The sequence below is a fragment of the Amblyomma mixtum genome, chromosome 2 (assembly GCF_055824585.1).
Source record: "Amblyomma mixtum isolate Tamu chromosome 2, ASM5582458v1, whole genome shotgun sequence".
In the NCBI taxonomy this organism is placed as follows: Eukaryota; Metazoa; Arthropoda; class Arachnida; order Ixodida; family Ixodidae; genus Amblyomma; species Amblyomma mixtum.
Window position 1 is genome coordinate 1,012,366 of NC_143013.1, and position 72,089 is coordinate 1,084,454.

At 50.0% G+C, this 72,089-nt stretch overlaps 1 protein-coding gene across 1 annotated transcript; it reads right to left on the reverse strand.

The window, feature by feature from the left end:
* Positions 1-23,957: 23,957 nt before the first annotated feature.
* Positions 23,958-51,227, reverse strand: LOC149358201 (neprilysin-2-like). The gene is made up of 7 exons (XM_089567527.1): positions 51,108-51,227; positions 50,196-50,252; positions 49,327-49,377; positions 48,612-48,728; positions 40,496-40,794; positions 26,423-26,626; positions 23,958-25,524 (listed from the first exon to the last, which is right to left on the reverse strand). The coding sequence occupies exons 1-7, from the start codon at positions 51,225-51,227 to the stop codon at positions 23,958-23,960; spliced, it is 2,415 nt and encodes an 804-aa protein (XP_089423653.1).
* Positions 51,228-72,089: the final 20,862 nt, after the last annotated feature.

Here is a 72,089-nt window from a genome sequence, read left to right on the forward strand (position 1 = left end):
ATAGGCCAGCGGCTGGTGATCTGTCTGCACAATCTGTTGGCGGGTGTGTCTCCCCTCTCTTCGTACTTTTTTAGCATGTTTGCGTGAAAAATCTTTGACCCGCTAGCCGTCTCAATGGCGTAATCTGCGTCTCCTTTCTTGGCGGTGACCTCGAATGGGCCCTTCCACTGCAGCAACAACTTGTTGCTATCAGTTGGGAGCAGCACTAACACCTTGTGGCCAGGTTCGAAGTTCCGGTCCTTCGCCTTACGGTCGTAGAACTTCCTATAACGAGTACCTGCTCTTTCAAGTTCCTCATGCGCCAAACGACACGTCTCTTCCAGTCTGTTTCGAAGGTCGAGCACGTGCTCGTAAGTGGTCTTGGCCTCCTCATCTAGGCTCTCGTTCGTCCACACCTCCTTTAGAATAGCCAGTGGCCCACGCACGTGTCGGCCGTAGAGGAGCTCAAACGGCGAGAAACCCAGGCTGGATTGGGGAACCTCCCGGTAGGCAAAAAGAAGAGGGGATAGGTAACGATCCCAGTCTTTTGGCTTCTCAGCGCACATTCGCCTCAGCATTATCTTCAATGTGCCGTTGAACTTCTCCACTAACCCGTTAGCCATGGGATGGTATGGAGTGGTGCGAAGTTGGCGGATGGAAAGCAGTCGTGCCACTTCCTTCATCAATTCTGAGGTGAAGTTTGTGCCACGGTCGCTGAGTACCTCTTTGGGGACACCGAATCGCGAAAACATCGCCATCAGAGCTTCGGCAACACGCTCGGATTCTATGCTTGGCAAAGCCACTGCATCCGGGTAACGGGTGGCATAGTCGATCAGCGTTAAGATGTATCTATTGCCCTGTTTGGACGGAGGGTAGATTGGCCCGACGATGTCAATAGCCACCCGTTTGAAGGGGGTGTCAATGATTGGTGCCTTCCCAAGGGGAACGCGTGGCACTCTCCCCTTCGGCGTGGTTCGCTGACAAATGTCGCATGATGCCACGAATCTCTTGACATCCGCCGTGATGCCAGGCCAGAAAAACTCTTCTAAAATCCGCTCTTTTGTTTTCTGGGCACCCAGATGTCCTGCCATTACGCTGTCATGAGCCATCTTGAGCACCGTTTCTCGGTGCCGCTCGGGAACGACCAGCTGTCGCACCTGTCGTCCGTCCTTCTCCGTGTAGCATCTGTACAAAAGACCGCCATCCTTCCTGAACAGAATGCTGCTCTCACCATCCCGACACTTTAATTGCTTGTCGATTTGTGAGAAGCACGATTGCAGCGATCGATCCTTTTCTTGATCGGCTGCATAGCTTTCGCCATCCTCGAATTGTCCTTCCGCGTCCGGAGAGCCGAGTTTCTGAAATTTCGGGGGCCCCTTTTTGGCCTGAGCGCGAGTTACTACGGCGGCGGTGGTTTCGGCGACTAAATCCATTTCCACAGTAGCCCCTTCGGCTGGTTCAACGGGATCATCGGGAGCCCTGGCACCCTCTATATTACCCAGTATCAGGTCATATATAGGGTCCTGCATGCACAGTGCTACGAGATTTCCGCTGTAATAGGGGGTCCGGACCTGCACCTGCGCTTCTGGGAGCATCTTCACTGTGCCGTCGACCAAGTACACGGGTTTACTCGTCCCCGTTAGCTGGTCATCGGTTACCAAATCCTTCCGGATAATCACGGTGTTACAACCGGTGTCACGCAACACAGTGACTGCCCTCCCGTTCAAACTTCCCGCAACTACGGGTAATCCTTCCACCAAAAACCTCTTTCGCGCTGTTCGCACCGCACTGACAACGGGAATACGGCTACCATCCTTCAACTCTAGATAGCCGTCGCAAATGTTTTTTTCGACCTCCCTCGAGGGGGAGTACACACAGGCTGCATGGTTCTGCTCAGGCGCGCCTTGTCGACACGCATTCGCTTTGTGCCCTTTTCGGCCACACTTGAAGCAGTGGGGGAGGTGGTTGGCAGGGACGCGGCTCCGACACTGCGCGGCAGTGTGCCCCGTCCGGCCGCAGAGATAACATCTCGACGCTCCCCTCTCGCCGGGTTTTCTTTCGTCGCCTCCCGCTTTGTTTGCTTCCTCCCGGCTTTCTTTCCTTCCCTTCGCTAGGTTGGCACCTCCTTGTGCGTCCAAGAATTGATCAGCGAGGTTTAGCATGTCTTGCAGTGTTCCTGCCTTCCGTTCCTTTAAGTACAATGACAGGCTCGCGTGACAGCTGCTCAGAAATTGCTCCTTAATGAACAACTCGCGAAGCGTCTTGTATTCGAGGGAGATTTCAGACAGCTCCACCCAGCGGTCTAAGTAATGGCTTAGACGCGCTGCATATTGTGCGGCTGTCTCGCCGTCGGCTGGTTTCCCGCCCCGGAACTTCTCTCGGAACCCGTCGACTGTAAATCGAAATCGCTTCAAGAGCGCCGCCTTGACCTTCTTGTAATCGGAGGCGTCTTCAGGTGTAAGTCGCCCGAAAACATTCAACGCCTCCCCATTTAGGCATGTGCTCAGTGCCGTCGCCCACTGGTCTTCAGGCCACTTCTGGCTACAGGCTATGCCCTCGAATCGCCTAATGTAGGCATCCAGGTCGTCCTTTCTCTCGTCAAAGGAAACAAGCAGCCGGCTGGGGTTCAGTCGGAAACTGGGTTCTGCTACCACGTCGCGACTGTCAGCCCTTACCACGGACTCGTCTCCCGCCTGTCGAAGCGATAATCTTAGCTGAAGAAGCTTGGCTTCGAGCTCACCTGCCTCTTTTGCTGCCGCGCGTTCTTGTTCTGCGGTTTGCCGTGCGAGTGACCTTTCCTCCCTCTGCCGAGCTTGCTCGTCCTCTATCCATTTTCTCAATTCCACTCCTGAGAGACCTAACTGCCCACCTATGGATACTAATCTCTCTAGCTCCATGTTCACAAAAGCATAGGAACTATCACAACTGAAAAACCAAACTACCAAAAGTGAAAAACCATCTATCAGCAATGCACACTTCTCAACTCACTCACTCTTCGAGATCACTTGTAATTCGAGGCCCGGTCACCATCCACAACGCTTACTCATTACGTCAAAGTCCTGTCGCGGACGCCAGAACTTGTCACGGCTCCGAAAGGAGCGCGAGGCACCTTCCCGAACCGAGGCAAAGGGGTTGGAGCTTTGACGCCCAGCGGTAGCCGGTTTATGTTCAGCGTCGCGAATGAGGACAGAACCACGAAGTCAGTCTCCGAAAATAAGATCTATTCTCAGTATCAACCGCAGGAGACTCAGACGCAAGCATTTACAAAAAAAAGTGAAAATAACAAAGCACAATAAGTAATGGACAGGAAAACTAGTAATTGCAAATACAACAGTCAAATTTGAACTAACAGGTTACATGCAGGTTGCACACAGACATCGAAAATTACAGAATAGGAGTGAAGGGAAAGTTCACAGTCAATTAGGAAACGGTCCAGCGAGCGCGGCGGCAGTCCACTCACAAAGACGACGCAGAAGGGGAGCTCTCGAAGGTGACGGTCCTTCCGGAGTCCTGTGGCGTTCTTCGGAGTGCGGTGCGGCGGCGGCTCGGGGAGTCCGGAGTGCTCGGAGGCGAGAGGCGCACTACTCTTGTGTCCGACTCGGGTTCTTGTCCAGCCGTCGGTTGTCAACGCACAAGACACTCCCTCCCATCCAATAATTCACTCTAAGGGACAGCCCCCATAAAACAAATACCCATAAGCGCACCAAGCAGTCGATACACAAAGGACGGAGCACGTAGGCTCCGCTCCTTCCACTATGCATTGCCGCCATTTTGAGGGTGAAAAAAAAAGTAGGACAACCAAAAGAATGGTCACGTACGCCAACATCTTCTGTCCTGCAAGGGGGCACCTTGCAGGCGAGGAAAGTTAAAAAGTTGAAAAGGGAGCCCAAAGCTTTGGGCCTGTTAGGGGTGACTTTGAGCTCGAAAACCTAACACATATACACAACAAGCCGGGTGTGCTTCCCCGCTCGCGCACTGCGGGGGGTCTGCCTAACCGGACGGAAACTAACACGCGAAGACGACGCGCACGTACTCGCGCTCTTGCGACGATCGACCAAGGCACAGACATACAGGATACATTGACATGTGATATAAACAAACTCTAGAACTTACAGATGCTTAATTACCAGAAATTGAGAATATACAAATGCGTACCACTTTTGTGACAGCAACTCTTTTATAGAATAAAACATACTTCTCAGATGTGCACCATTCTAGTTCAGTAGTTCTGCATCTCTGTGTTGATAAAGCCCGGGGGAAGGAAAAGAGCTTTCTAGCTTCTCCTGTTTTTCCAATAATGGGTCTGATGTAACAGAATATGAAACTTGCTGATATTTGCGCTAAAACGCGAAACACATATTTATTTCTATTTTTTCCCAAGAAGCAACAGGCAGTGAAATATCTTTTAGAGTTAACTGGCCATGTAGTGACTATCAGTATCAATTTAGCGCTTCTTAGCTGGTCAGTATATGCTTTTTTTCCTACCTTGTAACCAGATCTACATCTCCTCCAAGTAAAATAACTTTCGGCAGCGGTCCACCTCAAGCAACAATGTCACTATATAGCATCCAAGTGACATAACGTATGCCTTGGGTTATCATTGGGGATATCATGGAACTTACCGTAGAGCCATGCTTCCATCACTGAATGTGAGCACAGTCTAAAATGCTAATCAAGAGATGTGCATTTTAATGATGGCATTGTTTCGTTCGCGCTCCCAGGCGACTTGGTTAATTGACTGATTGGTACTTTGAATTATCCCGGGGATACACTTTTTTAGATGCTCTGATTGAGCCTTTCTTTTAGACCCAACAATTGTCATAAGGCATAATTTTAACCGACGGTACACTATAGAAAGTCGTGTAGGCTATTTTCATGTAGGACCCTTAGCACCTGAAATACTGGCTCTATGGCGTGAATAACCCATCATGGTGATTACTCGCGCATCAAATTCTCTCTCATCTGGTACTTGCACGCAAGCCAAGCGTCGAGTTGATTTAAACGCAGCCAGTGACTACAGCCAGGATAAAGAAGAAGAAGAAGAAGAAGTTTCTTTATTTTGCTTGAGCAAAAAAGGTGACGTGTCCGAAACAGCTTTATGCTTGTTTTTTTAAGACGCCAACCAAAAGCTAAAGAAAACCTGCAAAATAACTACGCAGGAATGAAGGAGAGCACGCGGTAAGAAGAGCCCAGAGTTGAACGTACCAGAGTTCAATAAAACACTCCATGTGAATTATTACTTTATCTTACTACGTTTAAAAATCGGCTGAGCTCACAAAAATTCCCAGATTTTCTTTCGACATGATATTTATGACCGAAATGCGGGCGACGGCAACCTTCAGAAAAATCAGGCGTACCCGTTAGCCGCTTGGTTTTGCAAATCGGGAATTTCTGGCTTTAATAAAGCCTCACAAAAATTTTAGGAGCTCAAAAATGTATCTAAATGATGTTCAGGAAGATTTAGAGATTCGAGATTAGCAGGAAACCAAAAATCTATTTCTTTTTTTTCAGTTTTAGCCTACCCCTTTTATTAACGAACAAAAAATAATATTTAATGTCAACGCAGTATGCATCTTAACATGCCCTGTGGTAGGGGCATCTGTATTATTTTTTTTGTTCGTTTCTATATGAAGGCTCCGTTTTAAGTGAAAGCAGCCGCTTTGACGTCAAAATACGGTAATCAATCGATATGGACTAAATTCAATTTTTCCGCAGCATCTGTTTAAGTTGTCGTATTGTCGATTTTCACGAAATCTACGCCACATAGCGGTGGCACCGCGAACTAGTCTAAGAAGGATCGGCTCGCCTAACCTTGTCGTTGACTACGTTGCCTGGGTGGCTCACCGATGCATTAAGACGTTCTCGCTGGAACACTGAGACGTTGTTATCACAGCTAAAATTATTTCTTAGGAGAGCTGTTAGGTGGACACCTGCAAGCTAATGAGATAGAAGGTGCTAGCTAGCAATGCAGAAAGAGCATGCGAACAGGTTTCTCCACTGCAGTGAAATGGTTGCAGGACCCTGACAGCACAGCTCTTGGCTGGAAGCCAGTCTATATGTCTAAGGAAGATTATTTGGCTGCTCTAGAAGGGCTTGTTTAAATAGAAGGCGCTGTAACGCTAAAAAAACAAGAACTCGTCAAGTACACATGACTAATGGGCACACAGTTCAAGCGCAAAAAATTTTGTGCAAGACTTTCTCTGCAACTGCAGGCCTTATAACGGCATATGTGTGTGATGAGATGTATGTTTAGTTTAGTTTAGTTTATGGGGTTTAACGTCCCAAAGCGACTAAGGCTATTAGAGACGCCGTAGTGGAGGGCTCCGGAAATTTCGACCACCTGGGGTTCTTCAACGTGCACTGACATCGCACAGTACACGGGCCTCCAGAATTTCTCCTCCAAATAAATTCAACCGCCGCGGCCGGGATCGAACCCGCGTCTTTCGGGTCAGCAGCCGAGCACCATAACCACTGAGCCACCGCGGCGGCCATGATGAGATGTATGTTATTCATAAAAAGGAGAGAGGTCGATATAAAGACGTATCTCATAAGAATTCCTTATCAGTTCTGATTACTTCTTCGCTTCGATTGCCCGACGCATTCCCTATCCCTGGAATCAGACAGAGAGGAGGATGAAAGAACCGAACACAATTGAAAGAAAAAAAAGTTTCATTACGGCCTTATATTCATTACATGCCTTCCGTTCACTGCATGCGCACGAAAAAACGGAGGGCACAAGGAAGATAGCGCGCGGAAAAGGCAACCTGATTGGTCTCAGTTTCCAACTGCGCGTTCGGTTTGAAATCCATACTCATTAGATGCAGCAGAAAAGTGAAATTTATGAGCACGAAAAAACCTTAAAAGGCGCACCTTTGTGAATTAAAACCGGAGTGACAGTGACTTCTAAACTTTTCTAGCTTGTTTTTTGCGCAGCAACACGGAAGATTGGCAATCGCTGTGTCTTCTGGGTTTGTCCTCCTCCCGCTGTACAATATTGTTCATCGTCGACGCAACTGATTTCAAAATTATGAGCAAAGCGCGCTTCGACCATCTGCCGCTCCACCTTCACGGCGGCAGTTTTCAAATGTCAAACTGAGATTTCTTCGCTTATTCCTTTCCGTACTCGAGAAAAGAGACAGTTTGACTCACACAAGGTTGCTTCCATCGAAAATTAAGCGCGAGGTTATCGTGAAATTAAAAAAAAAAAAAACGCTTGATTCCGCATAGGCTTACCCAGGGAACAGTGCTCCGTAGCGCCGCCTATACGAATTCAATTGAGGCGCCTCCTCTATACGGAGTGAAAATAGCAAATTATGAGCAGCGAAAGCAAAAACTGTTTGCCTTTAAAATATGCAAGGACTACTTTTAAACGCCAGCGACCGTTTCGGAACTGCCGCTCGTGAATTCATTAGCGCATATGTAGTCTCACGTTTATTTTTTTTTTATGCGATGATCGTCTGCTTTAGATAGTAGAGCTTACAAACGAATCTTTTAAAACATTTAGAACCCGGCACAGTTTCTACGAGAGCGTCCTACGCGGTGTACATCAAAAGGAAGTCCCGTGACCTCTACCGAATAATTTTTCTTGCATACATTAGTTATACTCAAAGATCTTGCTGGATGACAGGCGGGAGAGGGGGGCTCATCAGCTGACTCATGCTGCGATCGACTTACAATGCAACGTTGGTTTCAAAAGTTCGCAAGATGGGAAATCCAATGACTATACCATTCAACGCAGCAACAAACCGAATCGCACTGTTTGTCAGTTTAAAGTGTTTATTTTTCAATAAAAACTTCTGTAAACGGAGTTTGTAAGGGCTAGAAAACATCGTTTGCTCCAATCCCTATGAAGAAAAGATAGTAAAAAATAATACCACCCTAAGGAAACCGTAAGCTGTTCGACAGGAAACCGTAAGCTGTTCGACTTAAGTTTAACCTATTCCCATAGCGTGGTACCGGGGAGGAGGGGGGGGGGGGGGCAGTTGACCCTAGGTTTTGAAAGTCCATTTCAAAAAGAAGCCAAATCATGTCGCAAGCATGGGCCTTTTTCTGGGAAGCAAAGTGTTGTGTCCCCTTATTGCTTTTGTGTTTGTGCGCCCCCGCATCCTCCTCCTAACGACCACTCGCATCCTCCTCCTAACGACCACTTGCCCCTCGTCGCACGCTGTCGCCGGATGCCCCCCCACGGTGCGCCCCCGCACCCTCCTCCTGTTCTGGGAAGCCACTCCCTCCCGTGGACGCTTCTCCGCTCCCTCCTTTCTTCGGGCGGCCAGTTCGGCTCCTGCCTCGGTCGACGCTGGTCGCACCCTCATCAGCTTTAGATAAACGAAGTCTTAAAGTACCGTGTGCGTCTTTCGCTGCATTCAACACAGCGACCGGACACGACAGTGGCGACGAGAAAGTGGATTCGACCCGCGCTACGCAACGCTATTGACAAGCCATGGCTACGCGAGGGTTTCCCAATCAGATACCAGAATTCAACGGCTCATCGTGGTCATCGTGGGTTGGACGCCTTCAGTTCTACTTTGAAGCTAACAACATCACAGACCCAGCCTTGAAGAGGGCCAACCTGCTGACGCTGTGCGGGGAGCAGACCTACGATACTGTCTGCGCCCTTATTCAGCCAAGCACACCAGCGGCAGTGTCTTACGACGACATCGTAAAAGCGCTGCAAAAGCACTACGACCCAAGGCCATCCGAGGTCTACAGCCGGGCTCGCTTCCAACGACGAGATCAACTGGGAGGAGAAACTGTGAGCGCCTACGTAGCCGCGCTCAAGAAGCTCGCTGCCGACTGCAATTTTGGAACGCTGTCGACAACAGCTACCGGGCAGGAGGGAGACGCAGCTTCTTCTGCTAACACCACCATGCTTCCCTTGGACGTGATGTTACGCGACAGATTTGTGTGCGGACTGAGTGACGAGTCACTGCAGCAGCGCCTGTTCGCTGAGAAGGACCTCACATTCAGCAAAGCTTACGACATCGCCGTTCGAGCGGAGAGCGCCGGTCACCAGCAGAGAGGGATTCGCCGGAACACCGAGCCGGTACACCAGACAAGCAACCAGGTGCGCAAGCCTTCTGTTGTTGTAAAATCGGTCAAAAAGGCACAACGCTGCTGGCGGTGTGACGACCAACACAACCCCCAGGGATGTCGATTCCAGTCAGCCACGTGTAATTTTTGCCACAAGCGAGGGCATATCGAAAGAGCATGCATTACGAAACGGAGACTTGCCAAGATAAAGTCACCTTCCCAGCCTAATCACAGCGTCAACGCCTCAGAGAATACGCCGCTATCTGATCTCAATGGAACAACATCAGCAACACCATCTGTGTTGTACGACCTGAACACCATGAATCTCGGCACGCGACCGAAGATTTTTACAGAAGTAAGCGTACATCACCAGCTGATTAAGTTCGAGGTGGACTCCGGCGCAGCCTGTACTCTGATCAGTGAGGACACGTTCCGAACTTCATGGCCATCTGACGCACCCGCCCTGCAACAAGACGACACGCACCTGCGAACGTGGTCAGGACAGAATCTGCCACTATTGGGCTCTGCCAACGTGCAGGTTAACTACAACGGCCAGACCCATACGCTACCTCTGCTTGTTGTGAAGGGCACAGGATCAAGCCTTCTAGGGAGAAACTGGTTTTCTCCACTAGGCGTGATGATATGCGGCATACACCAGACGCCGAGCCAGAACATGGTTGAGCAACTGCAAGAGAAATACGAAAGAGTATTCTCGGAAGAGATTCCAGGAAACGAAGGGCCCCCGGTCACACTGGAGTTGTTGGACAACGCGCAACCCAAATTTCTGAAGGCCAGGCCGGTGCCGTTTGCTCTCCGAGATTCAGTTGAAAAAGAGTTGGACAAACTGGAGCAGCAAGGTGTCATCGAGCCGACGCAGCATTCAGAATGGGCCACACCACTTGTCGTAGTTCGCAAGAAGAACGGAACCATACGCCTCTGCGGAGACTACCGGAGCACCGTCAATCTTGCGACTAAAGCGTCCTCTTACCCGCTACCGACACCTGAAGAAGTATTCAGTGTACTACGTGGCGCAAGAGTCTTCAGCACATTGGACCTCACCCAGGCGTATCAGCAGCTGAAGGTGAGCGAGTCAACTGCTGAATTATCGGCAATTAACACACTGAAAGGCTTGTACAAAGTCAAGCGACTGCCTTTTGGCGTAGCTGCAGCCCCGGCCATATTTCAAAAATTCATGGAGACAGTGCTTCAGGGCATCCCAGGAGTTTGTGTCTACCTTGACGATGTCATCATCAGTGGCACTTCCACTGAAGAGCATGCAGTGCGCCTAGAGCTCGTTCTCGAAAGGCTAGCAAACGCTAATTTGTGCATAAGCAAATCGAAGTGCTGTTTTGCGGTGCCAGAGGTGCAATTTCTGGGACACCGAATTGATGCGGAAGGCATTCACCCTACCGAGGACAAAGTGCGAGCGATCACAGAAGCACGAGCTCCAACAAACAAGCAGGAGCTACAGGCTTTTCTCGGACTCTTGACGTTCTACGACCGGTTCTTGGAACAAAGAGCTACCGTGGCCAACGACTTATACCAACTCCTTCGGAAAGATGTGACATGGACATGGTCGCCACGCCATCAGCAGTCATTCGATGCCCTGAAAGACCTGATTCGAAGATGTACAGTCCTCCGCCACTACGACGAAAGGAAGCCTCTGCTTTTGGCTTGCGACGCATCACCGTACGGAGTCGGCGCGGTTCTATCGCAAACTGACGAGCAAGGAAGGGAAGCTCCCATCGCCTTCGCCTCACGTACGTTGTCGCAAGCAGAACGCAACTACGCGCAACTTGACAAAGAAGGGCTAGCCATCGTCTACGCGGCGACACATTTTCACCAGTACATTGCCGGCCGGAAGGTGACCTTTATAACCGATCACCGACCGCTATTGGGCATTCTGGGACCACAAAGGCCTATGCCACCAACTTTGTCTCCGCGAATGACACGTTGGTGCATCAAACTCTCAGCGTACGACTACGCTCTGGTCTACCGCAATGGGAGTAAACATCAAAACGCCGATGCGCTAAGCCGTCTGCCACTAGACGCAACTGTTGACGAACCATTTCCACCAGGAGACGTTCTGATGTTCGAAGCACTGCCAGAACCTCCGCTTACAGCAGGCACAGTTGCAGCATCTACGCAGAAGTGCGCAGCTCTCCGGCTGGTTTACACAGCTGTTCAACAAGGCAACGTGCATAAACTCAAAGGGGACAACTTCGACGCTTACCGCAGGCGAGCTACAGAGTTGAGCACCCATCGCGGCTGCATCATATTTGGGTCCCGAGTTGTGATGCCGAGAGAACTACGCGCACAAGCTATGTCTCTCATCCACGCCGGACATCGGGGCATCGTTGCAATGAAAAAGTGTGCCAGAAGCTACATGTGGTGGCCTGGCATTGACAACGACATCGAAACAGTGGTGCGAGAATGCAAGCTTTGCCAGAGCAGCCGGAGCGCCCCGCCGAAAGCTCCTGTCCCAGAATGGGAAAAGCCAGACACACCATGGCACACACTGCACATTGATTTTGCAGGACCAATTGAGGGCTGCACTTTCCTTGTGGTCGTAGATGCCTACACAAAGTGGCTTGAGATAAGGCAAATGGGACAGACGACTTCAGCAGCAGTCATTGACAACCTCCGATCACTATTTGCAACGTTCGGCCTGCCACGCAAGGTAGTATCTGACAACGGAACACCGTTTGTGTCTGCGGAGATTCTCAAGTTTTATCGCGACAACGGGATCTCCTCAGTTACATCGGGCCCCAACCACCCAGCGACAAACGGACAAGCCGAGCGCTACGTAGCCGAGCTAAAACGCGCCCTTGAAAGAGATCAGACAGGCTCGCTGCAGCGCCGCCTTGCGCGCTTTCTCTTCAAGCAGCACACGACGGTTCAGAGCACAACAGGCGAGACCCCCTCGAAAATGATGTTCGAGCGTGAAATGCGAACCCAGCTCACAGCCATCCTCCCCGAGCCAAAGGCAGAGACGTTCCGGGAAGAAAAAGCAATTCCGCGCTGCGGCACGCTTAATGAGGGGCAGCGCGTCCTCGCCCGACAGTTTCTGAAAAAGCCACGCTGGGAGGAAGCTACAATTGTCAAACGCATAGGCCTGCGCTCTTGGCTCGTCAACATACATGGCACAGTAGCACGCCGACATCTCAACCAGCTGCGTAGATTTACGACGCCGTCTGAGAGCTGTCCGCCAGCGGAGAGAACACGTGCGCCATCTTCCCACATAGCCTGGCACCTCTTCCCGGAAGAAGAGACTTCGCCCAGGACAGACCTAGGAGACACAGCGAACAACAGCCAGCCTACAAGTGTTTCTCCCCCGAGCGCACAAAGCCAGCGCGCCTCCACGCGTGAGCGCCGACCCCCTGCACGATACCAGGCAACTTTCTAAGGGGGAAGGAAGTGTTGTGTCCCCTTATTGCTTTTGTGTTTGTGCGCCCCCGCATCCTCCTCCTAACGACCACTCGCATCCTCCTCCTAACGACCACTTGCCCCTCGTCGCACGCTGTCGCCGGATGCCCCCCCATGGTGCGCCCCCGCACCCTCCTCCTGTTCTGGGAAGCCACTCCCTCCCGTGGACGCTTCTCCGCTCCCTCCTTTCTTCGGGCGGCCAGTTCGGCTCCTGCCTCGGTCGACGCTGGTCGCACCCTCATCAGCTTTAGATAAACGAAGTCTTAAAGTACCGTGTGCGTCTTTCGCTGCATTCAACACAGCGACCGGACACGACACAATGTAACTACCCTACGCCTAAGAGTTCGCTCCGCAGAATAAGTTCCATGACCCCCTTTGCTCACTTGAGAGTCAGCTCGAGGACGTACTGAGAATGAAAATGTTTTTACTCTCAGCTGACTGCTTCTTATGGCGTTTAGAGATGTGCCTGGGAACACACATGAGAAGAGTGCAAAGAACGCAGCTGTTTGTTTAGAACTGCGTTGAAGACCTGCGTAGGCGCGAGGCCAAAGCCCGTACCGAATCAATAAGGAGGCAGTTGAATGACTGTAGCTGCACTGGAGCTTATGCGCCTTTTCGAAACGTGAGTGAGTGCATTTTCTCTTCGGATGTCGCTAAGAAACCGCGGGTCATACTTCAGCGACAAGGCCGCTGGTATGTTGAAAGCGCAAAACGAAAGTTGAACCTCGATCGTGCCACCTCATATTTGGGAGCAGCCGCAACCCTTCTATATATATATATATATATATATATATATATATATATATATATATATATATATATATATATATATATATATATATATATATATATATATATATATATATATAAAGATAAAGTCACCAGAAATTGAAAACCATAACAAGTTAATTCACGACGATTCGGCTGGAGGACCAGCCTTTTGCGAGTGTGCTGGTCCTCCAGCTGAAACGTCTTGAATTAAATCTTATGTTTTTCAATTTCTAGTGACTTTATGTTATATTAATCAATCAGCTGCCAAGAAATAATTTTTGATTATATATATATATATATATATATATATATATATATATATATATATATATATATATATATATATATATATATATATATATATATATATGTCCCAGCTAAATGTAACCAAACTTTTAAAAAAGGCGAAGTCTCCTAGTCCAGTGAAACCAACTCAGGGTTGTTCATAGTCGCGTGACCTAGTCTTGAGTATTTTTGTCACCTGTCGAAGTTCATTAATTAGTTAAGTTTAATTAGCTAACTTTTTCATTATTGACTTCAGGAAGAAAGTGTCAATGCAAAAGTTTTAGATCACCTCGAAAAACCGCTAGTAGTGCTGTTTCCGTCAAGTTTCGATTTACGTAGCCTCATTTATTGGCCTTAAAAGAAAGTTGTCACGTGACCAGCTGCTCGCTCGCTTCTCTGTCCCAATGTGCACCCAAAGTCTCATCGAGGAGAGGAGTTCAGAAAAAACGGATTTTATTCTTTAAGGCGCGTCTTGGGACGTTGAAGTTGCACAGTTGTCATGTGAAAGCTTTTTTTTATTGTGCGGGTTATGGTTAAAGGCCGGTAAAAAAACTACTTTACGTAAATATTACTTTGCTGCAAATGTCTCAGTAATCTGTTTCTCAAAGCGATCTACAACTTTTCTATTGACACTTTGTTCCTCAAGTCAATAATTAAAAAGTTAGTTAAGCTTGACTAATTAGTCGACCTTGAAGAACGAAAAAATACTGCAGACTAGGTCACGCGACTCTAAACAGCCCTCATTTGGTTTCAGACGGCTAGGACACCCCGTGTTTTTTAAAAGCTTGGTTACATTTAGCTGGGACACCTGGTATATATATATATATATATATATATATATATATATATATATATATATATATATATATATATATATAACGTGGGTGGCACTGATGAACACTCTCAAGGTTAGGTCACTCAGCATTTCTTCCACACATAACAGAGCCAGATCTTTTCAGCATAATCTCCAGTCTACGGCATAACAAATCGGCTGGAATTGATGGAATATTTATCAGCGACCTTTCCAGAAACTTCCAAAGCTTGAAGTGTGTCCTTCTTTTTATGCTAAATGATATGATTGAAAGTGGCTTCTTACCATGCTCTCTTAAACAAGCGCGTGTTATACCACTTTACAAGGGTGGCAAAAGAAATGATATCACGAATTATCGCCCAATATCTATCGTGTCGTGTATATCACAAATTTTAGAAAAACACGTCTTATGTACAATGTCAGCATTTTTGCAGAGGCATAACGTGCTTAGCCCACATCAATACGGATTTGTTGCTGGTTCTGGTACCCAAACGTTATTAGAAAAGATGTCGGATTCCGTTCATTCTAGTTTTGATCAAAATGAAGTGGCATTTGGTCTCTTTCTTGATGTCAGGAAGGCATTTAATACTGTTCACCATGATATTCTCTGTGAAAAGTTGTTTTGCTATGGTTTTCGTGGTCCTTTTCAAATGTTACTAAGAAATTATGTGTCTCAGCGATCTCAAATGGTGGAACTTGGACCTGTGCAAAGCAGAACTATAGACTTATATAGTGGTGTTCCCCAGGGATCCATCTTATCACCCCTCTTATTTAATCTCTATGTTAATGACCTCCCCAGCATTATAACTTCATCACAGATTTATCAATATGCAGATGACACCCTCCTCATCTCATCTAATACAGATTTTTCTTGCGCACTCCGTCAACTTCAACAGGACGCTACTAATCTATATGATTGGTTTCAATGTAACCTGATTGATATAAACCCCCAAAAAACTCATCTAGTGTGCTTTAAAAATGCACACAAGCCAATCCCGAAAAACGCTGCGGTTTTTTTGCACAGCTCCAGTTGCACTGCATGTTCTTGCTACCCCATTACATGTGTTCCGTCCGTGAAATACCTTGGCATTTACTTTGACAGTGATTTATCCTGGAACACGCACATGGCACACCTCAGTAAGAAGCTTAGAGGCGTCGCATGCTTGCTCTATGCTCTAAGGGCCTACCTGCCATTTGCCATAAGACGTTTAATTGCACAGTCTTTGGGGTATTCTCTGCTGAGATATGGCATGTGCTGTTTCTTCAACTGTTCTGCAACATGGAAAAATAGGATAAACCGTATTCTCAAGAATATGGCTAAGAGTGTCATCTATTCAATACCCCATAAACAGCAAAGTGTATTCCTTTCTTCAGGTCTGCCTTCCTTTGACATTGTGTTCAAACAAGTCACTGTACTCAGATATTTCTGGAACTCTGAATTTCGGTTCCACAACGTTAAACCAATCCCATTAAGAAAAGTTTCTCGATATATTGTCCCTGCAGTGCGAACTCATTTTGGTATGTCTATGAGGTCATATTATATCCCATGTATATTCAATGAGATGCCTGATAATGTTTTCAACTTGAACACTCGCAGACAGTTACGTGATGCTATTGCCGAGCTTGAACAGCTCTAGTGCATATGTTTTAATGTAGTACACAAAACAATGAATTGATTTGGTAACACAGGTTGTTGCTGCTGCCGGACGGCGCCCTACAAGCCCAATTGAGGCTTTGGCGCGTCCGCGTCTTGTATTGTTTCTTTGGTGTGAATAAAGTATTTATTATTATTATTAAACATCAATACCCCAGAAAGCAGCCGTCCCGTAGCTCGGAGGTAGAGCACCGGACGCGTAATTCGGAGATCGTGGGTTCGGTTCCAATCGGCGGCATGTAATTGTTTTTTCTTCTGCTATTCTAATCAATTATCTTTAAGCAATAACATATTTAGTGATCTTCACCATTGATAAACACTACAAAATAAATAAATATAAATAAAATCCCCTGTGTTTCTTGGTTTCTGTGGCTGTTGGCTTCTTATATACATATATATACATCTTGTCTGTACGGTGTCCATAAGCATTCAAAGTTATTTCCATAGTGTGTATATTACGTCATATGGAGTCCGTAAGTTTTCATATATATGCTTCCATACAGTCCATACCGATCTATATGTTCCATATTGCGCTATAAAATTTCTTATCGAAACGTATGAAATTATAGAACTCGTCATATGGAATCCTTCAGTAGGGAACTTGCGCACTCTGCTGGGCTGAGAGGTTTTTCAGAGCGGGCAATACGGTACACATACTACACAATTCTGAACACAAGCATTTTTTAACGGGAAAGAGTTTATGAACACAATTTTTGCATATCTTGTCAGATTTCACTTTGATAATCAATATATCCACACATCTCCAGTCGGCAGACCTGATTTTTTGGCTATTTACGTTTTTGCTATAGTCAGAAGCGCTCCTCATTGGTGTTCTATGGCAGTCTTAACTGCTCGATGCGAGCGACGGAAAAACGTTAAAAGAAAGTTTAGTTTAGTTTATGGGGTTTAACATCCCAAAGCGACTAAGGCTATGAGAGACGCCGTAGTGGAGGGCTCCGGAAATTTCGACCACCTGGGGTTCTTTAACGTGCACTGACGTCGCACAGTACACGGGCCTCTAGAATTTCTCCTCCAAAGAAATTCAACCGCCGCGGCCGGGATCGAACCCGCGCCTTTCGGGTCAGCAGCCGAGCACCATAACCACTGAGCCATTTTGCTACATATCGAAAGAATAGGCGATTACTCTCAATATTTCCATATCACAGTACCTTACCATTTTTCAATATTCAAAATTTTTGTATACGAATGTTGGACATATCTTGTAACACTGTGGTGCCTTGTAAACCACTACTGTCCAGTGAAATCATGGGGCGCTTTCAAGCACAATGTTTTATGTGCCATATTCTTGCGCTTTTTCGAGCGAGCTAAACTGGGATACATTTTTTTGAGCACTGTGTAATGAAGATCACTAAGCTTATTTTCACTGACAAATGGTGAACGCTAGTCAATAATTTTCTTTCTCTTTTACTGGCCAACGCAAAATATTTGCTTCGGTAGTTTAAACATCTTCCAGTGAGAATAACCCATTCTCTTCACCTTCTTCTCTTCGAAATAAAAGACGCAATACTTAACAAATCCAGCAGTTTCGCTACTCCTAAGAACACACAAGGACTTCAGAACTGCGTAAATTAAAACAAGAACCACAACCGAAGAAACTGTGCAAAGGATGGCGAGGAATTAAACTTTATTCAACAACAGATTTGATTCAAAGGCACAGTGAATATTACTCCATAGTGTCCTTGGTCTGAGAAAAATCCAATACCTGGACCTTTCGCGCTGCTTAAAATATTTTTTGGTAGCAGGAAAAACCCCTTCTTTGTCGGGGAAAAAGCAGGAATGAATGTCGCGCCCCCCTCCTCCCTTTAATTCAAAGATGCGACGTTAGTAGTGACGTCAGGAGGCGTAGGTTCGCTTTGTTCATTTTATCGTTTTTTTTATTCTGTTATTCTTCCTAGCGCAGCATAGGTGCACAAGGGGTCATAAAAAAATTGTTATTCGCCAGCGTCTGACTTTTCTCTTTTATGCAGAAAACAAACCAACAGACAAACAAACAAATATCCCCTCACAGCACCAATGCTTAGTTCCGGGAACGGCCTGTAGGGGCGCTTCCTCTTTTTTATTTCTCCCGCTTCTTAACTTGTAACCGCTCCGTTTTCAGTTAGTTCAACTACTTTGTAATTGGAACGTGGTAATCCATCGATATGGGCCAATTTCAACCGATCCTTCGAGTCACTTTAACGCGACACAGAGGCTATTATGACTGTAAAATTTCACTGAAAAAGACTACTTTCTATCGAAAAGGTGCTTTTATAACCTAGAACTCTCTCTCCCCCCTCCCCCCCCCCCTTTACCGGGTCTCAAAAAAAAAAAAAACATAACAGTATTACCGCCAGCAGCTGCGTTCGTGATTAAGCTATGATAACGTCAATGAAATTTTCTTTTGCGGATCTCTGAGGCTAAGCATAGCTTCATTCGTTCATAATGGTGGTTCAACAGTGCAAACACACGCACAGACCAAGAAAGAGGCAAGACACACACACACCCGCGCTGACCAGCGGTGATCAGTGCTGATCAGCGCTGGTGTGCGTGTCCTGTCTCCTTCTTGGTCTGTGTGTGTTTGCACTGTTGGACCACCATTATGAATCAACACCAACTAGCCAATCTGCAGTTATTCATTTATTTAACTAGTGATCGCGGAGTTCTTTTCGTCATTGTCGTCACGAGTTGGATCGAAATTACAGAAACAAACTCTTAAAACTAATGTTCCTCGCAACCAATGCGTGTTTCGCTGCCCAACAAACATCAGCATAACCACCAAGGGCCAAGCAACCCTTTTTGAGCAACAACAAAAGTAAAAAATATTGTCCTCTGTCTCGCTTGAAGCACTACTTTTACTAAACACTGTATTATCATTTGAGTGAAGGCAGGAGCACCGTGCTGGATGCGCTGCAGGCATGCATGCAGGTTGAGATTAGCAGCATGTCGCATAGCGATACAGACATCACGTATGTACTTACACGCTCGCTTGCGCAGAGACAGCGCATAAATACGAGCAGCTCGCAGCGATCGCGCAAGCAAGAGCGGACAGTGCCGCATGCCGAGCCGAGCCTGTACATCAGGATCACCGGTGATGCGCGTGATGGATGATAATTAATTCCGGCTCACGGCGCAGCCGGCGTCGCAACGGGGGGCAGCCCGCCACGAGCGCAGGGCACCGGCGATCTGCGCTCCTCGGCATCAGCGTTCGCGAAAGCGACACTGAAATCGAATGCATTCCACCTTAATGGGACACTGTAGTAGGACACGATTCGAAATACAGCAGTTGCTAACACTAGGTCAAGGGCCACAGCGTCCTGTACTACTGCACTAGCCAATCAAAACAGTAAACGAGTTGGCTTTTTAATGTTCGAATTTATTAAACGAGCGAGGTATCAAAATTTTTTTCTTGTGATTAGTTTCTTCTTTAGGTAACGAGAAAAGTTTAAACAACTGGCAACTTTTATGTCGTGGAAAAATTCTGTGCGGCGGTCCTGAATGTGGGTAAAGCTTCCCTGCAGACTCAAGCTGTGTCTGACTATAGACACCTTTAGCATACCGTGTACCGTGTTACCGTCACCGTTACCGGAGTGCCGGGAACGCGCCCACCCCAGTGTGCAGGCGCTGATTGGTCCCGCAGCGGCAGCCTTGCTCGCAGCTACTGGGTACTGGTGCCATCTGGCGATTTCAAGGAGATTTGCGCATGCGCACTAACGGCGAGCAGGGTTCCGAGACTCCAGTAAGAGGAACACGGTGCACGGTATGCTAAAGATGTCTGCTGAGGACAAGAATAAGTGGGCCTGTATCGTTGGGATACCGTGTTCTATTCACAACGACACCACTCTCACCGAGACTGGAGCTGTTACAAGCTAGAATAGGATGCTTGCGTCGACACCGGTTTTCGGGAGCGGATCGCAGAGGCCATGCTACACCGCTACTCATATTCAAAACAGTGGCAACCCATTCTTTTTGGTAAGGACGTCGCGGGCATGAATCGACTGGCGGGAAGAGTTTTAAATCCAATTTTGTCGCCTATGAATGCAAACAAAGCAGTGGATGAAGTTGTCATCGTTCCATTAATAACATTCGGATGCGAGGAAAAGATTTTTTTTAAAGTTATTTTTGATTTCCCGCAACCGCGGTACAACTCCTTTAGCCCGATTCCTTTTTGGCAGTGCTGAATTCAAAATGCAATTCTGAACAAATTAAAGACGGAGTAAGACGGACACCAGAGAGGCGCCGTGGGGGAATTAAAGGATGAAGAAACAACTGAAAGGAGGGGCAGAAAGAAAGAGTCATCGCAGTGGAGGGTTTCGGCTTAATTGCAACCCAGCTGGAATTCTTTCAACGTGTGCTGGCATCGTATAATGCGCGGAAGCCGTTCGCCTCCATCGAAGCGCGGTAGCCGGGGCCAGGATTTGGTATACTGAAGCCTAGCGCTGAGCTGCCGAACGCTATAACCACTTAATAATTGAAGTGCATAAGTGAATAAGGAAGTAATTACTCCCTTATTAAAAATCTACTCCACTCTGAGGGATTTCCCTAAACATGTAGCCTGCATAAGTGAAGTGAGCGAAAACTTGCGCTTTTGCACACACTCGGTGCACCCACCGCTGTGGCTCTGTGGCTTGGCCACGGTCTAAGAAGCCGCTTTCCTTCTCTTCTTGCATCATAGAGTTTCTTACTATTACCTAGAGGGAAAGCTGGCGACCCCTCTATGGGAGTTTACATGGAGACCCCTCGAGACCACTTCAGCCACCATGGGCGCTCAAAGCATCATGGGGCGGTGAGCTACCGACTGCAGAACTACAACGTTTGGCCAAAAAATAACGGAAAAATAAAGCTGTTCGATAACTACGAATGTCCTAACATTCAATACATTGTCTAATGATTGCAACAAACGAGCAGAAAAGCATTTAAGTGCAAAGTTTGCCCAAAATAAGAGATGACTAGCTTTCCTATTGGCCAAGTGATGAACACTAAAAAAACTAATATTTCGTAATTAACAGGCGCACTTTTAAAAGTAAATATGTTTTAAAAAAATGTTGTTGCTTAAATACTTTAAGAGGTTTTTTAATGGCATTTCGGAAGAGTAAAACCTTTTATTGGCGTCGTGTGTTGTCGCGTTTTCACTACTATGGCTTTTGCACACTCCGTTCGCGCGAAAGTCGTCTGCGCACACACGGACAGCGTTTTCGGAATTAAACATCTTAGTAGTGCCACTCTGTGTTCCCGAAAAAATACGACTGTCCCGCAACAAGTAGCTCACCGCCCCACGATGCTTTGAGCGTCCATGGTGGCTGAAGTGCAACGCCGCCAGCTTCCCCTCTAGCTAATAGTAAGAAACTCTATGCCTTGCATGCACCCCCGCACGCGCACAGCTTGACAGGCGGAAAATGCTTCACAAGAGGAATCAGTAGTGATGCAGTGATCGAAGAACAAATCCAGCAGTCAAGTGAAAAGCTTGTATAGCGAACTGAGGGACAAAGGTAGTGACATTGCATTAACCACGCCCTGTACCAGTAAGCCAGCTGCTACAGAGGAATGCTGTTCTGATTTCGTTCAACACACTCCACACATTACTCATAACATTTGTGGGATATAGATATCCCTCGCCGCCCCGCGCTGAGTCACGAGACGAGAGCGCTCGCCGCAGGGAATGGGGAGAGGAGGGCACCCGGCAACTCTCCTCACCCTCAGCTCGGACGTGACGTCACGCCTACGCTCTGGCGTCTTAGGGACGGGTAAACGACCCCTCTTGATTGCAACAAGTTGCTCAAGAGGGAGGCAATGTCGTAGGGGTTTAAGGAGAGCTCACGCGGGAACAAAGGCTGTCTAGTCTCCCCTCTCGCCGTGGTGACTGCCCGATTGCCCCGCCGCCCCCGTCTCCTGCCCGCGCCCTCCCGGATTATTCAACGCCGGTCGACGACGACCTGGTAAGCTGCTGAACCATCTATTATCGGATAGAACATTCTTCCGCAGTGTGCTTTGCCTTGCGCTAGGTAAATAAACGGTTTCCTAGCGTACTCTGTTCGTTGCCTACTTCGTCCGAACCCGCCGTGGCTGTGACTTTGCTCCACGGGTTGGGGACACGAGAACGCCCGCGCATAGCTGACACGGAAGCTCGCCTTCCCGGCCGGCTGCTCGCGGGTGACCCCATACATTAACGATATTCCACGTAAACCGTACGAGTGGCCAGCGTTTCTGGACACCTGCCCACTAGCGCCACGTTGCGCCGCTGAGTTGCGGCATCAAATCTTTGGCAACGTTGAAACTCCAAAAACTTAGAAATTGGTGGTTTATAGTGCTGGTCACGCTGGATTTCCTGGATTTTTAAGCAACGGAAGGCGTTCATATAACTGCGTTTGAGTGAAGCAAGTCCCCAAAGCAAAGTTCTTTTTCAGCCGTAAACGCAGCTTTCTACTGCATCGTACAACTTGTTTCCATTGAAGGCAGACTACAGCTTTGACAAACAACTCTCATGCACAACGAACCTTGTCAGTCAACAGCGATAATCCGTGAAAACATTAAACATTAGCATCAATGCCTCGGTTGACTGCACCTGGTTTAGGCACGCCAACTAACCCAAGATCTCGAAGTGTGCATATCTTAGCTTCATTTTTGAATGAGCACATGAGCTTGTCATCAGGTAGCTGAGGCCGCCGATGGTCGCATCGCTGTCGTAAAAGCCCTAGTTATCCTCACTCCTTGCGTTGCAAACATCTGCCATCTCCCGAAGACATGCCCCTGGCGACGATGACAAACATTTTCGATGGAAATGGTTTGGTTTGGTTAATGGGGTTTAACGTCCCAAAGCGACTAAGGCTATGAGAGACGCCGTAGTGCAGGACTCCAGAAATTTCGACCACCTGGGGTTCTTTAACGTGCACTGACATCGCACAGTACACGGGCCTCTAGAATTTCTCCTCCAAAGAAATTCAACCGCCGCGTCCGGGATCGAACCCGCGTCTTTCGGGTCAGCAGCCGAGCACCATAACCACTGAGCCGCCGCGGCGGCTATTTTTCGAGGGAAATGGTGGTGGTATACAGCATGTGGATTTTAACGTTCCGAAGCTGCACATGCATGCACTGCGGAGCATGCCGAAAGTCTTACCTTCTTCCGCCATAGAAATGCGGCCGCCGCTGCCGAATGTGCAACTCTGTGTACGGCGTCAATTCATACTTGCTCTTTCTTTGAAAGGAGGATACAGAACTGGAATCAACGGCAACGGTTTGACCCAGGTCCTGCCCGCTTCAAATTTTGCATTCAAAGAGATGCGGCTATGATTCAAGTGTTTCACAGGTTAAAAAAGAAAATGCACAAGTATTACAAACATGTTTGAGCAGTCACTGAGCACACAGAAACTATGAAAATAAACCAATGCGCTTGAACAAACAGTGGTCACTGAAGCAAACAGCATCGGAAAACGACAAAAGCGTATTACACACCTCACTTCGGTAAACATGCAGAGAAACACCACCGTTTTTTCAGGTACAGGTCCGGATACGGGCACTACTACTCATCCGTTTTTCCTTCCTAGTCGCTTTCCATCCGTTTTGTTTTAGCCTCATCAGTGTCCGCTAGATGTTTTCTGCGACGAATCTCGGCTATTACTACAGTTTATTCATTTTCAGTTCGATTTAACCTGGGTACAGCTTAGCTGGAAGGGCTTCACATCACTTTTTTTTCTTAAATTTCCCAGCAGAGCAATTTTTTGCTGGCAGGACTGCGACGTTAGCGGGCACTCTCTACATGCCGAGTAATACGATAACAGCGTTTTAAACAACTATATATTAGGCGATTGCAAAGCAAATGAGATACGCGCCGTAATGGCAAGTCCGCGTGGGCACAAATACGCGAACTCTACTCTAAATCGCAAATTCATATTTAGAGTGCACATGACGGACGGTAAACGACCAACAATCGCAATCAGTCCGGTCAAGTCTTCAGTGCGAAGCTGCGGACAGCACCCGAGTCCCGCAAGCTCCAAACTCAAAGTTGTCTTACGTTTCTTTTCGCGTCACATTAAAGAACGTACATTTGACGGCAGGATTCATCGGCGACCCCTGCGGGCAATTGAAGGCGGCGGCGAAGTGCGGGAAGTTCTTGAGCGGGACGTTGCACTCGTCGCCCATGGTCTGTGGCCGCTTTGCGCACATCGCGTAGCAGTAGCTGAGAAAAAAGACCTGCTCGTCGGTGTACTCTTCGAGGCGATGGACCCTGAAGTCAACGAGACTGCGAAAGTCCGTGGCTATGGCGCCCATGAAGGAGGCGTATGCAAGCTCCAGCGCCGGCACGGTCGGGAACAGGCCCAGGGGACGTCCCACCGACGGACTCTTGCTGGTGCCGAGGTCGCAGCGTACCTTACTATCGTACTGCGACGCCGACGGCACCGACGACCCGACCCCCCACCAGCGAACGGCGCGTCCATCGTGCGTTAAGGACGTCCCTTTTCCGTCCAGCGTCTTTGTCAACTCTCGGGCGATATATCCCCCGAGGGAGGCGTACACGATAGCGAACGTAGCGTCAGAGTAGTACGCCGGAGGGGCCAACAGACCGACGGCGAGGCTCATCGTATTCGGAAGGTAGAGGTACGAACTGAGGCCGGTGGAAGGGAACATTCGACGGCTGTACACGTCCAAAAAAACCCTGCTCTTTCGCATCTGGCAGTAGACAATCGAGGCGTTGATCAGGTTCGACATGAAAGTCTCGCCGGTCATGTCGGGGAAGGCCGAGTACAGTTCGCGTCGCGACTCTGAGCGAAAGAATTCCTCGGGCGGTAGCACGACCCGTGTCATGAGGTCCAGCTTGCGCCAGGCCTCTTCCTTGACACTCTGTTCCACCCAGGTGAGCTCATTGATGAGAATCTTCAGCCTGTTCTTGATCCTCTTCACGAAGCTGTCAATGTTCAGAGGCGTCAAGCCAAACTTGTCGGTCAGTGGCTTGGACACGCTAAGCAAGCCCAGCTTCGAGTCGACGTAGTCCAAGCACGCTTCGTTCTTCAGCGCGACTCTTCTGTCGGCTTCCGCCCAATAGAAGCGCAGTGCGGGTTCTCCTAAGACGGCCCACAGGTGCGTCTGTATGAACATCCAGGTCAGGCCGATGATGAGCGCAGACTTGTTGTTCGCGTGGTCCTTGATCAGGCTGTCGAGGTTGCTCAGTATTCCGACGTGCTCGACGATGACGGGGCTGTCCGGCTTCCACTCGAAGTGGACGTCGTGCTTAGCGAGCATTTCAAGCCAGATACCGGAGGGCAGAGACTGTGTCTTGTTGTCCAGGGCGCTGACTGGGAACCATTCCTGATCGGGAAGATCGTCCATGATGCGGACCTTGGTGTCGAGGATGGCGTTCTCAGCCTCGCGCAGTTCCTCGACGCTGATGGGCACGTTGGTGAAGTTTACGCCCAGCGCTGTGTAATGGCCCTGCACTATGGCCAGGTAGTCATTGGCCGCCATCGGATCGGAGACGCGCTTGTTCCAGGCAGCGTCCAGGCGGCCGCGTCCTATGAACAGCTTGGGCGCGTCGTGACCATCGATTACGCTCACGTCGAAGAGGAAGTTCATGCCCCACCTGGATCAGGAATCACCAAGCTCTTTCAGCAGCGTTCATTTCTCGTAAGAGAGCAAAAATTATCGCAGCCTTAGCAGAGATGCCTTTAATGATTTTGTTAGAGCCGGGTACATAAAGTGGAAACGATCTAGCAAAAACTCAATATTGGACATATAAGCACGTTGTGAAGCTCACCGGACCAGTACTGCTTTAAATGTGTGCGGAACCCTTGCCCAATTGGACCCATCAGTATTTTCAAAGGTGTTATAATACCTATAGTTTGTTTTATAGGAGCTGCTGCTTTCAAGAAAGCGTCTAATATATATGGTTTATTCGGCTCTTCCTATGCAACCCTTCAGCGCTCTGAGAAAACTGAAACGAATGAAAACTAGCAGTGCTGAAACTAACCTAAACTGAAACTCTCCCAAGCAAGGAGTCTTTATTAGTAAATAAGGCTGTATATATAGGGCTTCACCCCGTGCATTGTATTTGACGTGACCCTTACCGTAGCCAACAATTCTGGACAAACGCATTTCCGAACGGGAAAGAGTCAATGAAAGCAAATTTTGTCATGTATTTTAAGATTTCACTACAACAATTAATATACCCGCAGACAACTGGCGAACAGGCTTGCATTTTTTTCTTTTTGCTATTAATGGTTTTGCGATCGTCAAAGGCGTTCCCCATTGGTTTTCTACGGCAGTCTTAACTGCTCCTTGCGAGATAACAGTACTTTACAATTAACTATTGTTCAAAAGTATTGTTCAAAAATGTTGGACATGACGTACCGAAACGATCCTAAGAACGGATTACCGTTCGTAGGGTTTGTTTTATGGGTATAAAGTATAACACTGGGTATAAATTCCACCCTATGCCATTGACCAGTAGTGTGATCAGACATTACACCAGCCATCCTCACTTGATCGCCAGGCTGAGCATGATGTCGAGCGGGTGCATGGACTTCTTGGGCTCTTCATGTGGCCACACTAGACCGATGGAGCGCTTGAATTCGAGGAACTGGCGCAGGTTCTGGTCCCTGTTCTCGCGGGCCTCGATGCAACTGGTGAAGAACGTCTGAGCCATGTTTTGCTTCTTCCTCTCCTTCTCCAGCACCTTGATCGCCCTGCGCGTCCAGGAAGGACCACTCACCAGAGAATATGCGGCAAGAACAAGTGGCCTCTTTGTTATTCTCCTAGGGAGCGCTAAATGCTCATCTAGAAGGATAACGTTGGATGGGCTTTCGCGGGTTCCGGAAAAAAATGTCCCCGGAAAAATGTCCCTGGAAGATAAGTCCCTGGAAAAAAGGTCCCCGATAAACATCCCCGGAATAAACGGCCCCATTTGCGAAGTAGGAAAAAATGTCTCCAAACGGGTACCATCAAACGTCTGGTAACCCGCGGGGATTTGAGCATCAGGCCGCCTCACATTTAACATATTTGACCCATATTACATTTTTGTCAAGTGGGTTCTGGAGGAATTCATTCTTTTGGCAGTTTTTCACTTGAGGGCATTTTTTTTTTTCCAGGGGGCGCTTCCTAAGGGTGTGGAAAACCTGTTCCCCCCCTTCGTGTTCGACACGGCCGACCATTATCACCGTGCGTCAAGACAGCATCGGCTGGGCGAGGAGGGAAGTTTCCCTCGTGGGGTAAGCGGAAGCAGCGACGGTAGCGCCACCTCGAAGGCTACGCGGAGGAGGAGGAGGATAAACTTTATTTTCGTCGACAGATGTATCTGACGGTGTGGGGTTATAGCCCCATCAAGTGGCCATGAGCCCGTGGCGTTCGGCGACTTCTAGGGCTCTTGTCACAACCCGGATCTGTGTGTCCGAGTCGGAGCTGAGCAATGCGGCCTCCCACTGGTCTGGATTCGAGAGCTGCAAGCCTCTAGGGGGGTAGTCCCGAGGGCAAGCCCAGAGTATGTGGGATAGAGTGGCATGTTGGCCACACATTTGACAGGAAGGGGAGTAGACCCCAGGGTATATGCGGGCATATATCGCGGGGTTGGGGAAGGTGTTCGTTTGGAGTTGCCTCCACGCAACTTCTTGGGGTTTGGTGAGAGAACTATGTGCGGGGGGATATAGAAGTCTACCTAAGCGGTAGTGCATGGTTATGTCATGAAATGTGACCATACGATCTCTCGCCGTCCGCAGGACGGGCGACACCACAACCCGGTCGACGAATCCTCGGGCATAATTGTGGGCCGCCTCGTTGCCTGGATGCGACGAGTGCGCAGGGACCCAGATCAATTGGATCGGGCGGAGTTGAAGTTTGGTGGAGTGGAGGAGAGAGAGGGTGACAGGGGAGACCCGGCCTTTGGCGAAACTACGAATCGCCGATTTAGAGTCGCTGAAGATGGTTTCTGCAGAGGTGGAGACCATCGCCAAGGCTATGGCCGCCTCCTCGGCCTCTTCAGGCAATCTGACGGGAATGGAGCACGCAACTAGCGGCCGTCCACAGTAGTTTACAACCGCGAGCGAAAAAGCTTCGCGGTCGGGGTATTCAGCGGCGTCGACATAGACTGCTGTCTGATCTGTTAAATATTTTTTTTGCAGAGACTTAGCCCTGTGCTTGCGGCGAGCGACATGATACTCTGGGTGCATATTTTTAGGAAGAGGGGTAACGATAAGGTTACTGTGGATATGGTGTGGAAGCTGGACCCTGTCGGGTGCGGTTGTTTCGAAGCGTATTCCAAGCTTGTCGAGTATGTGACGTCCCGTGGAGGTGTGAGTGAGACGCTCGTACTGAGAAGTGAGATGAGCTTCCGAGAGCTCCGTCACAGTGTTGTAGACCCCTAATGCCAGTAGTTTATACGTGGGGGTCCGGTGGGGGAGATGAAGAGCCGCCTTGTAAGCCTGTCGAATAAGGCAGTCAACGCGGTCCTGTTCCTGGCAGCTAAGGTAGAGGTAAGGGAGGGTATATGTGAGGCGACTGATAACAAACGCCTGAACAAGACGTCGGAGGTCAGCCTCTCGCATGCCTCTATGTTTATTAGCAATGCGACGAATTAGACGAATGGTCTGCGATACAGAGACTGTAAGTTTAGCTAGAGTGTCGGTGTTTTTCCGATTGCTCTGGATGAGGAGCCCCAATACCCTAATGGTGGATACTTCGCGTATGGGCTGACCACTAGCAGTAATGCAGATGGGAGGATGGCCGTGGAGGCCGGGTTGACCTCGGATAAGCAGCAGCTCGGATTTCTGAGGGGAGCACGAGAGGTCGGCTGCGGCTACATGGCGCTCAATGACATCGACCGCTTGTTGAAGTGCGGATTCGACCTCAGCATCGTTGCCTGTTGAAACCCAGAGGGTAATGTCGTCTGCGTATAAGGTATGGGATAGCCGGGGGATAGCATCTAATTTAGAAGGTAGCGTGAGCAAGGCGACATTGAAAAGAAATGGGGAGAGAACGGATCCCTGGGGGGTGCCATTGCTACCGAGGTTTATAGGGTCTGAGAGGAGAGAGCCAAAGCTAAGTTCAGCTGTACGACCAGAGAGGAAAGTACGTATATACTCGTAGGTACGGTGACCAGGATTTAACAGGGAGAGGTTAGTGAGAATAGCTCGGTGCGAGACGCTGTCAAATGCTTTAGTTAAATCAAGCCCTAGAATAGCCTTTGTGCCCGCTCTGGTAGAGGGGCACAGTATCTCTCGTGAGAGCTGGATCATAATGTCTTGCGTAGAGAGATTTGAGCGGAAGCCAAACATGGTGCGAGGTAGGAGATGGTTATCTTCAACGTAATTATTGAGACGGTTGAGAATGACGTGCTCCATCAGTTTCCCAGCACAGGAAGTGAGGGAGATGGGGCGGAGGTTTTCGAGAGCTAGTTGTTTTCCTGGCTTCGGTATGAAAGTCACGCGTGCATGTTTCCATGCTGCGGGGATTTTACCCTCTCTCCAGCAATCATTCATAAAGGCAGTGAGGGCCTCAATGGACGGGTCATCTAAATTACGGAGAGTTTTGTTGGAAATGCCGTCCGGTCCCGGGGCCGAGTTAGGACGGAGCTGAGTGAGAGCGAATCTTACCTCAGCTTCCGAAATTTCCTGATCGAGGGCAGGGTTGGCACCGCCCATGTAGGGTGGGAGAGGGTCCGGGGAAGTAGTATTGAGATAGCGTACACGAAGTTCATCGAGAAGATCCTGGTCTGAGCCGGGGTGTTGATGGACTATGCGGGAAATGGTGTCTCGTTTGGATGTTTTGCAACCGTCTGGGTCTAAAAGGTAACGGAGAAGGTGCCAGGTGCGAGTTAGCCCGAGCTGTCCACGCATGTTGTCACAAACTTGACCCCATTGCTGGGTAGTCAGTGCGATAGTGTGCGCCTCAATCTGTTTGTCTATCTGAGCTACTCTACGCCGAAGCGTTCTATTGTGGCGCTGTTTTTTCCAACGGTTTTGAAGGCTTTCGCGGGCCTGCCATAGGTGGAGGAGACGGCTGTCTGTATTGGATTGATCAGCTGTGATAGGTGATTCTTGAGTAGTAGCAGAGACATCTGCCTGCAGTTTGGAGATCCACTCGTCCAGGTTATTAATCTGGGTAGGGGCGTTTTGAGCGCGTAGGGAACGAAACTTGTCCCAATCCGTGATTAGGGTCGGGCGACCTCTCCGGCGGAACGGGGACATGCTGAGGGTGGTCGCGAGGAGATAGTGGTCGCTGCCGAGGGTATTCCCAGTGTTCAGCCACTGATCGAACCGTACGTTTTTGCAGAATGTCAGATCAGGTGAAGTGTCAACAGAAACGCTGTTTCCTACGCGGGTGGGAGTGTGAGGGTCAGTAACAAGGGTGAAGCCCAGTTCCTGTGCTCGCAACCACAGTGTGTTACCCTTTCGGTTGGCGGTGCGGTAACCCCAAGCGGGGTGGTGGGCATTGAAATCTCCTACAATGAGGAGACCAGAATGGTGCGCAAGCCTGTTGACCCGGGAAAGAAGGGTGGTGAAGTTGCGTCTTCTGTCTCTTGGAGGGCTATAAAGGTTAAGAATGAAGAGGCTTTGGTCGCCCCTTTTACGAGGGAGGAGTTCGAGCAAGACGCAGTCTACCCCAACGTCGTCTAAGGAGTGTTGGACGGCCGTCAGGTCGCGTTGAACCAAAATAGCGGTGTCGGGAGTGGTGACATCTAGGGGGGAGTATGGTTTATAGCCAGGTAGTTTCACTGGGCCATGAGTTTCCTGAAGGGCGATGATATCAGGGGGGATGTCGGAACTTTGGACATACTGCTGCAGGTTGCCTCGCTTGCGGCGAAACCCCCTGCAGTTCCATTGCCACACATTAAGTAGGTGGCGGGGCGCCATGGTGAAGTGTGGGTAAAGCTAAAATGGGTAGGGTGGTGGGAGCGTGCGGCAAGCGACCGTATGGTTTAACGCGCGTCGTGTGGAGGGCGGCCGTTGCGTCTCCCCTAGCTTCAAGGCCTGTGACGCGTGTTTGGATCTGTTGCATGAGGGTGTTAAGTTGTTGTTGGATTTGCTGCTGCATTTGTTGTTGGAACTGGAGCATTTGCTGTTGGATTTGTTGGGAGAACTCAGCAAATTTCGCTTCGAGCTTAGCATCAATTTTAGCCTCTAAGTTTTCCTCTAGGCGAGCCTCAAAATCCTCAAGGTCGGCAAAATTAACATAGCGTTCTGAGCGGGAGGTAGCTTTCCGCTTAGAGGGAGGACTAGAGGTAGTATCTTTGGGTTGCGGGGGAGTAGATGGGGGCGCCTGAGGTGAGATGGTAGGAACAGGTTGAAGTGGTAGAGTGGCATTTGTTTGAGGTGGTGGATCGGGTGCAAAGGGTGGACGCTTTAAGGAAGCGTTTTGTTGTTGGAGTCTATGATTGCTAGCTTTAAGGGCTGTTATCTCGTCGCGCAGGGCTTGCAGCTCTGAATCACGAGACTGAGATTGCTGAGAGTGAGAAGCCGCAGCTGCCCAGCTCACCTGGTTTTTCGTGGAGGGCTCTCGGTGAGGAGACGACTTGGAGTCTAGGGGTGGGAAGGACTGGGAGCGATTCCGGCTGGAGCGCCGGTAAGAGGAGGAGGAGCGGTTGGAGTCCATTTTGGTCGAGGTGTTCTCAGCCCCTTGGCGACGGGTCCGGGATCGGGAAAGATGGGAGGTGGAGGCACTGTCTGAGTCAGCTTGTAGCTGGCGTTTCAGTACGGCAGCAGGCACTTTGTAGCGGCGTTTACACTTGGAGGAACCAGTCTGGTGAGGACCAGAACAAACTATACAAGTGGGGGTGCATTCATGGGTTTCGTCAGGGTCGCAAACTCCGCAGTGAGGACACTTGGAGAGCTTGGGAGACGGGCAAACGTCCTCTCGGTGTCCCGTTTTGCGACAGTTAAGGCAGGCTTCCACTTTGTTCTTGAAGATGTAGCAGCGCACAGCACTTCCTGCGTAGGAGACTTGGCGGGGGACCTTTGTCCCTGCGAAAGTGATGACAATAGATTGGGTCTTGCCTAAACGGCGGGCGTAGAGAATGCAGTGTTCTGGATTCTGGGGTATCAAGTACTCCATGATTTCCTCCTGGGTCTCATCCACGTACTGGTGGTGAATGATACCTCGGACGTATGCGCCTGGCGGGGCCAAATAGGTGGCAACTGGGTAGCTTGTCGGGCCCAGGATGATTTCCTGTAGCTTCGTGTAAGTGATGGCGCGGTCCCGGTTCGGGGTGCTAAAGGTGAGGGTGTTGTGAACGAAATTCACCCGAAGGCGGTCCTCTGCGGTATCGGAGTAAGTCAAACGAAGGCTTGAGGTGATTGCTCTGCGAAGAGCGTTCTCGCCCCAGGAACGCAGATTGAGGCCCCCGCGAGGGCGAATGATGACTTTAAAGTCTTCAAGAGGGAGACGTGGCAGTGACGGTGCACCTCGAGGTAGCTTACGTGACGTGGAGGGAGGTAGCTGCTGGGACGCGGTATGCTGGGAGGACGCGGAAGGCGTCTCCGTCAGCGGTGGCTTGGGAGTGCGTTTCGATGAAGCGGCGGCGGAGCCGCGTTCGTAGCAGCGGGCTACATAGGTCCAGTCCGTGGGTATATAATCTTGAGGGGCTAGATCCTCCCCCTCCACGGTGACGACGTCCATGCTTGGCGAAGCACTGGGCCCGGCTGCGAAGCAGAGCCTATCGCCAGCGGCGGTAGGCTTAGCGAGGCTGGCGCTGGACTCGGTGGAAACAAGTGTCCATGCAGGTCACAAAAACGGAGTGCCGGTCCCGAAATTGGGCTGGGCAGGTGCCGAGCACCTTCGTGAACTTCGGGAGACACAATAAGATTCGGCGGAAGGTCAAAAGTCGGTCAAAATAGCAGAAATGGCCGGAGCCCATACGCACACGCGTCTGCACACCAGGCCAGGAACGCCGACTCTCAAGGCTACGCGGAGCCCCGCGGAGCCGGTGAGGGTCTCTTGGGATCCGGCCAGCGTCACGAGCGGTTGCAGCCGCACGCTCTCGTCACCTTCCGCGATAGGCGCACAGAGATCTGTTGTGCCTTGCCGGTGGGCTTCTGGTTCCAGGCAGCAAAGCGAGCGCAGCAAACGCGCGCTCTCGTCACCTCCCCCATCAAATGCGTGGGGATGGCTTTGCCCCAAAGAATGCGGCGCGCACGGGAAAACCCGGCCGCCATTGTAGGAACTGTTCTGATCGGGGCCCCAGCCAGCGGAGACGGGCGAGCCGGACTGGCGCCATCGGGCTACGCTGATCAAAGGCGCTGTTTGTCGCAGAAAACGCAAGGAACGCTGGCGTGGGTGTGCTTCTGGAGTCGGCGTCGCCGTGAACAAATGCGTCTAATCCCCTTCGCCGGGGACGCTGAGTGCGGTGTTTCTCCCGGACTGCCCGTGGACCGACGGAAGAGACCCAGTGCCGCCGCGGTGGCTCAGCGGTTATGGTGCTCGGCTGCTGACCCAAAAGACGCGGGTTCGATCCCGGCCGCGGCGGCTAGAATTTCTTTGGAGGAGAAATTCTAGAGGCCCGTGTACTGTGCGATGTCAGTGCACGTTAAAGAACCCCAGGTGGTCGAAATTTCCGGAGCCCTCCACTACGGCGTCTCTCATAGCCTTAGTCGCTTTGGGACGTTAAACCCCATAAACTAAACTAAACTACTAAGAGACCCAGTGGCGGCGACGGCGGAGGCAACGGCGGCGCCGACCCATTGCTCGCGTTGGTCCTGAGCAGCCGACAAAGCGGGGGTGGTCACGGCTGATTTGTCCCTTCCACCCACCTGAAGAGGTCACCGGTGTGAGCCGTCAGCCCTCGCGTCTCCCACGATCAGGATCGCCACACAGCAGCCAACGACCTTTTGGGCCTGCTCGGCCCGCGGCAAACCAAACAGTTCGCGACGGCCAGGAGCCAAGTTCCTCCTTGCCAGTGTGTGTGTCTGTGTGGTGCGCGCTGTCACGTGGTGAGGGCGGAGCCTAAGAAGCTAACGGCCCTTTGGACGCTCAACCAGACACCGGATTCCCTGGCTAGGTGGCTACGGAATATCAACAGTATTTAAGCAGCAATCTGTGCTGTGTCACAGAGCTTTTCCCTGACCTCTTGTCGAGAGCTTCTTCCATGACCTTTGGTCTCTCTGTCTATATTGTAAATAATGTAAATAAACCATCAACTTTTCTGCGACTCCTGAAGGCTTCCCTCCGTAGACTGCCCACTTCGTCCTCAAGCGGTGAAGACCCTGGTCTCGAGACACCAGCACATCAGCGCGTACAAACGTTCGCCGCCGATACCTCCGAAGTTGCCCCCTGCCCCAGCCGGTAAGTCGGAAGCCCTTCTTACGTAGCCTTATATTTCCGAGGAATGCCTCGTGGATGTTCTGTAGCTATCTGGCCCGCTCGCTGTGTATTCATTGCAAGTGTAATAAATAACATATGAGTGTTCACGCTTTTTCGTCCATCCCTTTGTTTCCTCGAACACGAGCCCTACCCCGCAGTTAGCGAGCGGAAACGCTGCATCCGCGGAGTGGAAGTGCGGGGGGAGAATGCTGACCCCAACATAATTCCACAAGGGGACCTTTTTTCCCAGGACGTATCTTCCAGGGACATTTTTTCCGGGGTCGTTTTCTCCTACACCCGGGCTTTTGCACATAGCAAATAAAGACGTGCTCTGAAAAGCGACCGGCGCGGAGCAGTAGCACGCTCATTTTTTTTTATTAGCTTATTATTTTACCACCTTGCTCGCGGCTCGCCTCCATTTATGTATACGTACACCCCAGCAGAAAAACGGGACCGAAAATTTTCTGTGGTCAGAAAAGATTTTCGGTAATGCTCTTGACCATGAACATGGAGTAACAAGAGAAATGTCTGTAGTAACAAAAGAAGTCTAGCTGCTACAGATAAGTACTACAGAAACAACTGCAGTGCCACACTCATGTACTATAAAACAGAAAAATACGCCGTTACGACAAAATAAAAGAAACCCGTTGCCGTATTTTTGACATGGTTGTGTCATTTTTGTAGCGACAGCTACATTGGGCAGGAACGTGCGATTTCGCTGTGGCGGTGCTCCGAGGAGGCACAGAGACCGACCTTGATCCGTTGCCTAGCAACCGCCGCAGCTGGCGGACGCTGCGCGCTCGCCGCGCCATCTGGTATGGCGGTGCCAGTGGCGGAGCCACCGCCGCCGTTTGGTATGACGTCACACCGCTTACCTCGTCGTAGCGCTCGCCTCCGCTCGCTTCGCCAGCTGTGTCGCATGCTTTCGCTACGTATATGCTGGCATAGCCGAGCTAAGCCACTGCCAATTTTTTGCCGACGGGGCTATAGTTCTGCAGCCCATTCCTCCATCAATCCCCGTTCCGAAGGCTCACTTTCTAGTACCCTCGCGCATTTCCTCTCTCTTCTCGTTATCGAGGCTCCATCGGACAACGGCTTACAGCGGATAGCTGTTAAAAAAGTGCTAAAGTGTTGGTCGTGCAAATATAGAAGCTGCTAGTCTAAGTCGCCAGTGATATTATTTTTGAAGCAAGCAATGTCTTCTCTTCTAAAAGCGCTCTTAGAGGGCGCAGCGAAGGTGGCACCGTAGCCGCGCATAATCTGATGTCGCCGCTGCGGTACTCTCCCCTGCCGCTAGTCAATCACCAACGTCCGCCTTTGCGAACGCACGTACGAATCTTCCTGTATGAACTCTGTCAGCCGGCGTACGAACTCATGCACCATCGGCGGCTTCGCAAATTCCAGGAAAACAAGCTTGGCAAACTTTTGATTCACTCCAGAAGGAAACCGGCATAAACTAGCTATTCCGACGTCTAGTGCATATAAAGGAGCTCCGGTGACTGCACCTGCAACTTCGTACTTGAACGAGCACGAAATATAAGAGGAGAGAAAGCCGCAAGACAAACTTCAAGGCAGCTTAGAGCGCACGAACAGGGCTTTCGAGAAACTTTCGAAACAGAACTCCTCCAAGGTGGAAAACTACGCTGTCGAATTCTTCATACTACTAGGTTTTAATCCGTGAGGGCACTGGTGAAATAAAAAAAAAAAAACGGAATGCACAGAGAACTGTCCGACTTACCCAGTCGTTTCTCAATTAAAATTACGGCGGGCGTCGCTGTAGGCACAAGGTTAAAGTCATCACGTTCAACGTACGGCAGTCATGCTGTTTGCTACGCGCTCTTCCCGGCAACGTGTATGCACGTTGGAAGCTACATTAGCGGTTTCGAGGAACTGCAAAGAGAACTTCGGCCATTCTTAGATCTCCGCACCACCACAAATGGCGCAGGACAGCGTATTCCCACTTGGTTGTGCACGAAAAGCACGGCTGTCATTCGCACGTGCATGCCCCAGGCAGCACAGGTAATCAGCCCAGTATTGGAAATTGATGGTTTCACTCTGGCCCTATGTAGGAGCAACGTTTTACAATATATTTCCAATGTTGGCCCAATCAGCTGTGCTGTTCGGGGCGACGGCGGCAATCAACGCGACATATACGCCAACAGAGATACGCATTTGTTCTGTGCCTGGGCTTCGCATTTAGTAAACAGGCTTGAAATCTGTCAGTTTGGTCTTCTCGTCATATACGATGCCTGCGATTCTGGACAAAATGTTCGTGCAGAAGCGCATGTACTATTGGGTACAAAACTCTCCGGGACGCATACCAGGGAACAAAAGCCGGGAGCGCCGTTATTAGGCAGTTAATTAAAGCTAAATTTGCGGGAGTGAGATCCACACTCACGTGCTCCAATGTGATGCAGTGAAAGCAACGTTCGTTGGCAGGCGTGACACCTATGGACTTATGTCGCTATTTCCGCGTCCTGGAGACTTTTGTCCCCGATACTACACGCACTGGGTATCGAGGACCCGCACTCAGCCCAACACACATCTGACCATGCAGAGCACACGTTCGCAACCTGTGGTAATACGTAACAAACGTTATAGTAGCTATTCTTTTCCCACAAATAGAGCAATTATAATGTTCATCTTTTGACTTTTTAGATAAAGGCAATAGCGCCCGTCGAATTTATTTGATGCCTACGATGGTACAGAGTCGTGATGATCAGGCCGGCGATCGTGCCGAGGCAAATATGTGCCCCGCTACAATGCAAGCAACAGGAAAGCCGGAAGTGGGAACGATCCATTTCCGAACTAACAGTGACTACGATGCAAACAACAGGAAAACAACTTCCTGGCTAGCGGCGACTTTGTTTGGGGAACGCTACGGAAAGCGCCCAACCCGCAGCCTTGTCTGCTATCAGGAAGTTTGCGGATGAGGATTTTAAGCCCCTGCGGGTTCGAGCTTAGCGCGAGCCCAAAGGGCCCGGAACTTGGACTGGAGAGCAACCGGCTTGCCTTAAGGAAAGAGGCTTATACGTTCACGAAATAGGCTTCAGTATATGGCAGAAAATTACATGCGCCTCATGTCTGCTTGGAAGTAGCCAGGAGGAACTTTGCAAGTCGCAAGCTGCAGCGGAGCGACGTGGTAAAAACAACGGGAAGGCGTGAAGTGTGTCATACACGTAGAAAAGCCAACACTCCATTGCTGCCGCACTCGTGCACCGAACGCAGATAGCCCCATTCCTGGCAGTGGGGTGAAGCAGTGGGTAGAGCTATACGCCACCGCGCGACCCACATGATGAAATTGTACCAACATCAATTCTTCCCACTGTTAACACCAACAGTGGGCGATAGCAGAACGTTTAGAACCCGTGATCCCGAACGTACGAAAAAATTTTATGAGAAACTTCGGACATTCGAAAACACTGATAGGATCTGCTCGACGTACGTCAGAAAAAAAAAATGTTCTAGGTCCGTCCGACTGCTTCAAAAATATGCAGCCCAAGCGGTTTGATTCTAAGCCGTGTACCGGGGCTCTCTACCAGAGTTCAGAGTCGTAAGCTTGAGAGATTCGACGATGCGAATTCGTCTCGCCTTTTAGAGATTAAGGTCGATTAGGATGCCAAAACAGGCGGGCTCGAAAGCAAACCCTTCGGGGTGAATATTTCTGACAAAGTCTGTACCTTTAGCCGCATCTCTAAAAAAAAAAAAAAAACGCCGATCGGGTCAGTCAGACAAAGAGGCAAAACGACGCCGTCCAGAAGATCCCGCAGTTTGTGCCGCCTATAGGCAGAGACAAAACGCTGACGCCGTGGTCGCAAAAAATCCGTTTGTTGTAAACGTCTGTGTTGATATCGACCATATGCTCACAACGTCGAGCTGGACAGGGCCCCGAACGTGCACTTGAAACACAGACTCTACAGCCCAAGCCCCGTACCTGGCGGCGGCGGTGCGCAAGTGCGGTTTTCTGCCTTGACTAGATGTGTTGTATACGAAAGCAACCTCTACAAGAACTGCAACATCGACTGCTACCTGTCACGACTGGACGAGTACATCGAGGTGGCGTAGAGGTGAAGGCATGAAGCATGTCGTCCACTTCGTGCACCTCGCCTTGGTGCCCCATTGAGCAACTTCCATGCTGGTAGTCGACATCAAGACGGACACGAACTTTGTCCCGCTCATGAAACATCACGTCCAGTTCCTGCTCCCCCGTTAATGCCAAACTGCCGTCACATTTCCTGGTACCTGTATCGATCTCGCCTTTCAAAGTCCATCAATCGTAAATCGACTCGAGTACGTACACTCTAAACACGAATACGCCTATATGGGAGGAAAAAGGGAGTAATCTGTACTTTTAGCTAGCGCACTCTCTTTTATGAAAGAGCCCGCTAGAGGACACCTTACTCCCGTTTTAATACCTTGTTTAGAGTGTATCGTGCCACTTCTCGCAGCAAAGGACTACGTTCGCCACCGCAAACGACTGTTCCACAAGTGGCAGTCGTGTGTGCAGTAAATAAACGGCAGTGCTTCTCTGGAAACAATGTCTCTCAACTTATTTACCTCAATATCACCGCAAATTCAAAATACAAAAAAAATCGCAAAAATTGCGAGGACACTTAGGCAACTAAAGTGTCAAGAGGCGAAAGCCGAGGACACTATGTCGTGACGACTTCCGGTGAATGTGACGTCACACCGTTCCCGCGGCTATATCGATACCCAATTTATATATCTTTCGAGGATCTTATCTGTTAATTACACTTAGTTACACATTGTTACATCTAATTTGACACAAATTCGTCGTTTTTCCGACCATTCTGTAAGAATTTTCACTATGCCCTGACGACTTCCGGTGGATGTGACGTCACATCGTCCCCGAGGCTATATAGACGCCCGCGCTATTTCGACGCAATTTTGACATTTTTGCCTGTAATTAATTAACTAATTAATCCACAGTCATCAAACTCGGCTTCTAGGTTCATTTTTTCCTCCTCTATCTGAAGCAGCCATTGGTTTTCCTCTATCTTTTTTAGTTCCGGAGCTAAACGTGCGTGACACGCTTTGTTAACGGACGACAGTATGAGCCATTATAGGCTTTCGCCTTAAAAAATGAGAGCAACCAACAGCAGCGCTCTAAATGTGCGTTACAACTAGCGTAACCATCCAGTGACCTTTTTTTAAAGAGTGACCCAAAATCGATGTCCAACCATAACTGGGCGTGACCGACAGGATGGCGACCTCCAAATTTGGCCCGGGTAATTTCCAAAAATTTGGCCGGGCCACCCCCGAAATTTAACCTTGGCCGATTTGGACCAAAATCGATGTCCAACACGTCCTGACCACCTTAGCGCATGCCCTCTCTTGCGTCCTCATACAGCGCGCATGCAAATACACTGCCTCTCAAAGTTCTTCGGAAACCTCCCGTGAATCTCTAACAGTTGCTATGCGAAGCAGTGCGGAGGAGATTTTGTTGCTCTTCAAGAGTAACAGACTGTTTCGACAGTCATAAGAGTCGTGTTCCTAACCGGTTGTGAAGCGTCATAGTGTCCTCATCCCCAAAGAAGACGCAATCACAAAACAAAGCAACTGTTTACGCGGTCATCACGAAGCGGCCCGGAAATTTTTTTCCAAATAGACTTCCCCAATTTTCTCTTCGGCACCTCTTGACTGTTTCCCACACGAGATAACCTCACCACATGGTAAGGTTACTATTCGTCTTCTCGCCCATTGTCACCTCCCGCATTAGTTGTCGATACGCCATATAACCAATTAAATCCATTATTCGCGGGTGACCAGAAACTAAAGAAATATGACGGGAATAACCCCCTTGCACAACATGACCGAATTTACAGATGAATTTCAAACTCGTGCCACATTTGGTGAACACCCAGCCACAATTTTAAGAGTGGTAGCTCTGCTAACCGCAAAAGTCGCTCACCATTCAGTGCTTGATTTGACTGGTTTAAACTCGAGAAGCACAGCATAGCAACAGATTGACAGATTTACCTTGGCCGATTCGGACAAAAATCGATGTCCAACCATAATTTAGCGTGCCCGTCATGACGGGGACCTCCAAATTTGGCCTAGGCCATTGCCAGAACACCAGCACTCGACCTTTGAGGGTAACCGTGTTTAAACCCTGCCCAGTTTTTTTATAATCACTGTTCGTTCGCCCGAGTTTAGAAAACCACCGGATGCTTCAGGCGTTCGCGCTTTTTCGCGGCATACGCCCTACTGCATTCATCAGCGCTCCAGAGGTGAGAGGGGGCGCTTACATGTCCAAGGCGTCGGAGATCATGTCCTCCTCGGTGGAGATCTTGCGCAGCGCATCGTCCCAGTTGCCGCACACGTGGGTGTGAAAGTTGTCGCACGGGTCGACGTCGTGGTTGATGGCCCTGTAGAGCGTATGGCCGTGCAGGTCGCAGCCCTTCGTCATGCATATATCCACCCTTCTTGTAGGAGCGCGCGGGATCATGACGTAGGCGACCGCGGCGGCCGCCACCATCACCAGCAGCGCCACAATCCCGGCCACCGCAATCCAGAACTCGTTGCCTTTGTTGTCGACCATAGTGGTCTGGAAGCGCAGAAAATGCGATTTTGTGAACTTATCGCCATCAACAACCCGCCTTTTCCCCGATTATACTGTGGTCTGCAGCGTGATCATTACGCACAATGCGGCTACAGACGCTCGGACCTGTACTTCGTCTAGCAACAAGTTACTCTCTTAAAGGGGAACTGCGATATTTTTCGCTGCCAGTTATCGTCAAAGCATCAAAGTAAAAATAATTATTCAAAGTGGAGCATGTGAGCTCAAGTTATTCCACTTAAGAAATTACAGATAAAAAGATAAGACGAAAACGCATTTCCCTCGCCCAGTGCCGAGGTGGGGCGCTACCAATGAGTGCCGCGCCTTGCACACGTACAGGGGAAGCGAGCGAGCAATTGCTGCTTTGCCATGCAGGCCCACAACCGTGTATTTCGAATGTGTCTACGCTCAGCGTATTCGCCCTTATTAGGATTGGGTCAGCGTGGTCGGGCCGGAGGAGGGGACGAGGAAGTCGGAGACGTGCTTACGAAAAGAAAACAAGGGAAGGGAAAACGTTATACAGGAATATTTACATTATATACAAAAGAGCAACTGAGAGTGACTCTAAATGGAACGGAACTTCTTCGCTAACGGGAGTGCACGGGAGTCTACAAAACAACTTCCCGTTAAATAGGGCTCGGATTCCCCAGATCCCTGAGTGGGGAATAAAATTCGAAAAACGATGTCCAATAGCATGGGCAGATGTGGACGCCGGTGGTACCACCCATGGCAGGGGCGGTGCTGGGCTGTCCCGCTCTCTCGCACCTCGGTCGATGGGAAGGGGTAGAGGCTGAGTAATCAAACACTGCGGGAAATGAATCTCCCGCAGTCTACCGGCAGGTGAATGACCATCCTCGTGATTCCCCGCCGGATGTCCAAAACTCGAGACCTCTGTCGAGGACACAGCCGTCTTTCAATCAGCACATCACCACTCTGTCCGGCGACACGAGGGTAGACGCGGCCACCTGACGCCGCCATTGTCGCTGCTGCTTCCGCCTCTGCTGCCTTCTTCGCCACCCCTCTCCGCATCGGCCTTCGCCGGTCTTCGACCTTCGCCGCTGCCACCGTGGTCACCCCGGCCAGGGAAGTCCGCTGCCTTAATCCACTTAGGCAGGAGGAGAGGCATCACAGGCACTACACCCTCCGCATACAAGGCATGGGCGACTCACGTAACAAAGGAAGTTCCCTGCTGTTTCTTTGGAATCGCGTTACCGTTGCTAGGATTGGAAAGCTACCACCGGCAACCCCAACCTCTTGTGCTCTGTTTGTATCTTCTTTTCACTTGTGGCCAAGATGTGGCTACCGCCTTTTTTTTTTACTGCGTAACCCCCACCCCCCTCCCCCCGTACCGACGCCAGATTCTTCCTTTCAAAAGCACCACCCCTCAGCTGCCTCTCCCCATCACACCTCCTAGCTAGAGGTCTGCCCACACACCCACAGCCACCATCTATCCACCTTCTCACCCCACCCCCACCCACCTTCACTCTTCCGAGGCACCATTTACAACCCAACCCTACCCTCCTGAAGCGCCGCCCACCACTAGCACACCTCCCTACAACCTCCACAACGCCTGCATCCACTAACAGCTCATGCAACCGAAGCATGAAAATTCGAAGATGAAATCGAATCCTAAGACGCAGTGGAAACGGCAGCTGCAACCCAGAAGCACCACCCACAAGCCACCTCCCTTCCTACCTCACTCCCTGCCTACCAAACCCACCCACCGCAATTTTCGAGAGAAGATAGGGACAGCGCTGGAGCTCCGCGAGCGAGGTACGAAAGGCAGGAAGGTTTGAATGACGTCACTCTCCCAGAGTACATGGCCGCTTACAATCCCAACACGGGCGAGAAACGAGGGCAACGAGCTGTGCGGTGGCACCGCAACTAGCGTCGAAGTGACGTCGTACGCGCCAAGAAAGAGCGTATCATGCTCTTCTACCCATTCATACACGAGACTGACATTTTTGAACAAAACGCATTTGAGCGGCTGTATGACGGGAACCAGAAGGGAAAACCAGAAGGCAAGCGTAGCAGGGGACGTCAGATCGAAAGTGAGGTGGGCGGATGAGTAAGAAGTTTTAGGGGACACGGTGGCCGCAGCTGGCACAGGACAGGGTTAACTAGAAGCAGGGGAGAGGCATTTGCCCAGCAGTGAGCGCAGACAGGTTGATAACGAGTACGAAAACTTCGAGAGCATCCTCGCCGGAAAGGCTGACTACTTCAGTGACGCTAAAGTATTGGAATCTGTGTGCGCTGCCATCATCAATGCAGATCAAACCAGTCTGCAAGGAGTACAGACTCAGCTCCCGTAGCCTTACCCGGTCAACTTAGTAGATGAAAACGACGACAGGGATCTGCTAGAAACGAGTAAAGAAACCGACACGAAATTCGTGTAAAAGAGTATCACTTTGAAAAGCTGTGATCGTAAAAGCATTAAGACAATATCACCACTGATTACGCAGGATCGTCGCATCAGATGGTGTGATCGTTTGACAATTTTTTTTTTTTTCACCTCTGACTTCTCGGTGCGGTTTAATCAGCAGCGCTCGCCTCCTCGATAGTTTAAAGCGAAAGGAAAAGCGTCGCTCCTAGAGTTTTTTTCGTTTAGTTCCGCCCACTTTCATTCTTTCTTTTCAGTTTGCGTACGATGCGAAAAGCTTACAGCAATCACAGACATCCCAGTCTGGGTCTATTTCCCGAGCATAAACGAACGACGTTCAAACCGGACATCCAACAAATCAGAAAAGCCGCGCCTAATCTTGCTGCCACCTCATTTCAAATGACGAAAATCGCCGCTGCGTTTTTACACTACCGGCTCGAAACGAGCATTCCTGGAGAAAATTAAAACAAGTGTAGGGGTGCGTTTATTAGGCGTCCTCAAGAGACCGAACCGCCGTGCACGATCTGGCAGCGTAGACGGGCGTAGCCAGCACCAAGAGAGCGGGGCAACTTCGTCGTCGTCAGGCGCAGCGTAGTGTCGGCGCATAACTTCGTCGTCGTCAGGTGCAGCGTAGTGTCGGCGCATGGCGGTAGCGGAACCTGTCACAGTTGGCACTCTACAGTTTCCCCCGGGTGAAAAGGGGCCAGCCTGGCGTCTTAAGGGGAAGGAAGAACAGAGGGGTCGTAGTACGGCTTCAGTCGGTTGACGTGGACAGTTTCGCGGCCACGGCGACGCAAGTCCGCAGCGGGTGCAACGGGCTCAACAATATAATTGACCGGAGAGGTTTGCTTGAGAACCCGGTAGGGACCATGATACCGATGCAGCAGTTTCCGCGAAAGGCCGGGAGTTGTGGGAGGCACCCAGAGCCACAGAAGGGAGTCGGCAGGGTAGGAGGTAGAGGCCGCGGAAGTGTCGCGGTCATGTTTTTGCTGCCACTGGGTCTGCGTGGTGAACGAGCGAGCAAGCTGACGGCATTCTTCGGCGTACCTGGCAGCGTCGGAGAGTGGCGTGGACTCGGAAATGTCGGGCCGGTAGCGAAGAAGAGTATTCATCGTGCAAGGGGGCTCGCGGCCGTACAGAAGAAAGAAGGGAGAGAATCCAGTCGTGGATTGTGTCGCAGTGTTATATGCGTAGGTGACGAAGGGAAGAACTTGGTCCCAGTTGGAGTGGTTGGCGTCGACGTACATGGACAGCATGTCACTGAGGGTTCAGTTGAAACGCTCGGTCAGGCCGTTGGTCTGAGGGTGGTAAGACGAAGCGGTTCGATGGATAATGCGGCATTCCTTGAGGAGGGCCTAAAGAGCGTCAGAAAAGAATACGCGTCCACGGTCGCTGAGCAGTTCTTGAGGAGCACCATGGCGAAGAATCAGGTTCTTTAGAAGAAAGGAAGCCACGTCGCGGGCGGACGCAGATGGTAATGGAGACGTTTCAGCATAACGTGTGAGATGATCCACGGCCACGATAATCCAGCGGTGACCAGCGGGAGTGGGAGGGAGGAGGCCGTAGAGGTCTATGCCAAAGCGTTCAAACGGGCGGGCAGGGCAGGGTAACGGCTGCAGTGGAGCAGGCGAGGTGTGAGGCGGACATTTACGCCGTTGACAGGATGGGCAACATCGCACAAAGTGGCGAACAAAGCGGTACATGCCACGCCAGTAGAATCGGAGACGCAGACGCGTGTAGGTTTTCAACACGACGCCGTGGGGGCACTGGGGGTACGCATGGAAAGCGGCACAAATGTCGGTGCGTAGATGGCGGGGGATCACTAGGAGCCATTTGCGTCCGTCGAACAGGTAATTGCGACGATAGAGGAGACCGTCCCGAATAGAAAAGTGACGGGGTTGACGTAAGAGGGAACGGGACGAATTATCAGTCGTAGGACTCGAAAGGAAGGTAATCAGAGTGGCGATCCAAGGGTCTTTCCGCTGCTCGGTGGACATGTCGGCAGTGGCAAGCGAGGACAAGTCGTAAGCAGACACAGGAGCAGGCGATGAAGCACTAGGTAGCGGCGAGCGGGAAAGAGCGTCCGCGTCATTATGCTTGAGGCCAGAGCGGTAAATTACATGAATGTCATACTCCTGCAATCGCAGAGCCCAGCGAGCTAAGCGGCCTGACGGGTCTTTGAGAGAGGCCGGCCAGCACAGGGCATGGTGGTCGGTTACTATACAGAACGGGCGACCGTAGACATAGGGGCGAAATTTTCCAATGGCCCAAATGATGGCCAAACATTCTCGTTCGGTAACAGAATAGTTGGCCTCCGCTTTGTTCAAGGTCCGACTGGCGTAGGCGACCACATGCTCTCGGAAGCCAGGTTTGCGTTGGGTGAGAACGGCACCCAGTCCAATACCGCTGGCGTCAGTGTGGATCTCAGTAGGCGCAGTCGGGTCAAAGTGGCGCAGGATAGGAGGCGAAACCAAAAGGCGGCGCAAGGGGTCGAAGGCGTCATCGCAAGCAGGCGTCCAAGCGGAGAGGTTGGAGCTGCCTGCGAGTAGCTGGGTCAGAGGAGCTATGATCCAGGCGAAATTCAAGATGAAGCGACGGAAGTAAGAGCAAAGGCCAACGAAGCTACGGATCTGCTTCAGTGAGGTGGGGTTCAGAAATTCGGCAACTGCACGAAGTTTGGCGGGGTCCGGAAGAATGCCGTCTGCAGAAAAGTCCGCAGAAAAGACGACGATGTCATCGAAATAGCAAAGACAACTCTCCCACTTGAGTCCACTAAGGATAGTGTCCATCAGGCGTTCGAAAGTTGCCGGGGCGTTGCAAAGGCCAAACGGCATGACGTTGAACTCATATAAGCCGTCAGGTGTTATGAAGGCAGTTTTTGAGCGATCAGCGTCAGCCATAGGCACCTGCCAGTAACCTGGCCTCAAATCCAGCGAGGAGAAATACTCAGCTCCCTGCAAGCAGTCCAGGGCGTCATCGATTCGTGGCAGGGGATAGACGTCCTTGCGTGTGATGTTGTTGAGCCGGCGGTAATCAACACAGAACCTGATGGAACCATCTTTCTTTTTTACCAACACAACAGGAGACGCCCAGGGACTGCGGGAGGGCTGTATGCATGACACCCCGACGGAGCACGTCGTCCACGTGATCAGAAATGACGCGGCGCTCAGAAGCCGACACACGATAGGGGCGCTGGCGAAGAGGGGCGTGTGTACCGGTGTCGATGGTGTGCGCAACGACAGACGTACGGCCCAAGGCAGTCTGAGGAAGATCGAAAGAAGACCTGAAGCGCTGGAGGAGGGCGACGAGTTGATCACGTAGCGCGGGTGGAAGGTCAGCGTCAATGGCACGGTGGAAGACGTCGGAGGGCGGTGGATCTTTCTTAACATCACAAGAGCTGAGCACATCGACATCGAAGGAAGCGGTGGTATCAGGAATAGGGTAGGGAAGGCAGGAATCAAGTTCTTCAATACGCCCAAGGCATTCACCTCGGAGCACTGCTGACGGGCACAAAGATGGGTTCGAGACGTAAATTGCACTTCGTCCATGGTCAATCGTCAGAACAGCAAAGGGAAGCAGGAGGCAGGGATGACGGGAAGCGGTTTCGGAAGGCGTGAAGAAAACAGTTGAATGAGTGACGCCGGCACAGGAGAGGGGTACGAGGGCAGCAGAAAATGGGGGAATGTCGGTATCAGTCGCGACCACAAGTTTGGCAGACTGCGTAGGTACGTCGCAAAAGGGAGCGTCACACAGCGGAGAAAAGGCAATTTCAGCTCGAGCGCAGTCAATAACGGCACGATGAGTCGAAAGGAAGTCACATCCCAGGATGATGTCGTGTGAGCAGTGAGACAGCACAATAAACTCGATGGTGGACAAAACATCTTGAATGAGGACACGGGCCGTACATGCGGCTGAGGAATGAATGCGCTGTGATGAGGCGGTGCAAAGCGAAAAGTCAGAAAGTGGGGTAGTCACTTTGCGGAGTCGGCGGCAGAGAGCTTCACTTATAACAGATACTGCAGCGCCCGTGTCGACGAGGGCGAGAACCTTGGCACCTTCCACGAACACTACGATTACATTAGCGGGACGACACGGAGGACTTGAGGAGTTCGAAACAAGCGCAGTTCTTGCCCCCGGAACTGCGGCTGTTAGTTTCCCTCAAGTGTCGCAGCCTCGGAGAAGGGGAACGGCGTCGAGGGGAAGGCGATCGACGAGTGGTGTAAATTTGGCGATCAGGGGAAACAAAGGGGGGGGGGGGGGGGGGGGCAGGTGGCGTTCTCGGCGAGGATAGTTCGGCATCGTACGGGTAGGAGCGCAGATCAGGTCGAGAAGGCGGAAGGCGCTGGCGGCAAAGCATGGCCGGGCAGACCACAGGCGTAACAGATGGGTCGGTTGTCCGCAGTACGCCAGGGATTCGTAGGATGTGGGCGAACTCTTGAGAACGGAGCTTGAGACGGGGGCTCAGGCGGCGGCGGAGGACGGAAAGAAGGGGCGGCCTGGTAGGAATCGGGTGCCGGCGTATGTCGTGGCCTGGCCACCGCTTGGGCGTACGTCAGGGGTGCTGTCACAGGCGGAGCACAGGGCTGGACGGTAGCAGATCAGCGACTTGGTCTTGCACGACACGGCGAATGGTAGGAGCCAAAGACGGGGTCGAGACAGGAACTTGGCGGGCTGGGTCTTGAAAATGTGATATGAGGGACAGCTGGCGAGCGACCTCTTCACGAACGAAGGCTTTGATTTGGTTGAGAAGAGGGGAGTCCTCAGGAGTAGTACCATCCACGATTTCAGAAATCTCCTTGGGGTTCAGGCCATCAGAATGACCCCTACTATTCGTATAAATAATAAAAACCACATGCTTGATTTGCGTCGCAGGGCCCCTTTAAAATGCAATTCCCTGTCTCCACCACAACAAACTGTTTTTAAAAATACCTCGTGGAACTAATTTAAAACAGCGAAAACAGCAAACCGAAATTGAAATTGAGTCCGTGGCCAGGGGAAGACGCTTCGCGTGAAACAGCGATGACGTCACAAATATTATTAGTAAAACACTCACACGCGCGTTAAATGGTCGAAGTAGTGACTGAAAATCATGAGTCCTTCCACAAACTGCCCGAGACGTCCTCATACAACGCTCAAAATTTTCTTAGTGAAGCGGAGAGCGGGTATTAACGTGTCGGGAATGTCTAGTGTTCCCCGTAGAAAGCAACTGAACTGAGGCCACGGAAACTGCAAACTTTAAAATCGATTATCTCAGGAATTAAGTATTGCGTGACTGACATACTTGGTGCAAGTGATCAGGAACGTGCGAAAAACCTACATTTCAAGTTTCATTAGGACATACGGCAACCTTGAAAATCACTCGGAGCTGACCAGCAAACGAAGTACACGTTGGCTTCCTCTACTCGGAGAATACTTCAGCACTCACTGTTCTTCTGGACCAGTACGTATCGCCTTCGGTGTTCCTCCTTTTCTTTGAAACGGTGGTTGTCATCTTGGACACCGCGGTCTGATCGGCATGCTTGTCCTCTACATTGGTGGTGGCCTGCAAACGAACGAAAAACGGAACCATTTCGCTCGTTTAAGTGAGCGGTCAATACCAATCTCCGTCGCCAGTATGCTGAAGCGCTGGGTGGTCTTATTAGGCACTAGTAACTATCACTCAAACTGGAAAAGTTGAATCCTTTCATCGTTTTAGAGCGCAGCTCTTAGGCGCCCGTTTCTGCGTTTCGCGGCGTCGCCGTGGCCGTTGTTCGTTATAAGCAGCAGTGGACACCTTAGTCGAGCTTTAAGCTGGGAAACCAATAGAGTGGGAGCATGGAAAGCAGAGGGTAAAATTGGTAAATTGGTTTTTGAGGAAAGGCGCAGTATCTGTCTATATATCCAGTATATGCAGTATCGAGCATATATCCATCTATTTCTCCGACCACAAAGCTTCCTTCATGACAATCAAGAACTGTTAGTGGTGTGTTCCTTGAAGAAGGAATATGTGTGAAAAATAACAAGTTGTCTGTAACTGTATATACATGTCTTGCTCGAATTCTTTGCCTCAATCTATCGAAAAGCTGAAACCCGATGAGCTGCGCTCAAATTTCTCATTAGGAAGTAACGTAATCGTCGACACCTTTTTTCTTCGAACTCACTGAAAACTTGGTCGCCGGGTCATCATGCTTGTCCTCTACTTTGGTAGAGGGCTGCAAACGAAAAAAAAAAGAGGTAATGAACTAATGAGAGTGAGCAACCTGTAGGTTTGGTGCTAGCCAGTGTGCGAAGAGAGAGAGAGAAAAAAAACGAAACTCCAACTGCGCTGACTACGTTGACAGCTATCACTGCGCAGTGAACTCAGGGTAGAGAGATGGCAAGACGGACTTCTTAGAAAATTCAATGTGAAAAAAGAGCGCAAGGAAAGCCTCTGTCTGCTGGCCTTCAAAACGTACTGAGGTTCCCTGCCCAACCCTCAGTGTTCGATCTTGTCGTTCATGCTGAGGACTGAGTCATAAAATATAATCTCTGTGCTGCACCAAAGGTTGCGCTCTAACTATACTTCGTTTCATTTATTTATTTATTACATATACCTGCAGCACCCGAGGGTATCATTGCAGGGGGGGGGGGGGGGGGGGGACACAATAACTTCTTATTTGACCGAGAGTACACATGATACCACGCTACATGGTGCCACGCTGTGAAAGGTATGAAAGTAGTCCGTGTGAAAATTAAAGGGAGAGGTGCCACTCCACGCTTATTCTGTGGCCGAGTGATCGACGGTAAGATAAGGCGACTGCTTGTCGTCAGCAATAAAAGCACATTTACTCAAGCTCATGACGAATGTATTATGTAATAAGACTGCAGGCAAACCATTTCCTGCTTTTCGCGCACCACAAGGACGCACTACTTTTTGATCGCGGATGTACACAACGCGAACAAGGGCGCTAGCTTTGACAGCGTTGCTCCTGATTTATGAAACGGAGTTTAGGGATGTCTAATCTTTTTTTCTTTGCTTTCTTGGACTCACTTGAACCACCGCCGCCCCGGCCTGGTCGTCAGGCTTTGCCGCTGGGTGGCTTGAGGGCTGTCAACATCAACAAGCGATGAAACAATTGAGTTTGTAGGAATAAATGTTCTGTAGTTTTTGTTCTCGACAGTACGCAAAAGTGCTGCGGAAAATGCGACTGCGCCGATCACTCGAATGTATCAGCGTATACTGTGAATCAAAGTCACATTATATCTGCGCCCTTAACATGGGTAAATAAGTTCAATCGCCATAAAAATACTTTCTGGGGCAGGCATTCTTATGAAGCCCGCGGGGGATCATACGGCTGTCGAGTCGCTTCGTTTTTGTTGTCAATTTCACCGTTTGAAAAAAAAAATGGCTGTGGCTTAGCTAAGGTTAAGCCTGGATATCTCGAAGCGAAAAGCTCTCGCTGCTTTTCAGCCAACTCCCAAGCTGCCACTTCTGGATCGGTGTTTCTGCGCCGTCCGACTTTTGCTTGTTCTTCTCCTTCCATGGCGAGTGTCTGCGCCTGTTCTATGGGCAAGCGCGCCTTATACACCCCTCCTTTCAAATGCGCACTGCGCATGGCTGCGCCGAAAGGTCAAACGGTGGCGATGAGGAGAAGCGGCGGCGCACATGCGCAGTAGCGCGCGGCAGCGGCGAAAGGTCAGGCGACGGAGTCAGCGGCGGCGGCGGCGACGGCGGCCACCTGCGCCGTGCGTGACGTCGCTCGGTTTCGCGCATGCGCAGAAGTGGCAAATCTGTAGTGTGGCTCACGCGAAGCGCGGTGTTGACTAGCCTAGTGAAGCTTTTCACTTCAAAATACGACCACACATCCCCGAACACCGGCAATGTCACCGTGCACCCGGTTCGCGCCTTCCCGCAGAACCTAAGCCGAACTCAACCCATACGTGTAGTTCGCCGTGCACTTGCCTTTGCGGCTTCTTTAGCCTCGTGACTTTGACGGCGCTTCGCCTTGGCCTTGTGCTGAGACCGTTCCTTCTTGACCTTCGAGGGCGTAGCTGCCTTTTCCGTTGGAGAAGGCTGCGCCATGGCTGAAGGGACGGGTGGAGAGGCGAAGTAAGACTAAGCGGCGGCAAAATAACGAACAGACTCTCTCAAACGGAGGCTACGCTGATAAGGGAGCGACCGACGCCACGTCACGTTCTTCTCCGTCTTCTTCTTCTTCTTCACTATATGAAAATGGCGCATACTCACGCGGGGGGATTGTCTCGTTCTTCCTCTTCGTCTTCTTTTCCTTCTCCCTGTTCTTCTTTGTCACCGGGTTTACCTTTGTATTAGGTAATCTCCCCAGCATGAAACTTATCTAAGTAATCCCCTTTAAAGTCGCCTTCCTCCCTCGACGTCCGTTAACGTTCTCCACTGAGGACCAGTAAATGTTTTAATCCCGCGTCGCAGCGCTACACTGATTGTGCAGGGGTAATTTATAAAAATGTGGGACTAAGTCAGAGTCTGTAGGTTCAGCCCTTTGTATGTCTATGTCTCAATGTTTGGAGCTATAATACAAGGAGCACAAAACGCCATGGCATTGTCGTGGGGAAAGGGGGATTTTTCGCAAGTACTTGACAGAATGAACGAGTTTCACGAAACTTCCGGTATGAAAATGCCGTTTGGAATAAGCCGATCGTAAGACAGCCTTTGCTGGCAGACACGCGATGACTGGACTATCGCCTCATTGCCTATTAGGACTGATCAGCTCTCGCAAGCCACCCGATCGCGTAGCGCATTTGCGCAGGGAAGCAGAAACACTGATCTCTGGTGTTTGTATGTCAGGTGGCAGTGGCCGGAGACATCGGGCGGCAACTAAAGATCTGTAAAATCGATTGCGACGTGCCATTTGGTCGTTATATACAAAGATAATGGTGTAAGCGTATGCGAAGAAGACTAGGCGACTGCTGCTGACATTGTGTATTGTACGTTACGTAATCGGCATCCTGACTAACATCTTGGGCGAGAAACAATAAAGCGTCGTCTTGTGAGCTGCGAACCCTCCTCGGCATGAGAGGTGAGATACCTTAATTTTCCGCAAGCGTTTACCATCTATCGAGTATTCAACACGGTGCACGAAACGGAACGAAGCAAGACTGCAAGCAAAATAGCTAATTTTCTCAGCCGGAAGCCTTTGCGATGAATTCGTGATGCCATGTGAACGAGGCTTCACAAGCTGAACAAATTAGTGCTCTTCAGCGGGTTCCGCGGGACACCTGATGATGATGATGATGTCCTCAGGCCAAATATCACATACCGACGGCGGGGGATTGGCCAGGGTGCATAGCGGATACAAACGCACTTATGTACAAGGAGTGGAGTATTTTGCTAATTTAGGGACTTAGAGCTGGAATTTGTACAAAATATAAAATACGGAAAAGAAAAAGCAGTGAATTCACATTCTAGCAAAGGAATCTACCAGCTGAAATTATATAATCGTGAATATAACCGCACACTGATTTCAGGGCATATCCTTTGGCGTTTGCCCCGAAGAATAGCAGAATCGTAATAGATAGAGGAAGCCCGAGTCGAGAGAGGGGGATCTCCAAGTAAATTCTACGGAGAGCAGCGAACCGCTGGCAGACGAGAAAAAAAGTTTTCTGTGGACTCAATTTCGCCACAAGACTCACAAAGGTTGGTTATAGAAAACCCTAATCGACATAAATAAAGATTTATCCGCGGTACCCTGCAGGGACACCTATAGCGCAGCGCACAGCACGCGGCGTGCGCAGTTTGAGTATCCTTTTTGCTTTGAGGCCTGCCGTTATTTTCTACACACATTCCTCGCTTGTCAACAATGTGAGTAGTACAAGAGAGTAACGAACATTGCGCAACAGTTAGGTACAGTTGAAGACGGCTGGCTTAGTTCACGACAAATGAGCCGATATCGGGGATAGTTGCTACTTTATTCTGCAATTAGTAATTAAGAAAAATGAGGGACGTAAAAACGGACGACGAACAGGACGTGTCACTTATTGCAAATGCTTGTTTTCCTTCATGAATATGGCTTTAAGGTGGTGTGAAATTTAGCAAGGAGTTATAATAAAGTAATCTGTAGCAACGGTATAATGCAAGCTGTAATAATGAAAGATGTCAAAAGTAATGCGCAGAAGTTGTCCGTACAAAAAGGTATAATATCTGCAAAAAGAGGAATATAGCTCTGTGCTACAAGCTATTTGTGAGAAAAATAGGCAGGTCTATGAAAACAAAACTTGCGTAATTCTTTTTACAAACATTCGACCATTTTGTAACTGCTACTTCTGTACATTGTTTTGTGCCCACTTATTATTGTGGCTTTGATTAAACCATTGTTACAAAAAATTTAACTATTACCCGTTGTAAAGTCTACCACTTGAAACTTGATAAGGACAACTTGAAACTTGATAAGGACGAAAAAGAATTTGATCGCGTGTCCAGAGTGAACGAAATACGCAGTTCTTTCTCGGTATGTCATGGTTTAAAATAGGATTCTTTCTTCGTAGAAACTACAGACGTGATGATATGCATTCATTCTCAACCTCTGTCGCCATAGTGGCGACATCTATCATCTCTCGTAAGTACTTTTTTCGTGATCTCGCTGTCGTTTGTGTAAAAAGTGAGCGCTATTCATCACAAAGCGACTTCGTTTTTTACCGTCGCATAACGGGCCTGCATCACATTCTGTTTATTCTTGGAAGCCAGCTAAGAAGAAAAAAAAAAGTCCCAAGCCTTCTTGCGAAGCCGCTAGGTTGCGAAAGACGTTTTCCCGCTAGGCCCACGGAATGTTGTGAGGCAGCTGTCGCTCTCGCAGCAGTGTGAAGCCACGGTAATTGCTACCTTAGCCACCTTAACCATCTGTGTCCCGTCAGGCAATGCAGGTTTGCTCACGACCTCACCGAGAACAGCTCGAAGCCCGTATATACATATTTTCACACTTAGCTATTCCAGGAGAGGTTCCTCTTAAGGTAACGAATCTACGGCGGCTGCTGTCCGCTAATTAAAAAGCTCTTCGCTTGTGTAACTCACGCGCCTGAGTCGAGATGTGCAGGAATTGCCGCGTTCCCTATATATAGAGGCTTCAGCAGCGCCACCACCGGGACCTACGGAAACGAGAGAGCGCAGTGGTGCCGCCCTCTGTCAGGAAGAAGGAGAACGTGGAAGACTATATAAGTGTATCCCGGTCCCGCCCGTGTAATTTGAGTCTTCCGGCGGGCAATATTGCTGGAGGGCTAGAGGCCTGCTGAACGGCGCGTGCTCTGTCACTCCCTTCTGGCATATGCCACCAGACAGATGGTGAGCGTGGAAGCGGAAATTTAAGGCTGCGTCCTTGCGCACGGTCGTGACTGGGGCCGTGAGTCCTATTCTTTGTTGGGAGAAACGACCTGCTAATGCAACCTGGAGGTTGTTGAAGATAGCTCCGGCCGAGCGGTAAACACCGTTGCTTTGCTGCTGTTGCTATCACTGGCCGTTATCAATTACAGTTGTTTATTGGTACACCGAGGAGAATATGATTATAAGCTTTCGACTTGGCTTCAGCTGAAGATTACACATGAGCATTTTCGGAAGTTGAGCAGCCATGTTTCATTTGCACGCCTCTAAAGAAGCCATATCGGGAGATATGCCACCGAATATGTTACACAAAATTGTGCGACAGTCCTGAAGTGCACCCATGACTTCAGTTTTAAGGCGAAAGCCTTTAACGGCTCATACTGTCGTCTGTTAGCAGAGGGTGTCACACCTTTGGCAGCGTTTAACTCGTGTTAACTCGGGAACTAAAAAAAGATAGGAGAAAACGAATGATTGCTTCAGATAGAGGAGGAAAAATGAACCTAGAATCCACGTTTGACGACTGTAGATTAATTAATTAATTAATTAATTATAGGCAAAAACGTCTAAATTACGTCGAAATAGTGTCGACGTCGATATAGCCACGGGAACGGCATGACGTCACATCCACCGGAAGTCGTCATTGCATAGTGAAAATTACCACAGAATGGTCGGAAAAACGTCGGATTTGTGTCAAATTAAATGAAAACATGTGTAAATAAGCGTAAGATCACCGAAATATTGATACAGCTCAGAAGTGGACGAAGAAGAAGTGCTTCGCCATCTCGCTTGTGACGAGGAAGAAGAAGTGGTTCGTCTTCTTGCTGGTGACCGCTCGGCAGACTGGAGCAGTTCTTGTGTCTCTGTGTGCTGTGTAATATTCGTGACAAATCTGGTGGAGGTGCTGGGTACGCTTCCAGACCCGCGTAGGCTACCGACCAATACGGATCTCACCCCAGTTCACCAGCGCCGCGGCCGCCGCCTCCGTGGAGCGTCCCCTGAATTTGGACTCCTTCCGGCTGCAACCAGGGCGACGCAACCCCGGCCTTCGGAGGCACCAGCTGCCATGGCAACTGAGACCACGCTCCCGGCGCACATCCTCTGTCATCAGCCACGAACACCCCCGTCGTTTCATGGCGACGTGTTCGAGGACGCCGAGGATTGGCTCGAGATATTCGAACGGGTTGCCCGTTACAACGGCTGGAGTGACAACCGTAAGCTCCACAATGTCTATTTTGCACTTGAAGAGTCGGCTCGGACATGGTTCGAAAATCATGAAGCTTCGTTTACGTCCTGGGAAGCTTTCTGCCGCAATCTTAAAGCCACTTTTCCGAATGCAGACCGTCGAGAGCGAGCAGAAGCTGCGTTACACTCGCGCAACCAGCGCCACAACGAGAGTGTACGCATGTACTACGAGGACATGACTCGCCTTTTTAAGCGCGCGGATCCCAACATGACAGAAGACAAGAAGCTTCGCCACCTCATGCGGGGTGTCAAGCAAGAGCTCTTCGCAGGACTCGTGCGCAGCCCACCAAGCACTGTGGCAGAGTTCCTCACCGAGGCGGCAACTATGGAGAAGACGCTGGAACAGCGAGCCCGCCAGTACAATCGCGACGTCAACACCTTCGGGCCTGATCCCATCTCCATGCCTCCCGGTATCGACGCGGCCTTTCTACGCGAGCTGGTCCGATCCGTCGTCAGAGAGGAACTGCAGGCCTTCCGTACGCCGTCCGAGACGCCATCTTTCACGCCACTGAGCGAAGTCATCCGGGACGAGGTGCGCCTGGCAGCACAACAGCACCAGATTTCCGAGGTTCCTCGCCAGCCTGATGCAAGGCCCACGTATGCGTCCGTCCTGCGCCAGGCCCCTGGGTACGACGTCACTGCCGCGACTCCAGCAGTGCTCTCGTCGAGCTCCCCTCGTGGTGACGCTCCGCCAGCCTATCAGCGGCCGCGAAAGAGTGAAGTGTGGCGTGCCCCGGATCGTCGGCCCCTCTGCTATCACTGTGGCGAGGCGGGTCACCTCTACAGGGCGTGCCCATACCGCCGCGTGGGCCTGCGTGGTTTCGCGCCGGACGACCCGTGCCCTCAGAACGGGGAACGACCGCAGGAGATAGCATTCCATCTGTCGTCGCGCCAGAACCACATCACGTCAGGCCACCAGGAGGCTCGATCACCGCCGCCGCGACGCTACCGTTCTCCAAGCCCCCGTCAAGCCGCAGGCTACTCCGGACGCCGTTCTCCCAGTCCACGCCGGGAAAACTGATTCCAGCGGCCTCTGGAGGCAAGGCCGCTGATGCCGGGACTTGTGAAGATCCTCCTGCGCCACTACCACGCGACAATGTTTCTCCGGGAGCGAGTAGCGACAGCATCCGACGCGCTACCTCCGATTTGTGCGTCAAAATTGACGGAATCGACGTGACCGCTTTGCTGGATACTGGTGCCGACTATTCTGTCATGTGCCTGGCCCTTGCCGTACAACTGAAGAAAGTATTGACGGGGTGGTCGGGGCCTAGCATTCGCACTGCTGGGGGCCACCTGATTATCCCTGCCGGCAGGTGCACAGCTCGTGTCGATATCCGTGGTTTTGTGTACGTCGGCGAGTTTGTAGTCCTCCGTGAGTGTTCGAGGGACTTGATCCTCGGTCTTGACTTTCTCCACACGAACGGTGCTGTCATTGACCTCCACGGATCACGGGTCACGTTCTCGACGAAACGGGCCGTGGCACGCACTGACACAGACGATTCACGCTTCACTGCTCTGCGACTTGTTGACGACGACGTAATGGTGCCACCCCGGTCCAGTGTGCTAGTTCTCGTGAGGAATGATTTATTCCACGACTACGAAGGTGTCGCTGATAGCCACGTACCCCTGCTGCTCGAGAAAGGAGTAGCCATCGCTCGCGGGCTCGTCCAACTACAAGACGGTTGTGCTAGTGTGCTCCTTACAAATTTTGCCAACGAGTTGCAGCACCTCGCCAAGGGCACGGCTGTCGCCTTCCTGCATGACTTCGCTGTGGTGCCTCAAGTGTGCGCCCTGGAGACAAGCCCTGAAGACCAGGCCCCACCATGCCCTGTCCTTCCGTCCGTCAGAATCAATCCCGATTTGGCGCCTGAGCAGAAGGCTCTTCTCTCGGCGCTTCTAACCGACTTCGCGGGTTGTTTTGCCACAAGCTCCAGGGTCGGTCGTACGCCTGTCGCAAAGCATCGCATTATCACCGACGAGACTACACCACCCGTATGCCAGCGCCCATACCGCGTTTCTTCGACGGAACGCGAAGCCATTAAAAGGCAAGTGGACGAAATGCTCGCCGACGATGTCATTCAACCGTCGACAAGTCCATGGGCGTCACCGGTAGTCCTCGTGAAAAAGAAAGACAACACCCTGAGATTTTGTGTCGATTACCGCAAACTGAACAACGTGACGAAAAAGGACGTTTACCCGCTCCCCAGGATTGATGATGCACTCGACAGACTACGTGATGCCAGGTTCTTTTCCTCCTTGGATCTCAAAAGCGGCTACTGGCAGATAGAGGTGGACGAGCGAGACCGCGAGAAAACTGCTTTTGTGACGCCTGATGGTCTATACGAATTTAAGGTGCTCCCGTTTGGACTATGCTCAGCGCCGGCCACTTTCCAACGCATGATGGACACTGTCTTGTCTGGGCTCAAGTGGCAGACGTGCCTCGTATACCTGGACGATGTCGTCATTTTCTCGCCCACCTTCGAGCAACACTTGGAGCGGCTGCGCACAGTGCTCCGGGCGCTCCAATGTGCGCAACTTACGATCAAGCCCGAGAAATGCTATTTCGGTTTTGAGGAGCTTCGTTTCCTCGGCCATGTTGTCAGCGCGCGCGGTGTTCTCCCAGATCCCGACAAGACCGCTGCTGTCTCCAGTTTCCCGCGTCCCACTGACAAAAAGACCCTTCGACGTTTTTTGGGACTGTGCTCTTACTATCGACGATTCGTCCAAGATTTTTCCAAAATAGCTGAACCCTTAACAGCGCTGACCAGAGACGACACACCCTTCTTGTGGGGAAGCGACCAAGAGGATGCTTTCGTGGAGCTCCGCCACCGCCTGCAACGTCCACCGATACTCGCCCATTTCGATGACGCCGCAGCAACTGACATACACACTGATGCTAGCAACGTAGGCCTTGGGGCGGTCCTGGTACAGTGGCAGGATGGCGCCGAACGAGTCATCGCATACGCAAGCCGTACACTTTCGCGCTCGGAATGCAACTATTCAACGACTGAGAAAGAATGTCTTGCGGTAGTCTGGGCCATCAGTAAGTTCCGCCCATACCTATACGGAAGACCATTTCGCGTTGTCAGTGATCACCACTCGTTATGCTGGCTGGCCAGCCTCAAAGATCCATCTGGGCGGTTGGCGAGGTGGAGCCTCCGTTTGCAGGAGTACGACGTAACGGTCGTGTACAAGTCGGGGCGGAAGCACCAAGATGCGGATTGTTTATCACGCGCGCCAGTGGACCTTGCTTCCCCGGAAATCACTGAAGACTTCTCTTTCCTTGGTGCTGTTAGCGCAACCGATATGGCGCAGCTTCAAAGGGAAGACTCAGAGTTAGCGCCGCTCATCGCGTACCTGGAAGGCTGCGACGGTCCCCGCATTCCTCGTGTTTTTCTTCGTGGACTCAAATCCTTCACTCTGCAGAACGGCGTCCTCTACAAGCGCAACTTTGAGAGCAACACTGCAACATTTCTGCTCGTAGTCCCGTCCGAGTTGCGACCTGATATCTTGAGCGCTTGCCACGACGAACCATCTGCCGGCCACCTGGGGGTCAGTCGTACCTTAGCGAGGATTCGGCAGAGGTACTACTGGCCAAGATTACTTCCATCAGTGCGGACATACGTCAAAACCTGTCGCGACTGCCAGCGCCGTAAGTCTCCTCCCTTCAAACCCGCAGGATTTCTTCATCCCATAGCGCCTCCGAAGACGCCTTTCCAACAAGTGGGAATGGACCTACTCGGCCCTTTCCCGAAGTCATCCACTGGAAAACGTTGGATTGCTGTCGCGACGGATTATTTGACGCGGTACGCTGAGACAACGGCGCTTGCAAACGGAACTGCTGTCGAAGTGGCTACGTTTTTTGTACACAACATCGTGCTGCGTCATGGCGCTCCTGCGGTTATAATTACTGACCGTGGAGCTGCTTTCACAGCCCGCTTGACTCAGGCAGTCCTAGATCTGACCCACACCAGCCGTAGGCGTACAACAGCGTACCACCCACAGACAAATGGTTTGGTAGAGCGCCTTAACAGAACCCTGGCCGACATGCTCTCCCTGTATGTGGATGTGGAGCATAAAACATGGGACCAAATTCTCCCATACGTAACGTTCGCTTACAATACGGCCCTGCAAGAGACAACGCGGCTCACGCCCTTCCAGCTTGTCTTCGGTCGTCCAGTTGTTACTTCTTTGGATGCCATGTTGCCCGTCGACCCTCAGTGTGACCTAGAGCCAGATCTTGGCGTCGCCACTTTCGTTCAGCGGGCTGAAGAAGCACGTCAACTGGCCAGGCAGCGAATACACCGTCAACAGCACGCCGACGCTGACCGCTACAATCTCGGACGGCGATTTGTTACGTACGAACCAGGCGACCATGTGTGGGTTTGGACACCAGTTCGTCGCCGTGGGTTGTCCGAAAAATTACTGCGCCGATACTTCGGACCTTACCGAGTTCTCCGCCGCATTAGCGACGTGACGTACGAAGTTTCACCGGCAACCCCAGGCCGCCCTTCGCGCAGACCACCGCATCCGGATGTTGTGCACGTCGTTCGTATGAAGCCGTACCACGACCGTCCTGCTGATTGTACTTGACGCTGAGTGCCGCCGGTTGTGTGTCGTGAAAGCTGTGTCTCACTTTCCGTGTCTAACCCATTTTCCCCTCTGTGAAAGCGGCCCGCATCGAGGCGATGCTGCAGGGGAGGGAGCAATGATACAGCTCAGAAGTGGACGAAGAAGAAGTGCTTCGCCATGTCGCTTGTGACGAGGAAGAAGAAGTGGTTCGTCTTCTTGCTGGTGACCGCTCGGCAGACTGGAGCAGTTCTTGTGTCTCTGTGTGCTGTGTAATATTCGTGACAATATGTATAATTTGGGTGTCGATGTAGCCACGGGAACGGTGTGACGTCACATCCACCGGAAGTCGTCACGGCATAGTGTCCTCGGCTTTCGCCTCTCAACACTTTGGTTGCCAAAGTGTCCTCGCAATTTTTTTGCATCTAACAGAGGAAACAGAACTGCGACTGTCATTCTAACAGCGCACCCTGGGCACTTACGCAAGCGATATCTGGTATAATAATCGGCACCAATGTAGTCGTTCCAGGCGCGATAGAACATCCTGTCATAATGCAAAGCTCCGCGTGGGAGGCGCTCGCTGATCTTGCGGGTAACGCTTCAAGATGAGCGGGCGCCTCCAACGAGCGAAACCAACGTATGAATTCTGGTTTCAGCATGGAGTATAAGACAGCGGTGCCTCTGCAGGCAGAGTTCTTAAGAGGAGCAGCGAAGTTTATACGCACAACGAGCAATGGGATCCACAGCAAGTAGAGGATGGTGTTATCGACAAGGTCAGAGCACCCGAGCCTGTCACTCGCTGAAATGCGACCGTTCCTGTTTTCCGCAATCTCATTGCCGCAGACGAGCGGTTTCGCGTTAAGGCCCATCTCCATGGGCGCATCCGAGGCGCACCAGCGCAGCGCCTACGCGTACCAGCGTACGCCGGAGCCGGTCTGCGCATGCGCGACGCGCCGACGCGAGCCGGCGCTGGCGCTTGGCAAATATCTGTCCACATGGAGGAAGGAAAGAACTAAGGAGAGGCCCTGACGTCACTTTTTGTGAAGCCGCCCCGCAACCGGAAGTTGGCTCGGCTCTCCTCACTATCTTCTTTCTCCACCGAGCTACGGGGCGGGGATCGCGAGCGGCTCGCAAGCGCTTCGTAAAAGAAAGGTATCAAAAAAGCCGCGCAGTTCGCCGCTACACTCCTACACCTCCCTCCCCGTAAACACGCACCTAGACACAAACCGGCGCACAGGTGCGGTGAACCTTTTCCGACGCCAGGCGAAGAAAGACTACTCGGGCTACCGTACACCCGCCGTGTGGACTTCGAAACGCAGCTCAGCATTGCCGAGAGCGGCTTCATGTTTCTGTACTGTTTGGTGATGTGCGAAAGTTCGCTGATCAAAACAATCAACGCTTCTTCGCGTGTCGAAGCGCGGTTCCGTAGTGCCACCTTTTCGCGAGATTCATTTCAATGCATCAATCGCTCCGCGTAACGATCGATACCAAGTTTGACGAACAAATACCAAATGAGCGGTTATTTGCCGCATTTAAAAGCAATCTTAGATGCGTGCGTAACGTCACGACGCGAGGCATGTAGACTTTAACACGCAAGGCCGAACACACCGTGCCGAAAGCCCGTCCACCGCTACCGAGAAACACTCGGGCCCCTAGCAACAACGACGCTAACGACGCCATACGCCGTTGCTAGTGGCCCGAGTTTTCTTAGCAACAACGACAACGTTGCTAGTGGCCCGACTTTTTAAGCCTAAATTTTGACGTCACTTCCGCCACATTCTTGCCAATGCATTGGGAATACGAAGGGCCTCTCCTTAGTTTTCCTTCCTCCATGTCTGTCCATGTCAGATATTCGCGCCTCGCTCGCGCCTTGCTCGCGCCGGCGCCGGAAGTCGCCGCTGGTTTGCGGTCGGTGTAACCAATCAGAGAACGCAGTTCTCTCGGCATCCGGTACGGCCCTGGCGCCGTTTGCTTCGCCGAGCCGAGCTGAACGCGGTAGCAGCGACAGGTCATCGAGTTGCATACGTTTTCCGACGCTTGTCGCGGTGTGGCGCTGGGCGCGTGAGCGCTAGGGTGCCTCGATGCCAGCGCCGCCGTTCAGGGTGGTGCCATCCTTTGACCGTTCCAACGCCGCCTCTCTCTCTCTGCGGCGCCATTTTGAATCACAGCGGTCGGTCGGGCTGGTCTGAGTTGCTTGGTGCAAGCAGCTGAGCTTACGTTTTTCGAGGCCCAGTGGATGCGGACGATCGCTGGTGGCTTTATTTGTTTGACAGTGCTCTACCGCATGACTGGGGAACTTGTCAAGTCCACCCAGGCAGCATGACGGGTTGTTGTGTGCCAATGTGCGCCGGGTCAACGCGTAAAGGCCTACGCTGTTTTCGCTTCCCCCGAAACTCCGAGCGAAGCAAGAAATGTGAAGCTCAAGTAAAGCGGGATCAGCGCTAGAGTACATTGCTTTAAATGCTACACCCCACTGTGCTTTTCTACCACTCTGTCTCGTTCTGCTATTTCGTGGTTTGCATCCTTTTTTTTCATACTTTGTTTTCATGTTTGCGGCGAAGGTTACACCACACTGTGCACAACATTTTTCGCCAAAGTCTTGTTGACTTATTTCGTGTCTTGAACCTTTTTCATGCTTTGCTTTTATGTTTTCCTTTAAGGTTACACCCCACGTTACATGCCTCACTTTTCTGTCCCAATGTCTTGCTTACTTATATTGTAGTTCGTGTTTTTTCATGACCTGCAATTACAGTTGGCGTTAAATGAATAATTTGCATTGTCTTTTGCTTTGTTCTCTGCGCTCTCTGTAAGAGGGCAGGCTGAAAAGCTATGTTACATATTGGTCTTCATCAGTAATAAAGATCAACTTTTAGGTAGGAGTTATTTTTCGAACAGCCTAACCCATCAGCACGCAATTTTGTAGACAGAATAGGAAATACACGGATAGCCAACGTTAAAACGCGCGTTTTTTTTTTAGCAAGACCCTCTATGGACGAAAGCGTGACTTTTCAATGTCGATTAATTCGATTTCGAATTTAAAATTTTAAGTATTACTGCAGTTTTTAATGACTAAAATCCACCCTTTTTTGAGCAGGTTAACATGCATGGTTTATTAATGAATACCGATTGGCTTGAATAAAAAATATGAAAAAAATATGTGTGTAGAATTGTGTTTCACAAACTGAGGAATCGCAGGAAAGCAACCGGTGCGTATGTCCATGGCGCAAGCGAAGTGTGCATCCGAGCGCACGCAAGAACGTTCGGTGGTTGTGCGCCCCTCATAAAAATGAAACGAATGAGAAACTTCCAGTAATCCTTTATGCTATCGCCAACGAGGGGCGATTCGTTTTCTTTGGCCTAGAGAAAGAAAACGCAGGAGCAGTGGCAACATCGGTATACGGCGGCATCATTTGTATGTACCAGCGCCCGCCCCATAAGCAGATGTAATTGCGCCCTTGTGAGCAATAAACGGGCGAGCAACTCGCAGTTACCCTTTGAAAGATTAGACAGCAGACAGACACCAGTGTTTGCGAGCAGAACAAACGGAAACAGCACGCGCGACGATAGCGAAACCAGCCGCAGCGCTCGGGCGGCTGACGTCACGCGGGCGTTAACAGAACGTGGAAATTAAAATCCAAAATATCGTGGAAAAAAAAGAGGCAGCAATATATTCTATCCGCATGGAGCAGCAGCACCTCCCGGCAAAAGATCTTTAAAATATTAGCGCGTTTTTCAAACCAACAGACGGAACTGTAGATGTTCAACCTCGACCACCTGGGGCTGTAATATTAAGTCATGCAATTACGTCTTCGACCCTCGGATGTTAAAATGGCTGTTATGAGTGAAAAGATACGCAGTGCGATGTTGATGAAAAAGACTGTTCTAGTCAAAAGCACTCTCACGCCCGCCGAGAGTAAGTGTGGCGCCGTTACATACACTAGCGCAGCTGATCCCGTGTTATTCAATATGGCGGCGCCCGCGATGTTGTCTCCACCCTGAACGGCGGTGCTGGCATCGAGGCACCCTAGTAAGCGCTGCGCTGGTGCGCCTCGGATGTGTCCATGGAGATGGGCCTTTATAGTTCTTCCCGTAATGAGACACAACCTTCACCGCACTGAAAAAGAGAAATGCCTTGGCTGCCCCACGGCTAGAATTATATAGCCAAAATCGCAATTGAAATAGCCACGCTGAAGCAACATTGCGATTCTGAGCGATTCTTATCCATCTTCTGGCAACCTAAACTCAATGGTAGAGAGCGAAAGTTGTTCTCAATTTGAGGAAATCGAGGTACTTCAGGTGCGAATATAAGAATGTTTAAATTCGCGTTAATACGGATAATTCCAGCGAGTGGAAAATCTTGTTTGGGTCGGACTTTATCTCCCAGCGTGCAATGTCTGCGTGTGGAGAACAACGAACAACGGGCTAGAAAACAACTCCTATCGAACCTCTGAATCATTAGGTGTACTCATTTTTCTCCGGCAATTTCGGCAGTGCACCGGAGCCAAAGTGTTCAGACTGAACGTCTAAACTTGCTACCCGAATATCCGCACGGTTGGTGACCGTGGTGGCGTGGTTAGAGGCCCGGTTATTGGCGCGGCTCGTGGAAATGTTTATGACCATAATCATGCAAGTGCAGGCATTGGAAATGGAAAGCGAAAACGAGACTTGCGGAAAAGAACCTCTCACGCGGCCTACTATAAGCATGCAACGGCTCGCGGCTCTTTTCTAAACTCATTTCACGTCCCCGGGAGCCCGTTAATCTTTCTTTCCAAAGCTCGCCCGTTTTCGCTCAGGCCGCCCTCGAAGCCATTTGCCACCGTTGTTATTCAGGGCGCAGAGCTCGATTAGCATATATCCACGAAGGTCTCGCGCCATTCCGACGGCGGAGAAATCAAAACACGCCCGTGCCGCCGCTGCCCGGACGGATACAAAGGAATTGTCTTTCTTTCCTTTTTTCCTCCCTTCGTCCCTGCGTGTGCTGAACGCGCCCAGCGGAGCCGGAACCATTAGTGCACTTTCGTAGAAACAATAGGCGGGCGAGGTGTATGCATTTCATTCCCGCTTATATTCTCAGTATATTTTTCCTGCAGCGTTTTTGTTGTTGCATTTTACTTCCCCTCCGTTGCTCTAATCTGGACTCAGTGTTGACCTGACCGCGCTTTGTGAGCTTTGATTAAAGATCGTTGAACCCCCTGTTTCTCGAAACGAGTTTTGAAAAGATAAACAGTGACATTCGAGAGGTATTCTTAGGTTGCCATATTGTGACAGGAAAAGCGATACTCTACGCTTTCCCGTTTTAGCCCGGGGTTCAGAAGCGACCTTTCATTTTGTGCGGCGTTTTTTTTTTGTATGTGTGTGTGTGCGTGTGTGCCCGACTTCGTGAACAACTCTTTCTCCCTGCCACTGTGGCCATGGTTCTGTGTGTTCTTTTTTCTGTTTTTTCCTCAGCAGCCAGGCCACAAGAAATTTGAGCTTCAGGACTGGCTAATACTAAAGAAGGAAGTGAACTCTAGATTGTAACCTATACGGTCATTCATGAAATCACAAGTTGGCGTTATCAAAAGAACAATGTTGATAAATAGAAGTATTGAGGAAATTGCAAAAATCTCTATTCTACAGCCCTGTGTGTTGAATATACTGGCGTTGAATGCGATGCTTCTCATCCCATGCCTGATGACTGAGTACGAGAAAAATGAAGTTGCCCTCCTCACTGCTATGTAATGCCGCCCACCGAACAGCGCGGAACTTTTTTGCTCTAGCTTTCTCGATAAATGTCGCCAAGATAATATGCGGACAGCGCTTTACAAGTGATCGATACATCTGTTGCTGTACTCTACATGGATCAGTGCCAGGACATTCGTTTTTGCTAATGCGCAATAAAGACCTTCGTGGTCCACTTAAAAGAGAAAAAAAATACAGGCTCTTTGCAGATGGTCGTTCTCTGAATAGAAGAATATATAGCCTGTCTGATGTATATCTGCTATAACGTTTCTTAATAGCATTTAGAACTGGCCTATAATATTTGGTTAAAGGGAATAAACGTCGATTACTCAGTGATTACAACCCATACGGTTAAGCAACGTAACGCGCAAACCTACTCACTTAATGGACCCTTTAACCGCTCTACCCTTAACATTCACATAGCAAATAATCTTTCCTGGAATACACACATCGATTATGCCTATCACGACGCTAAACGCACGCATCGTTTTCTTCCTGCGAGTTTTCCTACTGCACCTGAATGGTTAAAACCACTAATGCACTCTTCTACGATCTGAGATTAAGTATGGATCATCAGTCTACGACATTCCTAATAATTCCCTTCTTATTCTATACTCAAATCAATCCAAAGCCACGCGGATGCTTTATCCTCTCCAACTATACTCTCGCTGGTCTAGTATTTCTGCCATTAAAACTGCATTACACATCGCAGACCTTTCTATTCAACGTTATTTATCTAGCTTAGATGGACACTGATGAGAGTTCTGCCAGTTCTTTTGTTGTTGTTGTTAATAATCCGATAGTTTAACGATTATTTTGAGCTTTGCTCGGCAGTAAAACCTTATTTCATTGTCGAGAAATTTTGAGTTAATTTTTTTTTTCTGACAGTTCGATTGAGACTCATGACGTTAGTGACAACGTCGTGTGCCGTGGGTTTTTCTTCTTTTCGTTTCCCACGTTTAACTTTTGTTTAGATTTTTGTGCAGCAGCGATGAAAACGTTGCCTGAATATTCAGGCGCTTAATCATCCGCTGAATGCTCTGTAGACAACGGCAAATTCAACCTGATGTCTCCACACTGTCACGGCAATAATCGATGAAGTCTCGATATCTCTCTTCCATTTTTCGCTCTTTTCTTAAACATCGTTTTCCTGCGAAAGATTCAACTTGGTCATCGGAAAGTGGCATAGGCACATTTTATTTCATCATGGAATATGCAGCGCAATGCACAACGACAAGACACAAACAGTGAAAAGCCCACACGAGCGTTATAAGTCAGTCAGCTGATAGTCAGCGGCTGTGCGTTCACTATTTTTTTCTTTTGTCGTTGTGTCTTGTACTGTATATTCGCCAAGCAGAACCTCGCTCTTGTAAATTTAATTTCCTACTCGGTATCCGTTTAAATATTTAAAAAAAAAAAGTCACAGTAAGCAAATCCTTAAGGAATCGCTATTCTCTACTCCACTTTATAATTCGTTCCACGCTGGCAGTGAGGTGAAAGTTGAAGCTCGCATAGGCCGGGCCGGGACTTATTTCAATTGAATCCTAAATCGAAGAGGGAGACACTTTCTTTTCATGGTCGTCTCTATAATCTATCCAGAAGCCTTTAAATATGCTGCAGCGAGGTATTTAACTTTATTTCAACGTTACCCTTGCTGACGCGTTGCATTTCTTTCTTTATGATCAGGATAAACTAATCGTCTCTGTAACGTCATAATGGCTGAGAGCGCATAAATAATGAAGCGAACAGAATGTAAAAAGTGGAAATTCCTCGTATGCTTCAGCATTTTTTTTTTTAATAAGAAATCCAGCGGCCTCTCGTGTACCATATACTATGAGTTGCATCTCGATGCTGCGAAATATGCTGCCAATATCATGAAGTATACGCATCATGACCTGATCATTCTGCCAAAAATAATATGGTTTGTAACGTCGGCGACGGTTCATTTTCGTTAGAAATAAGTTATTAAACTTAGTCGTCGCTTGGAAGAGCAATGTATTTACTCAGTAATCACTAGAATAACGCTGAGGAGATCTATACTCGACTGGTCTGAGTGAAATTTGATTTTTTACTCCTTTGTGCAGCCACAACAAAATTAGTATTTTTTGCTGAAAAATGTGGGATTTGAAACGAACTTTTTTTGTATAACGCACGACTCCCGCTCGTGAAGATGGTAACGTCGAGAGATTTACGGAGTACGTCATCATTGCTTTGTGGACTGCGGCGTGGTCTAGCTTCCGAGATACACACTCAAAACGTAAAATGTACTTCACGTCATCGCAGTTTGCTCGTGAAGACAGCCTGTGTCGATGACACCGCTAAATTTAGTTGTTGTTTTTTTCGCGTTTTCCAGCTTATACAATCTTCGTTCTCAGTGGCTTCTTTTTAAACAAAACATGGTAATAAATCGGCATAAGTCAACTTCAGTATGGTCTCAGTGCCCATTTAAGTGTTCTGTCAGCGGCTCGGATACGTTAAACGGAGTACACCGATTGTGCAGCGCAGGTTCGAAAGTATTTCATTTGAAACTCTTGTTATTGTCACAACACTTTTCCCGATTCCTTGCTTTACAGGTCCCAGACGTGAAAATGGTCACCACGCATTCTGCCTAGACTGCGCAGTAAGCATGTCGCGTGTAAACAGCGCTGCATAATCACTTCAAGGCAGAACGAACATAGAGCAACAGCTTCGAGCTATTTATATTGAAAGAGGAACAAAAGGGGAGATAAAGAAAAGAGTGGGCAAGGTTTCAGTTCGAGAAATCTATTTGAAGAATACAAGCCGCACGATAACAGAGTTGAAACCACTGTTGTTACCAACTGTCCCTGTCCTATTCTTACATTACTTCTATTCTTGAAACGTAAAACAACGCCGCATAAACAGTGCGATTGCAATTGCGTAATTGGAGAGCAGGCCAGAGAGAGATCACTATGTGTTAGAGTTACTTCATTAAACAAGCGACTTTCCTAATTAGATGAACCTTCACCCAGGCTCGCGCCTTTCTTTCGGCATTGTTAGTGGCAGCTCGGTACAGGCTGAAAGAGTGCAATCGTGTTGCAAGAGCCTGGATAATACTGCAAGAATGAAGCAACAAGGAAACATTCTTCGGAGACTATAGAAGCCCGAAGCCCGTGATTTTTTTCTCAAGAGAGAGAGAGAGAGAAACAACTTTATTGCGATAGATTCAACGTTACACTACTTGACGGCGCATTCGCATTATTTTGCGCATTATATAACATGACTCAAAAGCAATTCCGTGTTCTCATGTCCAAAATAAGAGATAAAAGAGGGGGGAGGAAGTGCTGCGATATCTCTGGAAAGCCTTGGGATTGTTCCGATAATTTGGTGATTAGAAGTTTCTATACAGTTCTTCCTACAAGCAGCCAGTTCAGACATTAGGGTATTGAATTCAACCGTGTAACGAATCGAGCGTGGTCTTATGTCTTGTCCCGTGCCAAATGCTTAGTGTGGGTACTAAAGTGTGGGCTACGAGGGCAGCTATTCAAGAAGGCTGCTAATTAAAGTAAGTTACCGGAAGAGGGGGGTCTCTAAATTGCTTTAAAATATCAATACCAGGGTGTTTTGAGTCTCGGCTCCACTGAAATACCACAGCAGCGCCTGAGATCGAACCTCTGACCTTGGTTTCAGCAGCTGACCGCGCCATAGCAACGGAGCCACTGCGGCGGATAACGAAACTTTGTCCGAGCGGGGAACCGAACACGAGAAGTTATGAAAAAATGAATTGCGTTTTCAGGAAAGGAAATGACCCAGTAGCTGTCTCATGTCTAGGTGGACACCTCAACCGCGCCGTGAAGGAAGGGAGGAAGGTGGTATTGAAAGGAGAGAGAGAGGGGGGAGGAGGAGGTGCCGCAGTGTAAGGCTACGGAATAACTTCGACCACCAAGGGACCTTTAACGTGTACTGACATCGCTCTGACAGGTTCGTAAAGCTGTTACTCTTAAGGCTGGTACATCCCCTATGGTTGTATGTAGAGAAATAGCGGAGCGCCGTCATGTATAAATGTAGATTATTTGCCCAACACACAGCGAGGAACCTGCCAAGAACCTTCTGAAACACTTCCCATTACATACACATGGTGTATCATCAGTTTCAGTTCCGCTTTCTGCTTGTCTACACACTTCGCTATGAGTGCGTTCTTGCCTAATGGCTATTTCCCGTCCTCGTGACCCTAACCTATAAATCCCTGCGTCTCTTCATTAAACAGGTTCTTTCGCTGCTGCCAGCCATAAGTCTCTGCTCCCTTCACTTAACCACGACGGCCTGTACGCAATACTGATTTACTCCTTCATGAAACCGCGCAAAATGTTTTCCCAAAACAGGGTGACTATCCAGTCAATGTCTAGCTGTGTACATATCTTGCTTTATTTAATGCTTGAAGTTGATCAGCGCGTCTATACCACTGTCTCGTCTCTCCATGCGCGCGCGGCTGATGCAGCGAGAAGACGACAAAGAAGAAGAAGAATGCAATGGTTCACGGATCGCCGCAGCGTTCTCTGTCGTTGCCTTGCCGCCGTTTGCTAAGTCCTTCACGTTATTCAGCAACGGCAGCTCTGGTTCTCTTCAACACAGCGAGGAGAAACCTTGGCAAAAACGATGCGGCATCATACCGGTGCCAATTACCAGCCCGACGCCATGCCCCTTCAAGACGCCCCCAGCTCTGGGTCACTCAACCAATGCACAGCAGGCAAAGAGCTACGCGACCAAAATAAGTCCGGCCAAGGCTTAGTCCACCGGGATTCACCCAGCCGGGACTCACTCAACCAAGACGTGCCCAACCAAGCCATACCCAACGAAAAATTACCCTACGGAGTGTCACACGATCAAGGCTCCACTAAACGCCGCTCACGGAACGAGGCGCAGCGTGGCCAAGGCTCACGACGCCAAGGTTTGAGGCAACGAGACTCTCTGCACCAACGGCCACCCGACAAAGACGTGCAGCAGCAAGGCGCGACCGATGCAGCCGCACCCCACCTACACCCTCTGTTGGCAGCCTCGTTCCATGAGGATCCAAAGCCAGGCGAGGGGCCGCACACCGTTAACAAGGTACGACTCGGCAACTAAATTCTTCGCGAGCTGTGTTCCATCTATAATCAGCGCATTCTTTCCACAGCTGCAGAAATGAAGTTCAACGTTTCGTTTTGTCCACCAGTTGAACTCGGGTTCAGGTCTTCCTCTTTTGTGGTGGTGGAGATGGGGGTCCGTTTGGGCGCGACACGTTGCAGGAGGGAGATGAGACGTAGACGAACTTCTTTGCGGAAATGTACAAGCTGGGTTTATTTACAACTATTTACACATATACACATCGACCAGGGTGGTCGCTAGCATTCAGGACGATCGGGAGCGCCAGGCCAGAGCTCGCCCCTACGAAACCCTGTCCTGCCTGGCCGACTGAACTCGCGCTACGCGTAGCGGCTCCTCGTCCTCCGGAACGTGGCCAGCGCAAAGCTAGACCCTGTCTGTCTCGCGATTCCGACTCTCCACCAAGAGTCCCTGCCCAAGTCTCTCCCTTTGGCGCCAAAACGCCTCCTTAAATAAGTTTCCCCAGCATTCTGGGGACCAACTTAGTGACCAATGAGAGATGGGCTTCTTACAACCAATCAGAGACACGCCGGTACCCACGAGCTTGTTTGCTCGCGAGGGCCGCATGCCTTTGAAGAAGCCGATAGCGCTTTTGCGCTTTTCCACACACAGTGAAACACTTTGACAATACCACAAAAGCACGCAAGCACCACTTCCATCAGCTGTGGCTCCAAACACTACAGGGTGCATCTGAGCCCTCTGGCCAGAGGCAGAGTAATCACAACTCGTTACCCGAATGACCACTTCCATCAGCTGTGGCTCCAAACACTATAGGGTGCATCTGAGCCCTCTGGCCAGGGGCAGAGTAATCACAACTCGTTACCCGAATGACCACTTCCATCCGGCCTCACGACCATTCGTAATTACACTCAGCTGCCTCCCACGCAAGCTTCCCCCTCAAGTGTCCCTGAAGTTTTCTTTCGCACTGTTCGACGCCGCGGTCGAAGGGTCATTGAACTTAACCCC

Bases quoted from the DNA above. Each gene is read 5' to 3' on its own strand.
- LOC149358201 (XM_089567527.1), bottom strand. From the start codon at position 51,227: ATGGCGCAGCCTTCTCCAACGGAAAAGGCAGCTACGCCCTCGAAGGTC. The intron at 49,378-50,195 runs GTGAGTCCAAGA...TTTCGTTTGCAG, and splicing joins CCGGGGCGGCGGTGGTTCAA to CCCTCTACCAAAGTAGAGGA. The intron at 48,729-49,326 runs GTGAGTTCGAAG...GTTCGTTTGCAG, and splicing joins ACCCGGCGACCAAGTTTTCA to GCCACCACCAATGTAGAGGA.